The sequence below is a fragment of the Phaseolus vulgaris genome, chromosome 5 (genome assembly GCF_051622355.1).
Source record: "Phaseolus vulgaris cultivar YP4 chromosome 5, ASM5162235v1, whole genome shotgun sequence".
NCBI lineage: Eukaryota > Viridiplantae > Streptophyta > Magnoliopsida > Fabales > Fabaceae > Phaseolus > Phaseolus vulgaris.
This window is the reverse complement of record NC_143502.1, coordinates 2,468,760-2,540,848: the sequence shown is the minus strand read 5'-3', so window position 1 is coordinate 2,540,848 and position 72,089 is coordinate 2,468,760. Positions and strand designations below refer to the sequence as shown.

General features: G+C 30.6%; 1 protein-coding gene and 6 long non-coding RNA genes across 7 annotated transcripts; all 7 read left to right on the top strand.

The window, feature by feature from the left end:
• The first annotated feature begins 6,662 nt into the window (after positions 1-6,662).
• On the top strand, positions 6,663-7,887 carry LOC137836208 (uncharacterized). The gene is made up of 2 exons (XR_011085208.2): positions 6,663-7,252; positions 7,356-7,887. It is a non-coding gene; the product is annotated as an uncharacterized LOC137836208 (long non-coding RNA).
• Positions 7,888-22,757: 14,870 nt separating this feature from the next.
• LOC137836207 (uncharacterized) lies at positions 22,758-23,721 on the top strand. The gene is made up of 2 exons (XR_011085207.2): positions 22,758-22,912; positions 23,494-23,721. It is a non-coding gene; the product is annotated as an uncharacterized LOC137836207 (long non-coding RNA).
• Positions 23,722-30,898: 7,177 nt separating this feature from the next.
• On the top strand, positions 30,899-31,941 carry LOC137836209 (uncharacterized). Its single transcript, XR_011085209.2, has 2 exons — positions 30,899-31,136; positions 31,727-31,941. It is a non-coding gene; the product is annotated as an uncharacterized LOC137836209 (long non-coding RNA).
• An 8,064-nt stretch (positions 31,942-40,005) lies between these two features.
• On the top strand, positions 40,006-41,691 carry LOC150027420 (uncharacterized). The gene has a single exon (XM_090302667.1). It carries the CDS (start codon positions 40,015-40,017, stop codon positions 40,135-40,137), a length of 123 nt encoding a protein of 40 aa, XP_090158793.1. The 5' UTR covers positions 40,006-40,014; the 3' UTR covers positions 40,138-41,691.
• Positions 41,692-43,699: 2,008 nt separating this feature from the next.
• LOC137834795 (uncharacterized) lies at positions 43,700-44,460 on the top strand. The gene is made up of 2 exons (XR_011084968.2): positions 43,700-43,849; positions 44,012-44,460. It is a non-coding gene; the product is annotated as an uncharacterized LOC137834795 (long non-coding RNA).
• An 8,929-nt stretch (positions 44,461-53,389) lies between these two features.
• Positions 53,390-53,874, top strand: LOC137834794 (uncharacterized). Its single transcript, XR_011084967.1, has 2 exons — positions 53,390-53,530; positions 53,665-53,874. It is a non-coding gene; the product is annotated as an uncharacterized LOC137834794 (long non-coding RNA).
• Positions 53,875-60,032: 6,158 nt separating this feature from the next.
• Positions 60,033-60,855, top strand: LOC137834793 (uncharacterized). The gene is made up of 2 exons (XR_011084966.1): positions 60,033-60,270; positions 60,413-60,855. It is a non-coding gene; the product is annotated as an uncharacterized LOC137834793 (long non-coding RNA).
• Positions 60,856-72,089: the final 11,234 nt, after the last annotated feature.

The following is a 72,089-nucleotide window of genomic DNA, read 5'->3' as shown; positions in this document are numbered from 1 at the left end:
AGATTAACCCTTTTAGAATTTAATTTTAAGGATCTTGTTACCTACAAAATATAAAAGTAAATCATCAAAAAAATATATATATATTTTTAAAAAGTAAGATAAATTATAACAATTTCTTTTATTTTGAAAAAAAATACATAAAAAAAATAATCATGTTAGACTATCAATCTAAATTAGATTATACATGTAATTAAACTAAATATATATATATATATATATATATTAAGAATCTCACTATATACTTTTTTTTTACTATATTATTTATCTTCTTCACTTAAATATTGAAACTCTTCTAATTTGTTGGGTTTTTATTTTTCATCTCTTTTTTCTTCTTCGTAGTTTAGGTTGGGATTTTAAAAAAAAAAGTTGTATGTGATAATCACAAAATCTGATTTTTTAATTGTTTGTAGTCTTTGTTTTTCATAGTTAAACATGTTTTGCATTTAGAAAAAACTGTGATATTTTCAATCAATATTTTCACCTACCTTTGGGACAAAAATGGGTGGATAGAAAGATCAAAGAAAAAAATGATGACTACGAAAAGAAGGATAAAAAACAATATAGGAAAATGCTATAGTTTCACGTTGAGACAAGTAAAATAAATAAAATGATTGGGTTTTGTTTCATATTTTAAGCAACTAAGCCTCTAAATTGCACCAGGTTACTAAAGAATCTCAACAAACACAAAATGCTACGATACAAATAAAAAGAAAATAATAAATTACATAAAATACAACAACATCAATATTTCACTGTGACTTAATCAAACCCAAATTAAATTTGACATTGAAACTAATGAGACTATAATGCGAGCCTAATAGATTACATATGTTATAATTTCATGCATGTTAATCTGAATTTAGTACAGCAGAAGAGTGTTTACATGGCAAATGTTAAACTAAGATGAAAAGGGAATAGTTCTTGATTTCAAAATGGAATTACGCAATAAATTTAGATTTCGCTAACTAAATGTTATAAACAAGTTTATTACCATTGTTTTGGCTAATTATGTACTTAACGGTGATATAACAAAATTCGATTATGCAGAATAACTTCAAACGCCTAAGTCAACCTCATAAAACCGGCGACTCAATGAGATGAGGTTTGCACCCACTTATATATTATGAAAGGCTCTAATCTGATACGGGCTCAATGAGGTGAGGTTTGCACCCACTTATATATTATGAAAGGCTCTAATCTGATACCATGTTAAGAAGTGAACTTTAAGCCTAATTCAATCTCATAAAACCGGCTCAATGAGGTGAAGTTTGCACTCACTTATATATTATGAAAGACTCTAATCTTTAGTCGATGTGAGATCTCCAACAATCTAACGCCAAAAATTTGAGATTTGAGTTTAAATGATTCAAATATTTATTGCGTCGAATGTTGAATACTTACTTGAATGTCGAATCACTTTTTTTTTTTATAGATGTTGCGAAGCATTTGACCGGAAGAGTGCAAGGAATAGAAGCTAGTTTGACAAATAGAAATTCTCTCAGTCCCTAATTTTTACAAGATAAGATTTTATATTAACTTTTTATTATAAAAACAGTATATAATTTGATATAATGAAGAAAAAAAAAGGTAGAAGTGGGTGTAACTAAAACATAAACAAAAAATTGAAAGCAGCAGTAGCAAAAGCATGAAGAAGAAATAGTAAGCAGAAAGCATGAATGGAGAGAAAAAGTGAAATTAGAAGATGTGATAATAGAGAGATGAAAAACAAAATAGTAGGTACCTGAATGTTTTTTTTTATCAACAATAAATAAATTAAATTAGTGGATACTTTAGGGATATTTCAACCCGTATACATTAAACATAAAGATACTTCTCCATCGTTGATGGCCTTCAGAGAGATGCATGAACTTGTGTGGAATCTTTTCTCTTAAAGAGAAGTCTAAACCTAGGCTTTTACAACACATGTCATGGATCATCTAAGAAACCAAGTATTTAAACAAAAAAACATGTGTTTTTTCATAATTTAATTTTAAAAAATCCAATTATTTCATTATAAATCAGATTAAATGTTATTCAAACACTTATTTTTTAATAATATTTGTTCTTCTTGGTTTTATATGTCTCAATAACCACTTTGATCTCGTGCCGAATTCCACGGATACATTCCGAGATTCATAACTACTTTATAGTAACTACGAAGCAGTTACCAATGATATTTAATATTCATCTTATCCAATAAATATTAACTATCCGAATCTCACGGATAGGGTAGTACAATATTTATATTTTTAATATTCTAAATAAATTTATAATTTTTTTTTAATAAATGAGGTTTACATGTTTTTTATATTTTTACTTAATAAAGTGATACTTGTTTGTTTCTCTTGTTTTATTTAAAAATAGGTTTATTATTTATTAACTTAAATATGATTATATTCATATTTTATTGTTTATTTATTTTAATATATACATTATAATTGACTGAATGAGTATAGAAATAAACTTATATTTAAATATTTTAACCTAATTGAAAAATATGTAAATACATATTCATAGTCTAGGAAATATTTACTTAATTTTTTTTATTTAATATTCATACTCTTTAGTTTTATATTTAAATTTCTTTACTTCTTACTGACTTTAAGTGGATCTTTACTTGATATTTCAAGCGGTAACCATTCTTTAAAGAATCTAACTCAATTTTCTCGAAATTTCCATTTATTTCATCTCGGATGATTCACACTTCTTTCGATAAAAAAATAATTATTTCAGTTGTTATCGGTGAATTAACTTTTTTAATATAAGTGTTCAAGCTAGCTAAATTTCGTTAATTTTCTATATTAACAAACTTGATAGTTAATCAAATATATTTTATAATTATATATGGTCATATTAATTTTTTTAATAATAACTTAATAAATATACTCATATAATTATATATTATGATTTTAATAACAAACTTTATAACTTATTTTACTAAACAAATTAAAAATATAAAATATATTAAAGATATGAATAAATTTTATTTTTATAATATATTTAGGATTTATTTATAGAGAACCATTTCATTGGTATAATGGACTTTCATCTAACTGTACTTAGAATTATTTATGAATAAGTATAGTCTACCTATGTATCGTTTTTGTTAACATATAGATTTTGGTCTAGTCCTCCATATTTTTGTATTTTTTTTAATAATATTTTTTCATATGATGACAGATTATTGTTGTTATTTGAGGTGTCAGCCTAACTTGTTGAGTGTGAAGTCAGGACAAACTGGACTGAGCTGACTAGACACTTAATGAGTGAGCTTAATTATTGTCTCCCTTCTATAATCTCTATTTAAGAGATCTTTGTGCTTGTAATAAAATTGTATCAAATAGAATGAAAACCTAATTAGTTGCCTGTGGACGTAGGTTGCAGATTGGCGACCGAACCACGTCTCGATCAGCAGAAATTAATCGACGAGACGTGAAAATTGTGACTGTAGCATTGTCCCAAAGCTAGAGTTTCGTAGGAGCGGTAGTGACATCCCAAAGCTAGGGTTTCACAGGGGCTGTAACGACATTCAAAAGCAAGGGTTTTGCAGGGGCGACAACGACATCCCAAAGCTAGGGTTTTACAGGGACAGCAACGACGTCCCAAAGTTAGGGTTTCGCAGGAGCGACAACAATACCCTAAAACTAGGGTTTCCCAAGGTGAACTTATTTAAGGAGATAATTCCATGTTAAAAAATTAAATTTAAAATAGAATTTTTTTTTGCAAATAGTGAACTTAATTAAGGAGATAATTTCATGTTAAAGACTTACGAAAACCAAATTGACAAACAATATAAGTGCCCAATAAATCTCACCAACCTACTTGCATGTGTTTTTCTTCTATTATCACACTCACCTATCAATCCCAAACTTCGTGATTCATACTATAAAAAAAATTATTTGGGAAATTTTAGCTTATTGGATGAGGAGTTACATTCAATAATAAAAGCAATAATGAAGTGTGTAGTTTCACCCAAAAAATTATGATTTTTGGGTTGCTTAGTATAGAAATCACTTTATATTTCGAACCACTTTAAGTTAAAGAAACCTAGGAGAAATATTATGAATATATTTTGTGAAAATAAAAATTAATTATTTCCTATTGGGAGTAATCGGGAGAGGAAGCCATGAAAGAATTGAATGAGCATTAAACATCCTAACCTAAAAGTAACCATTGTTTTTAGGTATGGAACCTTAGAAGGATGCAGTTTTACTGCACTTTTTAGCAGGTTTTATATCACTTGACCATCTTAAGACCTTCTGTTGGGCTGGGTTGATTTGTGCTTTTGTTATAAATTATAGTAGAGTAGGTATAAATTATAAATTAGTAGCAACTATATTTGTTGATGATAATTGTTTCTGATTTTTTTCAATAAGGATTGAGACATTTCTTAAATATCTTTTATAATTCATTCAATTTATAACGAAAATCATGTTTTGGTGCTAAGGTCATTGTAAAACACAAGATATTATATATTATTAAAATAGGATCCACAAGATTTTTATTGACCGAGTCTCTTTATCTTTATAGTATAAATATATGCTACTTTGGATTGCAGCCAAGCATTGTTTCTTTGAAAGTAAAATGGCTAACTTTAAGAAGCTTATCTTAAACATGGTTATGGTATTTGTGATACTCTTATCAATGAATCTAGCAGCAGCAGCAAGGGTGCCTCTTTGGATCTCCCAATCTCATCACAAACCATGTAAGTAACATATTCTTAGTTTATTTTTTCTTTATAATTCTTTTTTTTTTTTACTTGCTAAACTTTTTTTATGGATTTCTTTGTAATTTCTTATTAAATTATGAGGTTTTGATATTTTTCAATGCTTCAATGTTTCAACTATTTTTCTTCTTTCTCTAAAGTTCTTTTATTTCACTATTTGTATTTTGTCTCAGTTTAAAATTATGTTTAATTCAGTTTTCCTATAATAATTTTGATTAGTGATGAGTAACTTCCAATATTTTTTTGTGGGAACCATGAAGATGGACGTCTCCTTCTAAACTCTGCAACTGATCCACAAGGCCATAATTATTATCATCCTGGTCATCCATGAGGAGTGAGAGAGACAGTGCAGTATTGGGTTTGAATATATATATATATATATATATATATATATATGTATGTATGTATGTATAGTAAATAATTCAATATAAGAAAATACTTATATATATAACCTCAACAAAATTATTAAATAAAGCACTTATGTTTTGAGGTTAGTATTATATATGTGTTTATGTTTTATGACATCTTTATATTTAGTTAGGTTACGGTTTTTATTACATGGATATTAATACTCTTATTTATTCTGCTTTTTATTATTAATATTTAAAGTAGTTTTAATATTAATAAAATCTATAAATTGGTATATAATTAATTATTAAGGTTTTAATTAATGATTACTTTAAATTATAAAGTAGATAGTTAAGTAGATACTAATTTAAAAATTATTTATTAATAATATAAATTACTTTAAATATTAATAATTTTTTAGTTTCTAAAATAATAATTTAGTGGGAAAATAATTCTCTTGATTCCTATTTAATAATTTTCTTGTTGTAGTGATAGTTTTTATTGATATTGTTCTTTTATTTATATTTAAAATTTTAATTTGGTAATATACATGTATTTAATAAGATAAATATTATTAAGATGAAACTTTAAATATGATTGGAGAATACCTATAAGTAATGTAATTGTCTCCTTAATTATATTGGCCTACTTTGGAGTTTCAGTTTTGAGTGTCATTAATTATATTAATAAATTAAACTTCACGATTAGTTTTCCAATTTTTTAATAGTTTTTATCGTATTGCATTCAATTATTTACCAATTTCCTTTTACATCTTAAGTACGCCTTTAGGTTATTTGTTAAAATAAGTTGAGACTTAAATTAATTTTAAAAAATACTAACATGTAAGGTGACTCACTTGTATACTACAAAGAAATTATATATTTATTAATTATTAACAAACAATTTAATATAAATCGCGTTACAAAAAAATTATAAATTTTCATTTAATTATATTGTAGTTATCAATATTTTCCATTTAATTAATTATATTTTATTTATCAGTATTTTATAATTTTTACTACAAAATTAGAAGATTATAAAAAATAGATATAATGTTCAATTAATATAAATTTTTATTATTAGTCGTGTTCTAAAATAAACAATTGAGTTTATTATTAAAATAATAAACCCACAATATATAAAAAAAAAACATCCTTACTTCAAACTTATATACTACAAAATCATTAAATATAGAAACTAATTTTAGATATTAAAATAATTAGTTACTATTTGATTAAATTAGATATATTTTATAAACTTAAATAATTATTGGTATTTAAAGTAGTTTCTATTATTAATAAAAATTTATAAAATAGTTTCTAAATTACTATTTAATCATTAGCTATCAAGAGTTTAACTACTTACTACTTTATACACTCTATTAGTCTTTTATAGACTATTTTAGAATCTAAAATATTAGTCACTAAAACTTAGGTAACTAATTTAGATATAAATTTGGAAACCATTTTATAAATTTTTATTATTAATAGAAATCACTTTAGATATGAATAATTTTCTAGTCTCTAAATTAGTATCTAATTTAGTTAATATAGTAACTAATTATTTTTTGTCTCTAAATTTGGTTACTTAATGATTTTCTTATAGTGATATTTAGGTAAATATTGAAAACATAATGTTCTTATAAGTCAAAATGAAAGACAATCTTTATCTACATTGTTCTTTGTTGACTTCGGTCTTCTTTTGGTCTCTTCCTCTCGATCTTTTAGGTCTTGGTATGTTCACAGAAGGAGGGTATCTGCAAAAATATTATGACGATCAAGTTAGTGTAGTATATTAATGTGTTATAAATAATATTGAACTTACATCTTACCTGTCTCCTTACCACCTATTTATACTATTTTGTGATGACCTTCACTGTTATGGGCATCGTTTAGGCCAAGTCCTCTTGTTAACACATGCTTACAACTTATTTAGCATTTTGATCCTTGATTAAAATCTTTAATTAAGTTCTTGCTTCGATGGTTCGTTGTTCGGACAATTCAGTGTGAATAGTCAATTTAGTTTTAGATCGAGGTGATGCGAAAGAGGATTGATTGGTGTCCATCGAGCCAATATTGCTGAGAGGTCAAGAAACTGTATTATGTTAAGGCTTATCAGGTTCTTAAGAGTGTGGGGACTATTTCCGAAAGGCTGAGATGCTAAGAAGTTTTTTTTGAAGTAATGATGTCTCTCTCTAGCTCTGTTTTCATTTTCAGAATGTTTTCAGGGTTTTCAAACTAAAACAGTCATGATTTTGATGCAAGAGTCGTGTTATTGTCAGATGCTAGTTCTAGGTCGAGATCTTTGCAGAGTGTTCCGTCAGTTCCAAAGAAGCGGATGGAAGATGTTGCAAATTCTGCTGAGAGGGTCGATGAAACCCATGATCTTGTTGTTGAAGAGGTAGCTGAGAAGGCGGAAGAGAGTTGAATCCTACGAGAAGGTCGACACCATGTTCAGGAATAGTTTCCAAAGTGGTGGTTTTCGGTGTTGCGTTCATTTGTTGCCAACGTGGACATTTTTTATCCTAGCGCCACGAAAGAAGTAATTTTCATTCGTTGATGCTAGACCATTGACTCTCTCAAGGTTGGGATGGGTCACTTGAAGACTTCTTCTATTTTTACACATGGTTGTTAACTTATGTGCATGTTTGATTCATGTTTGACAAGTTCACGATAGCCTTGTTATGGGTTATGAATGTGGCTCTGACTCAATTTCAACCCATTAGTTAGGAATCTCTTCATTTTCGACTATTGTGTTAGGTGCTAAATAGATGATTGTAAAATAGTAAAGAAAATAGGTTGACTTTCAAGTTCATACAAGAGTGAATTCTTCACTTATTATCTTAAGATTTTCACTCTTTCAATTCTCATAGAGATGACAAACTTAATCAAACAAGCATTAATCAAATTTAACATAATCTTATCAACAAAGCAAGCGTCTACTCATGAGATGTTTATCTTTTACCTCTTGAACTAAGCAAACAAGAGATTAATTAGAACTACGTGAACTTACCAATAATTCTAATTAAACAATAGAATTGAATTCTCAACAAACATTAAAAAATAATTCCTTAACAAAAACTAGAATTCAAACGATCAGACCTTATAACACAAACTACTATAAAGAATATTAAGAATATAACTTTATTGAATAGAAACCTCCTAATTGCAAAATCACAAGAGAATCAACCTAAAGAAGTTTAGTTTTTCATGCAAAGGCAAAATAAATATAGGTCTACGAGCATTATTTGGCTATGAAACATGATGCAAAAACACGAGAATCACAAGAGAGCTATTTGGCTATGAAACTATAATTAAGACCTTATAACACAAACTACTATAGAGAATTTTAAGAATAAAAATTTATTGAACAGAAACCTCAGAATGCATCGCAAAATCACAACAGGATCAACTCAAAAGAGTTTAGTCTTCCATGCAGAAGAAAAACGAAAGAATTATAAAGGAAAAAAAATCTAGGTCTAAGGTGCTCACATTTTATGAACAGAAGATAAGTTGGATGCTTCTCCTAGACCATCTGAATTAGTTCCTAACCATGAGATGATTAAGTCTTAGACGAACCTTTAAACAAAACTCTCATATACATTTCGATGATAACAAAAAGCTAATAAAATCTTGAGAATATCTTAGACGCGACATGATGTAAGTAGAAGAAATTTACAAAAGAAATCAATGGACCAAAAGTCAAATACAACGTGTCAAATGAAGTCTGAACACTAAAGAGCTCAAATACAGATCCATAAGATCCATAAGACGAGATGATAAACATGTTATGCTGCACACAAGAAAAGCATAAGCTTTACACAAACCAAACAATGATCAAATAAACGTGTCATACGAAAATCATGCAATGGACAAACAAGTGACATAAAAGTTTCCACATATAATCGAAATTCATGAAGTTATTGAATAAATAATAAAAATTACATATTTTATTAGTCAATGATTTTTTTTATCTTTTCTCTTCAATTTAACACTTTTTTATTTGATTATGTCTTTTTTTCATATTTTATAAATGATATAGACTTATCTATTTATTAAACTTTATGTCTTAAACACCACTAGAAAATCATTAAATAGAAATAAATTTTAGAGACAAGAAATAATTAGTTGTTATATTAATTAAATTAAATACTATTTTATAGATTAAAAATATTATTGTTATCTAAATTAATTTTTATTATTGACATAGCACTACAAAGCTTTACATATGATTATGCTAATATGTTATAAATATTTTAAGTTTATTGTAAAATAATTATATATTTTTACTTTATTTTTTTTTAAATAAAAGTTTATAACGGTTTTTAATGCACATATAAACTTTGGAAACATCTTCACCACCAAATTTCTTGAGTATATCTTTTTGATAAAGTAAATATAAGTTATTTTCAATCATGGCAATTTTAACTAAAAGAAAAATTGGTTTCTAAATTAGTTTCTATTATTGTTAAATAGTTTCTAAATTGGTATCTAATTAGCAACCAAGGTTTTAGCAACCAAATTTAATAATTGGACGTGTCTCCTTACCTAGGTGCAAACAACATATTAAAATACTTGTGTGAATTTTCTCAACGCAATACAGATGCTGAATAAAAATTGCAGAAACTAGGGCGAAATTTCACAAGTTTTGGTAGAGGATAACCTTGGTTTGCACGAAAATTACTGAAAAATTCTCCCGAAATAGTTTTTTTCCTGAAATTCCAAGTAAGAATCTCCACTGAATGTGGGAGAAAACGCAACAAATTTCAGGTCAAACGGATGAGCATTCATCCACGAAAAAAATCAAACAGTTTGTCACACAAATAAACGTTCCTTTCAGCCCTGGCAGTGATCAATAAAAAATTTATTGTCAGTCTTGTGGGACGAATTTGGGATTCATATCTCAAACAAAAATCAGTAGACATAGTGACGAACGTCTGGTAAAAATTTCAGGCCAAAACACCAAAGGAGTAAGGCGCAGTAAGTCCCAGACCAAGAGTGACCAAAACTGGTTTTCCGAAAACAAAACGTCCTGGCTTTTCTTCCCCATATCTTCTTTTTGTGATTCGTTTATGGACGAGCCTCCTTACCTAGGTGCAAACAACATATGAAAGTACTTGAGTGAATTTTTTCAGCACAATACGGACGCATAATAAAAATTGCAAAAACTATGGCGAAATTTCACAAGTTTTGGTAGAGGATAGCCTTGGTTTCCACGAAAATTACTGAAAAATTCTCCCGAAATAGTTTTTTCGTGAAATTCCACGTAAGAATCTCCACTGAATTTGGGACAAAACGCGATAAATTTCAGGTCAAACGGATGAGTATTCACCCACGAAAAAAATCAAACAAGTTCACACACAAACGAACCTTCCTTTCAGTCCTGGCAGTGATCAATAAAAAATTTATTGCCAATCTTGTGGAACGAATCTGGGGCTCAAATCTTAGCCAAAAATCAGTAGACACACTGACGAACGTCTGGTGAAAATTTCAGGCCAAAACACCCAAGGAGTAAGGGGCAGTAAGTCCCAAACCGAGATTGAACAAAACTGGTTTTCCGAAAATAAAACGTCCTGACTTTTCTTCCTCGTATCTTCATTTTGTGATTCATATATGGACGTGCCTCCATACTTGGGTGCAAACAACATATGAAAGTACTTGTTTGAATTTTCTAAGCGCAATACGGACGCAGAATAAAAATTGTAGAAACTAGGGTGAAATTTCACAAGTTTTGGTAGATGATAACTTTGGTTTGGACGAAAATTACTGAAAAATTCTCCCGAAATAGTTTTATGATGAAATTCCACGTAATAATCTTCACTGAATTTGGGACAAAACGCGACAAATTTCAAGTCAAACGGATGAGTATTGACCCACGAAAAAAACCAATCAATTTCACAAACAAATGAACCTTCCTTTCAACTCTGGCAGTGATCAATAAAAAATTTATTTCCAAACTTGTGAGACGAATCTAGGAATCAAATCTCAGCCAAAAATCAGTAGACACATTGACGAACTTTTGGTAAAATTTTCAGGCCAAAACACCCAAGGAGTAAGGCGCAGTAAGTCCCAGGCCGAGAGTGAACAAAACTGGTTTTCCGAAAACAAAACGTCCCGACTTTTCTTCCCCGTATCTTCTTTTTGTGATTCGTTTATGGACGTCCCTCCTTACCTGGGTGCAAACAACATATGAAAGTACTTGTGTAAATTTTCTCAGCGCAATACAGACGCTGAATAAAAATTGCAGAAACTATGGCGAAATTTCACAAGTTTTGGTAGAGGATAGCCTTGGTTTGCACGAAAATTACTGAAAAATTCTCCCGAAATAAATTTTCCTGAAATTGCACGTAACAAATCTCCACTGAATTTGGGACAAAACGCGACAAATTTAAGGTCAAACAGATGAGAATTTACCTACGAAAAAAATCAAACAAGTTCACACGCAGATGAACCTTTCTTTCAGCCCTGACAGTGATCAATAAAAAATTTATTTCCAATCTTGTGGGACGAATCTGGGGCTTAAATCTCAGCCAAAAATCAGTACAAACAGTGACGAACATTTGGTAAAAATTTCACGCCAAAACTCCCAAGGAGTAAGGCGCAATAAATCCCACACCGAGAGTGAAAAAACTGGTTTTCCGAAAACAAAACGTCCTGATTTTTTTTCCTCGTATCTTCTTTTTGTCATTCGTTTATGGACGTGCCTCCTTACCTGGGAGCAAACAACATATGAAAGTGCTTTTGTGAATTTTCTCAGCACAATATGGACGCAGAATAAAAATTGCAGAAACTAGGGCGAAATTTCCCAAGTTTTGGTAGAGGATAGCCTTGGTTTGCACGAAAATTACTGAAAAATTCTCCCGAAATAGTTTTTTCCTGAAATTCCACGTAAGAATCTCCACTAAATTTGAGTGGAAATGCGACAAATTTCAGGTCAAACGGATGAGTATTCAACCACGAAAAAAATCAAACAAGTTCACACAAACGAACCTTCCTTTCAGTCTTGGCAGTGATCAATAAAAACTTTATTGCCAATCTTGTGGGACGAATCTGGGGCTCAAATCTCAGTCAAAAATCAGTAGACACATTGACGAACGTCTGGTAAAAATTTCAAGCCAAAACACCCAATGAGTAAGGCGCAGTAAGTCCCAGACCGTTATTGAACAAAACTGGATTTCCGAAAACAAAACGTCCTGACTTTTTTTCCCCGTATCTTTTTTTTTGTGATTCGTTTATGGACGTGCCTCCTTACCTGGGAGCAAACAACATATGAAAGTACTTGTGTGAATTTTCTCAGCACAATATGGACGCTGAATAAAAATTGTAGAAACTAGGGCGAAATTTCACAAGTTTTGGTATAGGATAGTCTTGGTTTGCACAAAAATTACTGAAAAATTCTCCCGAAATAGTTTCTTCCTGAAATTCCACGTAAGAATCTCCACTGAATTTGCGTCAAAACGCGACAAATTTCAGGTCAAACGGATGAGTAGTCACCTACGAAGAAAAGCAAACAGTTTCACACACAAACAAACGTTCCTTTCAACTCTGACAGTGAAGAATAAAAAATTTATTGGCTATCTTGTGGGATGAATCTGGGGCTGAAATCTCAGCCAAAACTCAGTAGACACAGTGACGAACGTCTGGTAAAAATTTCAGGGCAAAACACCCAAGGAGTAAGGCGCAGTAAGTCCCAGACCGAGAGTGACCAAAACTAGTTTTCCGAAAACAAAACGTCCCGACTTTTCTTCCCCGTATCTTCTTTTTGTCATTCGTTTATGGACGTGCCTCCTTACCTGGGTACAAACAACATATGAAAGTATTTGTGTGAATTTTCTCAGCGCAATACAGACGCTGAATAAAAATTGCAGAAACTAGAGCGATATTTCACAAGTTTTGGTAGAGGATAGCCTTGGTTTGCACAAAAATTATTGAAAAATTCTCGCGAAATAATCTTTTCCTGAAATTCCACGTAACAATTTGCACTGAATTTGGGACAAAACGCGACAAATTTAAGGTCAAACGGATGAGTATTTACCCACGAAAAAAATCAAACAAGTTCACACACAAACGAACCTTCCTTTCAGCCCTGACAGTGATCAATAAAAATTTTTTTGTCAATCTTGTGGGACGAATCTGGGGCTCAAATCTCAGCCAAAACTCAGAAGACACAGTGACGATTGTCAGGTAAAAATTTCAGGCCAAAACACTCAAGAAGTAAGGCGCAGTAAGTCCCAAACCGAGAGTGAACAAAATTTTTTTTCTGAAAACAAAACGTCCTGGCTTTGCTTCCCTGTATCTTCTTTTTGTGATTCGTTTATGGACGTGCCTCGTTACCTGGGTGCAAACAACATATGAAACTACTTGTGTGAATTTTCTCAGCGCAATACGGATGCTGAATAAAAATTGTAGAAACTAGTGCGAAATTTCGCAAGTTTTGGTAGAGGATAACTTTGGTTTGCACGAAAATTACTGAAAAATTCTCCAATAATAGTTTTTTCCTGAAATTTCATGTAACAATCTCCACTGAATTTGGGTCAAAACGCGACAAATTTATGTTCAAACGGATGAGTATTTACCTACGAAAAAAATCAAACAAGTTCACACACAAACGAACCTTGCTTTCATCCCTGGCAGTGTTCAATAAACAATTTATTGCCTATCTTGTGGGATGAATCTGAGTCTCAAATTTTAGCCAAAAATCCGTAGACACGGTGACGAACAGCTGGTAAAAATTTCAGGCCAAAACACCCAAGGAGTAAGGCACAGTAAGTCCCAGACCGAGAGTGAACAAAACTGGTCTTCCGAAAACAAAACGTTCTGGATTTTTTTCCCCGTATCTTATTGTTGGGATTCGTTTATGGACGTGCCTCCTTACCTGGGAGCCTACAACATATTAAAGTACTTGTGTGAATTTCCTGAACACAATATGGACGCTGAATAAAATTGAAAAACTAGGGCGAAATTTCACAAGTTTTGGTAGAGGATAGCCTTGGTTTGCACGAAAATTACTGAAAAATTCTCCCGAAATAGTTTTTTCCTGAAATTCCACGTAAGAATCTCCACTGAATTTGGGAAAAAAAGCGACAAATTTCAGGTCAAACGGATGAGTATTCACCCACGAAAAAAATCAAACAGTTTCACACACAAACAAACGATCCTTTCAGCCCTGGCAGTGATCAATACAAAATTTATTGTCAATCTTGTGGGACCAATCTGGGGCTCAAATCTCAGCCAAAACTCAGTAGACACAGTGACGAGTGTCTGGTAAAAATTTCAGGCCAAAACACCCAAGGAGTAAGGCGCAGTAAGTCCCAGACCGAGAAGGAACAAAACTGGATTTCCAAAAACAAAACGTCCTAGCTTTTCTTCCCCGTATCTTCTTTTTGTCATTCGTTTATGGACGTGCCTCCTTACCTGGGTGCAAACAACAGATGAAAGTACTTGTGTGAATTTTCTCAGCGCAATACGGACGCTGAACAAAAATTGCAGAAATTAGGGCGAAATTTCACAAGTTTTGGCATAGGAATGCCTTTGTTTGCACGAAAATTACTGAAAAATTCACCCGAAATATTTTTTTGCTTGAAATTCCACGTAAGAATCTCCACTGAATATGGGACAAAACGCAACAAATTTCAGGTCAAACGGATGAGTATTCACCCACGAAAAAAAATCAAACAGTTTCACACACAAACGAACCTTCCTTTCAATCCTAACAGTGATCAATAAAAAATTTATTGTCAATCTTGTAGGACGAATCTGGGGCTCAAATCTCAGCCAAAAATCAGTAGACACACTGACGAACGCGATCCAGACATTACCCAAGACCAAATTAACCGAATTAGAAGCATTGCACAGGTTAAACTGCAAGAAATGTGAGTGAGGGTTAATAGAGTCATCCGACTTCAGCCCTAACCACGCGTAGCAAAGACTCCACACTAACCAAGCGGAATGACAACCAAAAAACAAATGGTAGGAATTCTCCTCTTCTTTCCCTCACAAGCTACACAAAATACTTTCGAACACAATCCCACGGCTTACCAAATTAGCTTTGGATACAATCTTGTTTTCCAATACCCTTCAAGCAACAAAATGGGTCGAAGGCAAGGCTTTAATCTTCTAGAAGGCCTGAAAAATTTGCAAATGCTCCCCTTTAGAAACTCCTTTGAGAAAACCATAAGCTGACTTAACCGAAAACTCAGAACTTGCGTCTTCACTCCAAGTCCACTTATCAACTTTTTCCAAATCAAGCACAAATGCATTCACCACCTCCATGAGCTAATTAACCTGGTTCTTTTCCTAGACAAAGAGGTTTCTTCTCCAATCCAGACGCCACTCCTACCCATTATTGACCTAAGTCCCGCAACAGTCCAACGAGGCTTCTTTTGAAACACTAAAAGAGAAAAGTCTTGGAAATCTACTCTTTAAGGCTTCAATACTCACTCACCTGTCCTCTCAGAACTTAATAGACTTCCCATTACCAACTTCCCACTCGAAACGGTCTTCCAAATTCCTACCCCAGTCCTCCAACTTCCAAATCACCTTCAAATCTCTCCACCTGAGAGAATCTTTGTTGTGTAGCCCAACCTTTTTCAAGCTTCTCCAACCACCATATTTAGACTCTAAAACCTCCTTCCACAAACCACCATTGTTAATACCCAACCGCCAAATCCATTTGCTCAACAAGGCCAAATTAAAAAATTTGATGTTAATAATACCAAGTCCACCAGCTTCCCGATACTCACAAACCTTATCCCAGGAGGCCCACGCAATCTTCCTCCATTCCGAACCCCAACCCCATAAGAAATTCCTTTGAATATTCACAATCTTTTTCAGCACTACTGAAGGAACCTTAAACATTGACAGATAAAACAATGGGATAGACGAGAGAACTAACTTGATCAAGCAAATTCTCCTAGCCAAAGAAATAAATCTGCCTTTCCATTTTCGCAATCTAGATTTAACTCTTTCAACCACGCCATCCCAAAAGGCTTCCCTATTATGACACCCCCTATCGGCATACCCAGGTATTTGAAAGGTGTTTTCATCATGTCACAATTAAGAATAGCCGCAAAACTCTGAATCACGAGCGAATCAACCCCCACTCCACCAATGCAACTTTTCAAGAAATTCACCTTTAAACCAGATGCCAACTCAAAACAACTTAAAATAACCTTAATGATAAACACACTTTTAAAATTCGCCTGGCAGAAAAACAATGTATCTTCTGCATATTGAAGCATATTAACCCTGACCAACTTGTTCCCAATCTCTAAACTCTCTAAATGACCAATCTCATATTCTTTTCTAGAGACTCCCGCCAAAACTTTAGCTGCTATAAGAAATAAAAATGGGGTTAGAGGATCACCTTGCCTCAACCCCTTCAGAGGAGAGAATTCCTTATTCAGACTTCCATTAACAAAGACAGAAACTGTAGTAGTAGATTACAGGCAAGTTTTAATCCAATGAATCCACTTATCACAAAAGCCCAACCCACCTAACATGTAATAAATAAAATCCCACTTCACAGAATCATAAGCCTTCTTATAATCCATCTTGAAGAAAATGCAAGACTTCTTCTTCCTCTTTACTTCCTCTAGTACCTCATTGGCCACAAAGACACTATCCATTAATCCCCTTCCTTCAAGAAAAGCATATTGCCTTAAAGTCAATAACTTTACTGATCACCTTTTTCAACCTCAAAGAGAGAAGCTTTGAAATAATTTTATACCGGCAATCGACTAGAGAAATGGGTCTAAAGTCACCAAACTGTTGTTGAGGATTATCTGACTTAGGGACCAAGCAAATAAAAGAGGCATTTGTGCCTCTGGGCCACTTACCATAGTTCGCAAAATCATTTACAGCCAAAAGGATATCCTTCTTAAAAATGTCCCAGTTAAATTTAATGAAGCCAAAACTAAAACCGTCCAGACCATGACTTTTCGAGCTATTATAGCTCCAAACCGCATTCTTAACTTCTTCCTCCGAAAAGGATCCACATATTGTTATCGGCCTCAAAAATAGAATTAAACTGAACATTATCCAACCTAACCTAGGGCCCATCGACTCGGTCGAATGTGGTCTTGAAAAAATCTCTAATCTTATCCTTAATTACATCCTTATCCTCACACCACACACCATTAACAAGTAAGCCGTTAAGAATGTTCTTCACCCTCCTCCACTTTACAGTCGAATGAAAGTACTTAGTGTTTAAATCGCCTTGCTTCAACCATTTGAGGCGCGCTTTCTGATGAAAAATAGCTTCCTGCTTGAAAAGGTTTGTATTTTGTTCAGCCAACAAGATTCTTCTCTCCTCCCTACCTATCGCATCTAATCCACCCTCATCATCGCGGGCATCCAGATCTTGAATCTTCTTTTGAAACGCCTCCCCTAACTGATTTACATTCCCAAAAGAGTCTTTATTCCATATTTTTAAGTCTGACGTTAGCCTTTTCAGTTCTTCCTTTAAAACAAACAACCCTCTGCCATGCACCTCATAACTGAGCCATTTGGTGTGAAATCACGAAACCTGCCATCATTCTGCCACATATCCAAACTTCTAAAAAGTTTCGGTCCCCAATCAGTACAATTATCTTTTAACACAATAGCACAGTGATGAGAGACCGATCTACTTTGTACAAATTGTTTACTATTTGGCCAAAAATCCAACCATTCCTTTGAAACCAAGACCTTGTCGATTCTACTTTTAACAGACCCGTTTGGTTTATACCAGGTAAACCTTTTGCCGATCATCGAAATATCCAACAAATTTGATTGTTCAATAAAAATATTAAACTCACTTATTTCTCTGTTGTAATTTGACGTAGAAGTTAAACTTTTTCTTTCCTTCTTTCTTCTGATAGCATTAAAATCTCCTATAACACACCAAACCCTATTCAGTTGATTCTTCCTGATTTTGCTAATCTCATCCCAGATAAGTTTCTTTTCCCTCAACGATCCAGAAGAATAAAAATTTACTATTGTAATTTGTAACCTACCGCCAGTCTTTCATTCCCTTCAATAAGAGAAAAACTACTCCCATTATAGGATTTAGATAAACTAAAACAATTTCTTCTCTACATCGTAATTAACCCTCCTGTGTTATTAATAAAATCGATTTCGGCCCGTTCAATATTATTAGAACCACATAACTAAAACCACTTTTCTGCACCAAACTCATAACATTTTGATTCCTGAAGAACCATTCCAACTTGCTCCTTACCAATCAAATCATGGAGATATCTGCTTTTAACTCCCCTTCTTAACCCCTAATATTCAGACTAATTAATTTCACCATCATAAATACAAACCTTCCCCTTTCTAGTAAAATCACAGGCTTCTATAAATTGCAAAGAACTTAAAACCCCATCTTCCCCACCATTATTTGAAAAACCTAGCCCCTTTATAACTTTCTGAGTTTTAGAAAACTCATTTTTCAACCAAAACACTCTCTTACAGTTTCTAACTGCCCTATCAGTAATAAAAGAAATAGTATTCCCAGATCTCAACTCCACTGAAGAAGCAGTTTGGACAACCCTATTCCCAAATTTCAAAAAAGGCATGAGCTTAAGACCACCCAAAGTACCACTGCTGTTCAGACTATCAGGAACTATGATCACTGGGCGTCGCACAGTGACATCCTCCAACTCACAACCAGAAAACTTAACAAAGTCCAAAAGAAAGACAATCCCTGCATTATCCCTGTCGTCGTCCTTATCTGTGGTAATTAAATTTGGACACACAGCCTCAAAGAGACCCACTCCGTCTTCTTTAATCTCACTCCAAGAACACACACCGCAACCGCCGCCCGACACTACCCCACTACCAGCCACTGCCCCCACAAAACTAACTGTTGGCAGCGGAGAACCCACACCAGCCACCATCCCCCCTTTCGTCGGCCACCTCTCCCTCGCGGTCGTGGACCCGCTGCGAATCGATGCAACAGATGGCGTCCCACCGCGAGTGTTTTGACTTCCCAAGGAGGGATTAATAACAAAGAAGAACGACCATTATTTTTACGAACATGAACATTCCGCTTTTTTGAGCTTTTGAAATCCTCATCACTGTCATTGTCTGAATCCTCCGTTGTTGACTCATGTCCTCAAAAGTTGATTTAACTTTTCTTTGCCGACCAGATGCAACATACACTTTGCGATCTCTCGTAGATTTTATGTTTTCTCCAATCTTAGCTCGTTGTCTTCCTTTAGCCCGTTTAGCATAAAAAGATTCATCATCATCTGAGACAACTATATTTTCATTACTGTCATCATCTTCATCAGAGCCTTCCCCTTCCCATAAATTGTTATTAATATATATATTAACAGATAGCTCCATTTATCATTTGGTTGTGCATGTATGCGGATTACATAAAGTATATGTGCAAAACAGATGAAGATTTTACTCAAGGATTGCTCAATAGATGATATTACTTAATCCACGAAAGACTAACGATGGAGAACACTGAAAGACTCAGAACTCAAAAATTTCAATACAAAAATAAAACACATTCTCAATTTCAAAAGATTGGACGCATTAGTAACATAAGCAAATTATTCATAACATAAGCAAAACAACTAAATCTGAAACTAATTTATGTGATGTTTACATAAATTTCACCATACGAAGCTTCAAGGAGATGGAGAAGAAGCTAATATAAATGCACCATGAACACTGCACGAAGAAGAAAAAGTATTAAAGATTAAAAAAAAACAAGAAAAAACTGGAAAACTTAAGTTTCGGAACCAAACAAGTTTTGGAAAAAAATGGGAAACGCGTCAGATTTGCCCTATGATATCAAACAAGTTTCAAAACTACCTCAATGGTGGAAGGAGAGGCTTCGACGTGGAAGGATTTGAAATTTTTGTTGCTTTTTAGGAGAAAGTGAAGATGGTACTAGGTTACCCTAGGACTACTGTTGGGAAAAACGGGTAATTTCCCCACTAAAACAAAACTCTAACAGAACTACCCGACAAATAATATTGAATAAACAGAGTGGAATAATAAAAGAAATAAAGAGGAAAAAACACACCAGAAACGGAGTTCGGCCAATTTAGCCTAATCTCCAAGCACAGCAAAAACAGCTCACTTTTATTATTATGGGAGAAGATATTACAAATTGGAATATATAACAGTGGAGGAGGAGAGTTTAATTTATAACCCTCAAACCTCCTTCCCAAACAATGAACTCACCGATGTGGGACTTGGTATTAAGCCAAAATCAACAACTACCTCACCAGTGGAAGGAGAAACTTCAACGTGGGGAAGGATTTCAAAAAAATAATTTTTTTGTTTGAGAATAGAAAGTGAAATAGGTTAAAACACTTATTATGTGAGGTGAAATAAAAAACGACACTAAAAATTTATTATAACAGTTCTACCATGAACAAACATACTAAATACTTACTATGTTAGTTTTAATTTTAACCGTCATAATAAACTTTATGATTATTACAAAAATATCAATCACTAGTGTATATCACACTCATCATAGTAAGTCATATTATAGTAAGGCATCATTTTTTTTTCACTAGTGTTAGGACAAATGATTTCTTCTAACTTTTACTTTATTTAATTTTTTTTTATTATCCTTCATATTTTAATGTATTTTTTATTATCTTTAGTTTTTTACCTATTATTATGTATTTTTAATTAAAAAACTAACATTACAAAATGAAAATGAAAATAATTATTGTTTTATTACATGATGTTATTGTTTAAATTTTTTATTTTATGTTTAATGTATTTTATATTGTTAATTTGTTTAGAAAAAATATGTAATAAGTTTGTTATGAAAATAATTATATATACTATATGATTATATTTATTAAGTTATTATTAACAAAATAATATGATAATATTTATAAAATATATTTGATTAAATATAAAGTTTGTTATTGTACAGCATTTGAAATAAAATTGATCGATGTTTTTTTTCTGAGAAGAAGCATGAATCGTTCGAGATAGAACAAGTGGATTTGAAAGAGGTACAACAAGTGGAGTTTTGAAAAAACCAACTTAGAATATACGAAGAATGATTACCAATCAACTATAACTAAACTAGTTATCATGCATACATTGAAATAAATAAAAATGAAACATAAATATAATCATATGCAAGTTAATATATAACACGTATTTTTAAATAAAATAAGAGAAACATGTGTTACTTTATAAAACTTGTAAACGTTATTTATTAAAATAAAAAATATAAATTTATTTAAAATCTAAAAAAATATATTATACAAAAATATAAGAAAAATAAATATATATATTTTAAGAATATAAGGGATTGAGTAACATTTAACATAATTTATAATAAGATAATTGAATTTTCTCCATAGATGATCTATGACATGTGCATACTTTTTTCAAGTTTGAAGGAGGGTCACCTATGTTTAGACACCTATTACTTAATTATTATAATAATTATATATAGGCAGGGTCACCTATATATAACACCTATTATTTAATTATTATAATAATTAAATAAAAATTAAAAAATTATTAATATTTAAATTATTTTTTATTAATAAATAACTTTTAAATTAATATCACAAACATCATACCAGTTACAGATACGAAAATTGTTGATTGGGATAACTTTTTCGTAGTCGTTTATCCAATAAGCTAATTTATTCATTTATGTTGGAGATTCTACATCGACTAAAGATGAGGACAATTCATTGTATATAAATGGATGTAAATCTCAATCTCATGAGCTGGTTTTATGGGGTTGAGTTAGATTTAAAGTTCAATTTGTAACATGGTATCAGAACCATTTCGATTCTATCTTAGCGAGTATTTGTTGGGTTTATCAGGCCATTATATAAGTTTAAAGAGAAGTTGATAAAAAATATTCACAAATTAAAAACATATTACTACATGCAGGTCAAACGAAGTTTATATGTTCAACGTATTTTTGTTGTCATATTTTGAAAAATGGAGTTTTCCTTTAGAAGCCACAAAAAGTATGAGGAATTGGTCATCACGTATCTTTTTTTTTTCAACATCTTTTAATGGTATTCGTTGTGAGCATTTATTCAAAGGAAAATATGAACCAATGTGTCGTCCACAAGAATTGGTCTAAACCCTTCAAATTTCATCTTATAAAAAAATATTGTCTTATTTAATAAACATTTCTTGTAATATTTTTTTTAATAAATTTTAATCACACTATTAAAAAATTTAAATTAATTTTTTTTATATTCTATATCAATTATTTTTTACATTCTACAGTGATTAAAGATTTGATATAGTTGTAGTTGATATAGGAAATGAGAGACTTTTTACATTGGTTAATATCTTCTAAAATAATTAAAAATTTGTACAAAAAATATTTAATATTATACCAAGAGACTTTTACATTGGTTTAAAACTTGAACTAATGTAGAAATGTATATATGGCATCCATTATGTAGAGAAACTGATATTATATTACTAAAAAAATTATTAAATAATAAATAATTTTAAAATTAATAAATATTAATTGTTATATTATTAAGATAATATTTTAAAAATTAAAAAAATTGTTAATATTTAAAATAATTTTTATTATTAATAAATAATCTTTAAATTGATATTAAATTAATTTTTAAGTATATTATTACAATAATACTGAAAAGATTTTTTCTTCATAGAGATTTCTCTCTCTTTATAGTATAAATATATGGTACTTTGGATTCAACCATGACATATTGCAGCCAACCATTTTTCCTTTGAAAGAAAAATGGCTTACTTTAAGAAGCTTATCTTAAACATGGTTATGGTATTTGTGCTACTCTTATCAATGAATCTAGCAGCAGCAAGGGTGCCCTTTGGATCTCCCAGTCTCGTCACAAATCAGGTAAGTAACATACCATTGTTGTTTTTGTTAACGTATGAGTTTTGGTCTAATCCCCATATTTTTATATATTTTTTTTTAATAATATTTTTTTATGTGATGGTATATGATTGTTGTTATTTGAGGCGTTAGTCTCGTTCAGATGTCAAGTTGTATAGTGATACCTAATATGAAAACTTTTTATAAAAAAAAAACATACCATTCTAACAACAAATTATTTAATCTTTTGAAAAAATTCAAGTAGTTAATGTTTCTGATGTTGCAATAAGTATTTCAACGGAAGTTTTATAGGGTTTTCTTAATTATTTTTTTTTATAATTTCTTTTCTTTTGCTTTCGTATAGAAAGTTAAATTTTTTAGTTAATTTCTTTGTAATTTTTTATTAAATTATGAGGTTTTGATTGATAAAAATTTTATTTTTGTGTTTCCATGTTTCAACTATTTTTCTTCTTTCTCTAAAGTTCTTTTGTTTCATTATTTGTATTTTGTCTTAGTTTAAAATTATGTTTAATTCAGTTTTTCTATAATAATTTTGATTAGTGATGAGTAACTTGCAATATTTATTCTTTGTGGGAACCATTAAGATGGACGCCTCCTTCAAAACGCTGCAGATGATCCACGTGGCCATAATTATTATGTTCATAATCCATGAGAAGTCAGAGAGACAGTGCAGTCTTGGGTTTGAAGCAAAACTTTGCGGTGGAGAAGCATACATATATAAATGCCTACATGTATTGTAAATAATTCAATATAACAAAATACTTTATACTGATTCAAAATAATTGAAAATAAAGATTTAGTGTGAAAATATATGGAAGTATGTTTTTTTTTTATCTTAAAATAAAGAGAAAAAAAACAGTGAGAATCATATAAAAACTCTACACTGATATTATTTTAAAAATTAAAAAATAATTTTATTTTTTAAGTAATTTATATGAAATGACAAAATACTCAATTGTATTAATAAAATGATATATATTAAATAAGGGTAGAATTGGAAAAAATTTATGTACACCAAAAATCGATTATAATGAAAATTCCTTTTATATATACTAGTGGAAATACAGACGTTGTTGTGTCCGTGTATCTGCATTTTATTCTTTTACTAAACTTTCACGATGATAAAAATTAACATATATATAAAAATAATTTTGGATGAGTCAAAATTGAAAAACAAAAAATAACATAAAAGAAAAATGATGAATTGATTAAACAACTTTTTTTTTTCTTCTTTCCCAGTTTGGTTTAAGTTTTTCTTCTTCAAGTTTTTTCTCTTCACGTCAAAGTTAGGATTGACTTTATGGTAGATTCAAAAAAATAATGATTTTACCAAAGAATATAATTGCTTGAAATGGAGTGAAGAGAGTGATTGAAAATGGAGGTTAGTTTATTTGATATGTGAGATTTGATGTGGAAATGTGTGAGTGTGAGAATATGCTCTCTCTTACTTCTTGTTTCCTTAAAATAAGGAATTAAGGAAAGAGTGGGAGAGTTAGTTTGCTTATAAAAACGGTATATTAATATTAATTTAAAAAATTAAAAAATAATTTTATTTTTTAAGTAATTCATATGAAATGACAAATATTTCATTATACTAATAAAATGAAATATATTAAATAAGGATAAAATCGAAAAAAATTTGTGTACACCAAAAAGCGATTATAATGACGAATCCCCTTTATTTATACTAGCGGGAACACAGGCACTAACGTGCCTGTGTATCCGCATTTTTTATTTCTTTAGTATTTTTTTTTTTATTTTTCAAATATAATTTCTCTTGATAACATTAAAATGAGAAGTTAAAGAGTAGTGGAGAGAGAAAGTGGAAAGTAGGTACCTATATAGGAGTGAGAGAGTAGAAAGTAGGATAGGTGGGTTATGTGTAGTGGAGAACCATAAAATCTGTTTCTTAAATCAATTTTAATAAAAAAAATATCAGTTTAAATCATAAAAGTAACGTACTAAATTTCCACTCTCCTGCTATTCACAAATATTACAAATATATTTAATTTTTTATTTAATAGAGAAGAAGATATTTAAAACAGAAAAGTAACTAATCAATCTCTCTACTCTCCCCCACCCTCTCCATTCTCTCCACTCTCCAGTTAAATAATAACAAATAAAATAAATTTTAAAATTAAAAAATTATTTTATTAATTTATTAATTTTTGAAATCATAAAATGTCCAAATAACCAAAATAAATTAATACAATAAATTATTAAGTAAGGATAAAATGGAAACAAAAATTAAGAGCAGTTAAGAGGAGAATAAGAAATGACACAATGACCATAATACAATAATAATATTAAATATTAATATAAGGATAAAATAGGAAAAACAATTAAGAGCAGTTAAGAGGGGAATCCCTTTATTTATTTATTTATTTATATATATATATATATAACATAGTTAAAATATTAGAAATTAAAAGTAATTAGTAATTATATTCATTAAATTAAATATTATTTTTTAAACTAAAAAACTTATTATTATCTAAGATAGTTTTTATTATTAATAAAATTTATAAACTAGTTTTAAAATGGGTATATATAATTAAGCACCAAGAATTTAGTTAATAATTACTTTAAATTAGAAAGTTGATTGATAAAATTTTGATAGTTAATTAGATCTAATTTAAAGATTATTTATTAATCATAAAAACTATTTTATATATTAATAATTTTTTTAATTTCTAAAATAATAATTTAGTGTAAAAATAATTCTCTAATATTAGTTTTTATTTAATAATTTTTAATGAGAGTTTTTATTGATATTGTTCTTTACTTGTATTTAAAATTTTAATGTGGTAATATACATGTATCTAATAAGATAAATATTATTAAGATGATTGGAGAATACCTATAAGTAATGTAATTGTCTCCTTAATTATATTGGCCTGGAGTTTCAGTTTTGAGTGTCATTAATTATATTAAAAAATTAAACTTCACTATTAGTTTTCCAATTTTTTAATAGTTTTTATCGTATTATATTCAATTATTACCAATTTCCTTTTACATCTTAAGTACGCCTTTAGGTTATTTGTTAAAATAAGTTGAGACTTAAATTAATTTAAAAAAATACTAACATGTAAGGTGACTCACTTGTATACTACAAAGAAATTATATATTTATTAATTATTAACAGACAATTTAATATCATTCGCATTACAAAAAAATTATAAATTTTCATTTAATTATATTGTAGTTATCAATATTTTCCATTTATTTATATTGTATTTATCAGTATTTTATAATTTTTACTACAAAATTAGAAGATTATAAAAAAATAGATATAATGTTCAATTAATATAAATTTTTATTATTAGTCCTGTTGTAAAATAAACAATTGAGTTTATTATTAAAATAATAAACCCACAATATATAAAAAAAAAATGTTTCCTTCAAACTTATACTAAGAAAATCATTAAATATAGAAACTATTTTTAGATATCAAAATAATTAGTTACTATTTAAAATAATTACACTACAAGAAAATCATGAAATAGAAATCAATTTTTAGACACCAAAATAATTAGTTGCAATAGTAACTAAATTAAAAACCATTTTAGAAACTAAACAAAAAAATTGGTTTCTAAATTAGTTTTTATTATTGTTAAATATTTTCCAAATTGGTATCTAATTAGTAAACCAGATTTTAGAGACCAAATTTAGAAACTAAATAATTGGTAGTTAAAACCTTGGTTGCTAATTAGATACCAAATTAAAAACTATTTAACAATAATATAAACTAATATAGAAACCAATTTTTTTGTTTAGTTTATAAAATGGTCTCTAATTTAGTTACTATTGCAACTAATTATTTTGGTCTCTAAAAATTGGTTTCTATTTCATGGTTTTCTTGTAGTGTTAGTTACTATTTAATTAAATTAGAGTTCATTTTATAAACTAAAAAACTATTGGTATCTAAAATAGTTTATATTATTAATAAAAATTTATAAAATAGTTTCTAATTTGGTATCTAACCATTAGCTACCAAAGGTGGTATGGAGGTACTTGAAACGTCACATGTTTTGAGTTGTTAAGTGATAAGAGATCTAACGATTGGGATTTCATGTCTTTTGTCTGATCCCACTCAGAATTGCGCCTATAAATAACAAGTGTGATCAATGTTGGGTTCACTCTCACTTGACCTTGATCATCCGAGTTGCCTAGAAATTTTCTTTGTCTTTTTTGAAGTAACGATGTCTCTCTCTAGCTCTGTTTTCATTTTCAGGACGTTTTCATGGTTTTCAAGCTAAAGCAATCATGATTTTGATGCAGGAGTAGTGTTATTGTCAGATGCTAGTTCTAGGTCGAGATCAGTGAAGAGTGTTCGATCAATTACAAAGGAGTCACTACAAGAAAATCATGAAATAGAAACCAATTTTTAGATATCAAAATAATTAGTTGCAATAGTAACTAAATTAGAGACCATTTTAGAAACTAAAAAAAAAATGGTTTCTAAATTAGTTTTTATTATTGTTAAATAATTTCTAAATTAATATCTAATTAGCAACCAAGGTTTTTGCTACCAAATTTAGAAACTAAATAATTGGTAGTTAAAACATTGGTTACTAATTAAATATCATTTTAGAAACTATTTAACAATAATAAAAATTAAGATGTTGCAAATTATGATGAGAGGTGCTAAATATGCAAGCGACTCTACAAGTGTTCCTTCATTACTATAGTATTCATCATAACAAGCGAGTGGGATAACTCTCACTTAACAATCAATCAAAATTTTGTTTGTTCGCTCTTTTACGTCCTCATAAAAATTCTAAAGGAATTTTTTTTACCTATTATTGCATCCTTTTATTATTTTTTTTATGTAATTTAAATTAAAAAAACTAACATTACAAGATGAAAGTAATTATTTTTTTACTACATGATGTTATGACAAACTTACATACATTAAAAATTAAATATTAAAATTTAGAAAATAAACTCAAGTAACATATTATCTACAAGAAATAAAAAAATAAATGTTTTAAAATAATTAAAAATTTAATTTAATTAATACTTATTAGATCAACTAATTTAAATGAAATTATTTATTAAAATAAAAAAGTAAACTATGCATAGGCCCTATTGTTGAAGTTTCTATTTGGAAAATGTTGACCTCATTAAATAAGGGTTTCTTTCCTACAAACTTGGCCCTATTGATAATAACTTCTCACTTAGAGGGATTGAGACTATAGAAGACTTCCTGTCTCCATAAAATCCTTATGAGTAATGCAAGTAATAGACATCACTTATGTACATGGTCCATAATATTAGAATGAACATTGATTTTGAAGTTTTTAAAATATAAGTCAAATTCATACCTAATTTATATATAATTAAATTGGATTTTAAAATCCAAAAAATATTTAAATATGATACCAATTCGTTAAAATGAAGTTAAAATTATATGAATGTAATTATGAATTTATTTTGAATATTTGGATTTTTCACACTTTTATTGACTTTGCTTCGTAGCTTTTCATACCAAGTCTTCCGCTTTGTCGTTTTAGATATTCATTAAATATTTATATTCCCTTTCATATTGCTATTTTTTCATATTTTTCTTTTCCTCTGCGAAAAGATACAATTGCACTAGTGGACACAATAAAATAGGAAGAAAATATAAAATTGAAATCTCATTCACCATAACTAAAACAAATTGAAGTTAATTCTCTTAGGTTAAATATTTTTTTTTATCACATTAACTGAAATTGATTTTTATATTTAATTCAAATTTTAGATTTTTTAGATACTTGTAGTAAGTAAACTATTGGAATGAATATTTACTAAATTTTTTTACATGTCAAATTATTTTTTAGCGTAAATTAGATTATAATATTTACGTTAGTAATGAGACATTGTGAAATATTTTATTATCCTAATCCACATGTTTATTGTCACGTAAAAAAATTGACAATAACTCATTTTAATAATTTTCTTACTACAAATACTGTTTAAAGTCATGACTATGAACAAAAATTAATTTCACTTAAAAATGTAAGGACGAAAAACAAATTTAACTTATTCTCTTATAAATGATTATTATAGACTTAGTTCAAATATTGATTTAGGAGCATCAAACATCACATTTGTAAGACCCGAAGCACCAGTGCCCCCACCACGTTCATTTTCTTCTTTTTTTTCCAACTTGCTTTCTCTCTCTATTTTTTTCTATCTTCCTTCTCTCTTTGCTTTCTTTTCCATACCTCATTTATTCCAAAATTTGATCATGCCATGTTGTAGCTGAGGAGTTAGGCTCCAATTCTACCCGATCAGATTTTCAAATAGAGTAAGTTCATTTTTACTCTAAAGATCCTTTATTTTTCCTTAGGTTTTAGTCATCAATCTTGGTGAGGTCAGTTGAGAAGTTTAATCCTCTCAACTTATTCTACTATATACTGAATTTTTGTTCTGTTTGGATAACTTGCATTAGGCCCGTAAATCTTGAAGCTTATCCAGACTGTGAGGAATAAAATTCTAGAAGTTGCTTGGAAAGCAAGCAATTAAGGAAAGGGAAGCTAAATTTAATTTTTAATAGCACCCTAGGATAGAAGATCTAAATGCGGAAGGGACGTGGTCCCAATATTCAATTTTCTTGCAGAGATGTTGTGTGTTTATATATTGGGTTGTTTGTTTATATATTTTTTAAATTTGTAAAAATATTATATTTTGATGGTTTAATATTTAAGTGTTGTTCTTTTATGTTAATTACACTTTTGAATGTTGTGGATCACTTTTTGAATGATATTGTATGACAAAATGGTATGAAATTGAATTCATACATTTGGGATAATGTATGGACTGATGTTTGCTGTGTATTAAGTATTGATGTCTATGTGGTAACAAAGATCTCCGAGCTTCACTGATGATCTAAGTCACATAGACTAAGATATCAGGTGGTGAGAAGCTGATGGGGGAGTTCATGCACACCGTGACATATGAGATGCATGGCTTGGGTTATATTGAACTTACCCTGATCCTTTCTGTTGGATTCGCTGGTAATCTTTGGATCAGGTGTTAGTCTCTGGTAGGACTTACTTAATACAGGTCTTCCGAAAGACGTTGGTTGTTGAATATTCTGGAGGTGTAGATCCATGTGAGATCTATGTGATTGTTTTATTGTTGAGATTTGAAGAAGATTGAATAATTGAGAAATTAATCATGTAATTTGGTTTTTTCTTTTGATTTAATTTTGTATATTATAAAATTCTATTTTTTCACTAGCTTACCCTTGTTTTTCTTGCTGTGTTTGAACTGCGACTGTACTACGTACACGAGCATATGATCTTACAGAGGGTCTAAAGAGCTTTAGGGTGCTGATTTTGAAACTTATATTGTAAATATTTATATTTTTATATGTCCTAATAATGTATTAGGAATGTTTTGAAAAACTTTAAGCTTGTATAGAAATACGTAGAACTTGTATTGTAGTAGTTAGATGTTTTTTCACTACAAAAAAAATCATTAAATAGAAACCAATTTTAGAGAAAAAAAATAATTAGTTGCTTTAGAATTTAAATAATTGGTAGTTAAAACATTGCCACATTGATAGCTAATTAGATACCAATTTAAAAACTATATATTAATATTAGAAACTAATTTAGAAACCAATAATTTTTTTAGTTTATAAAATGGTCTCTAATTTAATCATTATAGTAACTAATTATTTTTAGTGTCTAAAAATGATTTCTATTTAATGATTTTCTTGTAGTGTTTATTTTATAAAGATGTAGATAAATTAATGACAAAATTAACTATCAATGACTTTGAAATTTGAGATAAAGAAAGGGAAATTGTTCCATGGAAGCTCACTCATATTTAACTTCTTTATTATCAAGAAAAAAGGGTACATCTTTTAAGTAAAAAAAGTGTAACTTACCATGGAAACTAGGTTTTCAACATTTACACCATATTAACATGGCACATGATCCTCCATTATTTTCAAAGTCATACATATCAGTCCTTCAATAATTATGAATAAAATTGAGAGGTTGTGGAAGAGCAGAAACAAGATTTTTCTCAACATGCATTCCTCTCTCTATTTATATATATATCTACTTTCCCTCCTATATCCTCACACACTTGTATTTTCTTTTTCCTTCTAAAATGGCTCACTGTAAGAAGCTTTTGATGAACATGATTTTGCTATTTGTGGTTCTTTTATCAATGAATATGGCCACAGCAAGGGTACCCTTTTGGAATTCAGATCCTCACAAGCCACGTAAGTAACCCACCATTTCTACCAAGAACTTTTCTTTCTAAAACTTTTTTTTCTTCATTATTTGTTTTTTTTTTTCCTTTCAATACCTTTTACCTTCTAAGAAGGTTTTGATGAAGATGATTCTGCTATTTGTGGTTCTCTTATCAATAAATATGGCAAAAAGCAAGGATGAACCTTTGGATTTCAAAGCCTCACTAACCAAGTGACCTAAACCCTACAACAAATTATTAATCTTTTAAATTTAATTTATCAATATGTTTCTAATGTTCTACCTCTGAATTCAAATATAAGTAAATAAACTGTTTTTACATTGATTAAGAATATTAATTTAATTTTTTTCCTGTGCTTTTCTCTGGCACCCTCTATCATACCATTGAAGGTAAATGATTTATATTTAAATTCATTAAATATGGTTTTTTTTTTATATTTAAAGTTCAGAAGATATAACAAGGATAGTGAATGAGTTCTTAAAAATTAAATTATCTTTTATCATAAAATCTTTAATTTCATTATTTATTTTTTAGTACCAATATTTAATTTATGTGGATTACTGATTATTCATTTTCAATGTTTTTTTTTTTGCAATTAAGATGGACGCTTCCTTGGATTTGGTGACCCATTTGGCCACAATTATCCTCGTCGTCCTCCTACTCCATGAAGACAGAGCCAGAGCATTGGGGTTTCAAGAAAATAATAATAAAAAAATTATATATATATATATATTTTGTTGTTTTAGTTTCCATTGTTCACCCAAATTATGTTTATGTTTTACACTTATTAAATAATTAATAATCATGTTGTACAATGTGGAAGAAATATATATATATATATATATATATATATATATATATATATATATATATAGTGTAACACTAAAAAAATCCTATGCTATAAACTCACAAAACTTATAATAATTCAAATATAAACTTAATTATGCATGTATAAGTATAAATATAAATATTTATAAAAGGAGGGTCAAATAATAAAAAATATTTAATTATTTTTAAATATTGCTCATGCACTTGAAAAAAAATAGTTGTTCGTGTATATTGTATAGTCATCACAGTTGATAATACAAACAAAGACATAGAAGGTTAAATTATTGAAATAAATTTTTAATATATGAATATATATATATATATATATATATATATATAATTAGATTATAAATTCATAGATAAACCAATTCCCTTTTTCTATCAAATATAACATATAAAATTTATGTACCGACCACAATAATTCAATTGTAATTCAATATCAATATACATCAATCATTTACACCAGATATTGATCTATACATAAAAAATATTCAACAACCATATAGACCACACATAAATCTTTACATCAAGGATATTCAACAACGAAATATCGAAAAACTTGTATTAAGTAGGCTCTACTAGAGACTAACATTTGATTCAATAACCAAAATTTAGATTTACAGGTGAATATAAGAGAAAGAACTATGGTAAGTTCAAGACATCAACTACTGTGTGTCTACAGTGGGTCACAGTGTGTAATGAACTTTGTTGTCAACTTCTCATCACTTCATGTCTTAGTCTATGTGACCTAGACCATCAGTGAAGTTAGATGATCTTTGTTAAAACATAAATGTCAATACTTAATACATAAATCAATCAACAATTGATGCATTATCCCAAATGTATAATCTCAGTTCCATACAAATTACATCATTCCCTTACAATATATATCATTTGAAAATTTCACAAATCAATTAAATATAAAAACTAATATTCATTTTACATTGATAAATAAAACATTCATACATAATCCAAATCATTAAAGAGGCTAGAAGAAAATAAAAGAAGGAAAGAAGGTTAACATATAGTCAACAAACCAAGATCAAAACTCAGTTTACCAATTTTTATACTCCAACATATATACTAGATTGACTTCTTATCTAAATTAGCAATCCTACGATTTTATAAAAAAATAAATAGCTTCTCTTACTTGTACTCTCTAATTATTCCAAGGAAATTTCAGTTCAAAAGGGAGTCACTCTAACATTTACGGATTAAAACAAGTTATCCAAACATTAAAAATTTTAGTACGAGTTTATCAAGTTGATATGATCACTGTTCTCAACTGATCCCACCAAAATTGACGAAAAAATCATAAGAAAAATAAGAGAAGAAGGAACCTTTAGAGTAAATAGAAACTTACTCTGTTTGAAAATTTAATCGGGTAAAAATTATCCCTAACTCCTTAACTATTGTAAAGTACGATTAGATTTTGAAATAAATGAAGCATGGAGGAAGAAAAAAAAATAGAGGAGAGAGGAAGATAAGGCATGGATGATACAAATAGAGTGAAATTATGATTGTGATGGATCACACCTATTCCTCTATTAATAAGTTATGTATTATTTTAAATTTCAAATTTGAAAAACATAAACTATTTTATTTAATAAATATATAAATATATAAAATTAAAAAATATTAAATATTAAATATTAGTTTATTAAAATAAAATAATGTAATGAAAATGTGAATACATAAGGATGCGGATACCAGAGTTATAGGAGGATCCTAATATTAATTTGGAGTATTTTCCTAATGATCAGTTGTTTCTCTTTATACCAGAGAATAATTTGGTGTATTTTCTAATTATCAGTTGCTTCCCTTAATAGAGGAATATTTGAGTGTCTTTTCTAATTATCTTTATCTTTGTGTGTTATGATTCTAGTATTTAATTATAATTATTGATTCTTTCCTTCTTTCTTCTTCTTCTTTAGTTAAACCTAGAATGATTGTAATACTTGTGTATATTCAAACCATTTGTTTTGATTTGAATAATAAGAAAGAAGATATATTCATTGTCATATTCTTTGTTTTCAGTTTTACTCTTTCTTTCATCTCTCTTCCCTTTTGTTCATTTCTATTCTATTTTGTAATAATACACAAATTTACTCATTATAAAAAATTCAATGCATACCATATTTCTTTTATCTATTACTAACAAAAACATAAGCATTGTTTAGTATGCACGTGTATTTTCATTTTCGATGATATTTTATTTGAATAGGTTAAACTTAATATTATAATTAATTTAAATTTAGATATATTTTTACTTTATATGAATTTATTTATTGTATTTATAACAATATATATATATGTATGTATCAATATATAATACGATATTTTATTTTGTATATTGTTTTAATCTATAAAAATATATAGTGTGTTGTCCTCATTTAGTGTTACTTATAATAGTAAAAGATAAATAAAATATGTGTACCCAGCTATTTTTGGTACAAATGGTAATTTTTCTTTACTATTTTCTTTTTATCTTCCACATGAGTTTTTGGCTGTAATTTGTAATATTACTAAAGTAAACAAAAAATAATTTGTAAAGTCAAATATTGTAGGCAAATGATAGTCAAATATTGTGGGCAAATGATAGTCAAATATTGTAGGCTTGTATCCTAGTAATGGAGTCAATTATTGTGACAAAAATAATGTAAACCGAAGAATGACTCAAAAGATGAATTGATTTAAAATTTGACTAAAAGATTCTAAAAGTGTATTCCCAAAAATGTTGTTAATGAAGGTAATTAAAAGCAATAAACAATGATTACTAAGAATAAAAATAAATTAAGATAAGATAAAAAGGAAAGATAGATATATTGGTTAATTCCATTTAAAATTAAATCCAGTCAATTCAAGCAATCTTTATTGAATTTTTTATTAAAAATCTTGAATTAACTAATTACAAGTATTCATATGTAACTAGAACAAGAAATATAAATATGTATCTAGAACAAGAAATATAAATAACTAATGTAAAGTTATCAATATAGTAACTAATGTAAAGTTATTAATTAGTTTATAAAAAAATATCATTTAAAATGTTACATATTTACAATAAAAATCTTATAACATGATCATCACTTTTGATTAGTTTTGAGCACTTTTTTAAAAAAAAATAAGATATAAAGTATAATACTAAAAAAAAATCTTCTTTAGAAAGTTACCGATTTCTATTCAAAAATATCGAAAGACGTTCTTGTAACCCCTACAATCTCCACTCTCACTTTCTCGTCTATTTCTTTTATCTCTTTCCCTCTTAACAATCTTTTTCTACCTTTTTAAAGTTAAGTTTTTCTTTACCGCCAATATTATCTATTATATTCATTTTCTTATGATTTTGTCATCAATCTTGGTATTATGAAGTGGAATTTAAGCCTAACTCAACCCCATAAAATCGACTCATGAGGTTGAGGTTTACACCCACTTATATACAATGAAAGACTCTAATCTCTAGTCGATGTGGGATCTCCAACACACCCCCCTCATGCCGAGAGTGATAGATAGGAGCTCGTGCGTGGGATAACATATTATGGGTGGTGGCCTGATAAACCCAACAAATGCTCGCAAGGATAGGCTAAAAAATGGCTCTGATGCCATGTTACGAAGTGGACTTTAAGCCTAACTCAACCCCATAAAACCGGCTCATAGGGTTGAGGTTTGCATCCACTTATATACAATGAAAGGCTCTAATCTCTAGTCGATTGGGATCTCCATCAATCTCCAACAACAACACCTCAAAAGGAGTTATTTCTATGTTTGTTTGGTAACTGTTATTGTAGGTGAGCTCTACCAATGGTAGAATTTCATCCCAACTGCCCAAATGATCTAACACATAAGTCCTGAGTAAATCCTCTAAGGACTGGATAATTCTCTCTAGTTGTCCATCAGTCTGAGGATGGTATGCTGAACTAAGTCTGAGTTTAATCCCCAAAGCTTCTTGAAGTGTTTGCCAGAATCTGGAGGTGAATTTGGGATCTCTATCTGAAACTATGCTGGAGGGTACAACATGCAATCTAACTATTTCATCTATGTAAGTACGGGTCAACTTCCGCATAGAGATTCTCAAATCTATAGGTACGAAGTGTGTCGTCTTTGTCAACCTGTCCACTATGACCCAAATAGAGTCATGCTTCCTTGAAGTATGTGGTAAGTAGGTAACAAAATCCATTGAGATACTGTCTCACTTCCACACTGGAATGTTTAACCGAGTTAACATGCCTCCAGGTCGTTGATGTTCAATCTTTGATTTTTAACAAGTCAAGCAAGCAGCTACAAACTTGACTACATCATTCTTCATGTCATGCCGCCAATAAGACTTCTTGAGATCTTGATACATCTTGGTCATTCCTGGATGTAAACTGAGTTTGCTTTTATGACCTTTAGATAACACTGTTTGCTTTAGTTCATCATCCTCTGGTATGCATATTCTATTTTTGAATCTCAAAATACCATCCACTCTTAAAGAGAAGTCTTTAGCTTTGTCAGTATTTAATAAGCCCATGAAGTTCTTCAATTTTGAATCTTTCAACTGCTTCTCCTTCACCTTCTCCAGAAATTCATTAGTTATAGCAAGTGTATTACAACTAATGCAATTTGAAGATATGGAAACCTCCAAATTCATATTCCTGAAATCTTCAATCAATGTCAGCTCTCTAATCATAAGCGACGACATCTGTATCTTTTTTCGACTCAAGGCATCTGCAACAACATTTTCCTTTCTAGGATGGTATATAGTTCGAAATCATATTCTTTCAAAATTTCAATCCACCTCCTCTGCCTCATATTAAGCTCTTTCTGATCAAACAAATACTTCAAACTTTTATGATCATTGAACACGTTAAAACTAACTCTATAAAGAAAATGTCTCCATATTTTTAACGCAAAGACAACTGCTGCCAATTCTAGATCATGAGTTGGATAACTTCTTTCAAGAACATTTAACTAACAAGAAGCGTAGGCAAAAACTTTCTTATTCTGCATCATAACACTACCTAATCCCTAATAGGAAGCATCATAGAAAACTTCAAAAGGCTGATTGGTATCAAGGATTGTCAATACAGGAGCATTAGTCAACCTTCTTTTCGACTCTTTAAAGCTTCTCTCAGATTGTTCAGTCCATGCAAAAGGATGATCCTTTCTAGTCAATTGGGTCAAAGGGCCACTATATTAGAAAATCCTTCTATAAATCTCTTGTAATATCCTGTTAACCTGACAAAACTTCTAATTTCTATAACAATTTTAAGACGTTCCCACTGAAGTACAACCTCCACTTTAGAAGGATCTACTAATATTTCCCGTGTAGAGATAACATGTCTTAAAAATTGTATTTATGATATCCATAAGTTACATTTAGAAAATTTAGCATATAACTGTTTTTCTCTCAAAATGTTCAGGACAGTTCTAAGATGTTTTGCATGTTCTTCATTTGAACAAGAATAGATCAAGATATCATCTATGAACATTACCACAAACTTATCAAGAAAAGGTCTGAATATCCGATTCATATAATCCATGAAAATAGCTGGAGCATTGGTCACACCAAATGACATAACTAGAAATTCATAGTGATCATACCTTGATCTAAAAGCAGTCTTCTGAACTTCTTCTGCTTTCACTAAAATTTGGTGATAACCTGAGCGCAGATCTATCTTAGAAAAGACAATTGCCCCATGCAACTGATCCATCAGATCATCAATTCTAGGAAGAGGATATTTATTATTTATTGTTAACTTGTTTAATTGTCTACAATCTATGCATAGACGTGACGAATCATCCTTACAATCCAATCCATTGAAGTGACAAGAAGAAAAGAAAAAGAAAAAAAAAATTGTTTTAGCTTGAGCGAGAATGGTCTCGCTTAAGTGAAAATATTTTAGCTTTAATGAAAATTTGACAGAGAGTGTTGATTATCAATGTTGTTTTCACTTGAGCAAACATAAGGTTTAAAGCAAGGTTGAGGGGTAGTCCTAGTTTCACTTGAGCGAGAATTGACTCGGTTGAACAAAAATATCAAAAAATCAACCTCATGCAATAGAACAAACCTATTTTTCGTTGTTTTAACCAAAATCAGTTTAACCTATACAACTATCAAATGCATTAATCTAACACAAAAATTGAGAATGCACAACAAATTTCATTCAACCAAACCATGCAAATCTCATTTAAAACTCAAACATTAGAAACATGCTCAACAACACTCAACCTTGCATAAAACTCAATATATGATGATCACAACACACTCAATTCCAGATCATCTATCCTAAGGTTTTATCATAAACATAAATAGCTTCCTTTACTTGAAATACTTCCCTTCAAAGCAAATTTCCAAATCCAAACAGTAATATTATATTAAATTTGGGGACCAAGAGCAAAGTATCCAAATATTACCAAATTTCAGCTTAAGCTTAATAAAGTTGAGAGAATCATTTTTCTCTACTGAGTACTCCAAGTGTTGGAGATCCCACATCGACTAGAGATTAGAGTCTTTAATTGTATATAAGTGGGTGTAAACCTCAACCCCATTGAGCCAGTTTTATGGGGTTGAGTTAGGCTTAAAGTCCACTTCGTAACATGGTATCAGAGTCATTTCGAGCCTATCCTAGCGAGTATTTGTTGGGTTTATCATGCCACCACCCATAATATGTTATCCCACGCACGAGCTTCTATCTATCACTCTCGGCGTGAGGGGGATATGATGGAGATCCCACATCGACTAGAGATTAGAGTATTTCATTGTATATAAGTGGGTGCAAACCTCAACCCTATGAGCCGGTTTTATGGGGTTGAGTTAGGCTTAAAGTCCAATTCGTAATAGTTGTACGAAAGAAAGAAAGTGTAGGACACTACCGGAAAAACAAATATTAGTGTCCAACTTTTAAATGTGTAAAGGGGTCAAACTTTTTGACAATTTTTACACGAAAAATCATGTATCTTTTTTAAGACTTGACCAATGGTGCCCAATACTCAATAAGTCATATCACATGTTTTATACATTCTGCATATTTCACGATGAAGCTTGCTAATACATAATTTGGTTTTATCATCATCCAAACATTTAAGCAAACGTGAGGAGAATCCTTTTTTAAAAAAACTCATTATTGTACACCGTGTAAAATAAGGCTTTCACCATAACCTTTTGAACTCATTGAGGAAAATATTTTATTTTAATTTCTATTTTTCTTGATCATTAAGATGCAAGAGGTGCATTGTTGGTTAGTTAATTTTCCTACTTAGGATGTGATTAATAAAATGGGTGGTGTAGTTGGTCAATGGATTATTCGGGAGGTGTCAAAGCTTTTGCGGATGGATCTTTAGTTCCACTAGTGTCATTGTTTAAAGAGAGAAATTTTGTGTAAGTTTTATGATTTTTTTTCTACAGAGAATGAATAAAATTAAAGTAGTTAAGGGAACTCCGAACCTTATAAAAAAAAGATTAGGTCGAAACAAAACTCACTAACCAAATCTACATATCAACAAGGACAACCTTTCATAGTAAAACTAAATTAGATCTAAACTTATTATAATTCATTAATTTAAAAGTTAATTTTATAAAATTAAGTTAAATTTCAAACCAAAATTCTAAAATAAAACTTAGAGAATTTTTTTACAGAAATTTATAAGGAATAAAAAACAAACAAGTGAAAAGAACAATGTAAAAAATAAATAAAAAAATTAATATCCATCGTAATGAGATTGTAAATCTTAATTAGAGGTTAAAAAGAGATTGTATTATTGAGAATCTTTCAATTTTGTGTCAGTCTTTTATTTATTTATTTTAACTTTCAACATTAACTTTTATAAACTCATAATTTTTATTTTTTTTATAAATATAACACATGGTCGTCCCTTATTTTCAAAGTCATAACTTATTTTCAAAGTCATACATATCAGTCCTTCAATAATAATGAATGAAATTAATGCATGAAATTGAGAGGTTGTGGAATAGCAGAAACAAGAATTTTCTTAACATGTATTCCTCTCTCTATTTATATATAAATATGTAGTTTTCATCCTATATTCTCACACATTTGTATTTTCTTTTTTCTTCTAAGATGGGTCACTGTAAGAAGGTTTTGATGAAGATAATTTTGCTATTTGTGATTCTTTTATCAATGAATATGGCAACAGCAAGGGTACCCCTTTGGAATTCAGATCCTCACAAACCACGTAAGTAACCCACCATGTCTAACAACAACTTTTCTTTCTAAAACTTTTTATTTTCATTATTTGTGTTATTTTCACAACCGTCGTTATAAGTCAGAGTTTTAACGACGGTTCCCAGAACCGTCGTGAAAAATCCATACCTTTTAACGACGCTTGTAATAACGACGGTTCTGAAACCGTCTTTAAATGTTGATTTTAACTGTCGTTAATCTACCTTTTTGTACTGGTGAGTGAAAGAAAGTTTTCTCTGTTTTGCACAACTACAAGTGTCACATACATGATGAGTATCAAGAGTAATAAAAGAGTATTGTTTGCTTAAGACATGTAATCTTTCAAGTGAAGGGTGTTGATGAGAATCACTCATCAGGTGTCCTAGTCTATAATGCCACAGTGTTTTGCCCGTGATATTACAATTAATAAAAGGAGCAAAACAATGTGGTTTAGAACTACTAGAGGCAGGCAAGTTAGTGACAAGGTACAAGTCAGCGGTGGCTTTAACTGTACCAATTCTCTCTTGGGTGAGATTGTCCTGTATAATGCAGTGACTTGAAGTGAAAGTTAAAGTGCATTTAAGTTGGTGTGTGAGTTTAGAAACAAATATTAAGTTTAATTGAAAATGAGGCACATATAACACATCAGACAAATAAAACTTATCAGAAAAATGTACTAAACCAGAATATGTGGCATAAACAGTTTGATCATTTGGAAGACTAATTAAGACAGGTTTAATTTTAGTATAAGTGGTAAAAACGTTCAAATTGTGACAAACATGATCCGTGGCACCAAAATCAATAATCCAAGATTCTTTTATAACAGATAGTGAAGAGAGAAACTTACCTGTTGAAGAATGCTCAGTATTGGGGATTTCATTTGCAGAGAAGGTGCCGATTTGATTAATTTGAGTGTGAGGGGCAGGATTCTCAAGGTTTTGCTGACGCAAAATGTTGGGAAGGAATTGACACTGTTGTGATGTAAGTTGAATCTTCTTTACATCTTGTTCTTTAGAAAAAAGCTCAGAAAAAGTGTCAGTAGTAATCATATTATTGACTTGGAATGTCCAATTGGTGAATTTGTAGTCAGGAGGGAACCCATGCTTTTTAAAATAGGTGTCGACAGTGTGGCCAAGACGATTACAAAAAGAGCAGACTTTTCTAGTAGAAGAAAACTTTGAGGTTTTAACATTACTAGAAGGAAAACCCACTTTGCAAAAACAAACAGCCTCAGCATGACCATATTTACCACAGAAATTGCATGTAATAGTGTGACTACTATTAAGACTATGAAGACTAGGGTTTTCATTAAACATTGCCTAAGAGATTTTTAAACCCAATTAAGATTTTGAAAGAGAACAAAAAAGATAACCAAGAACAACAAAGGGGGAAATAAAGATCAGAGAGAAGCGCAGCAGAGCTCTTCAATCGAAGAGCTCTGATACCATATTACCGTTAATGAAAATGAATATTCCTTGTCTGATGTGGTGCATCAAATGGAGCACACGAAATCGCAATGGAGAAAGGGAGGTTCTAATCAACCCTAATTGCAAATGAAAAAGAGACAATGACTTAAGCATAAAAAAGAGAAAAACAGAGAAAAGAAAATACAAAAGAAATTCTTATTTACTTGTATATTAGAGGGTAAAATATACGGTGTATATATAAGAAAAAGATTAAGACCTAGCTGAAACAGAAAAGGAAAGTTGGGCCAAACAAACACAAAGTCCAATAACTTAAAATAGAAAAACTAAATATGTTAAGAATCTCTTTATGAAGAAGTTTTTCTCTTCTTATCTATATAAGCAGAACTTGTGTGAAAGAGAAAGGCAAACAAGTGTGAAAAGAGCAACATATAGAGTAAATGAGAGAATTAATATTCATCATAGTGTGAGACTATAAATCCTAATGAGAGGCTAGAAAGACATTGTATTTCATCTTAATTGTGTGAGATTAAGTGTTATCCTCATAAAGTGAGAGAAACAAATTTTATAATCTTACTTTCATAGTGGAGACATTGTCTAGACTGATCCTGTGAGATTTTACTTCTCAAGTTGAAGAGATTTTTTCATCTTAAAAGTCTCGATGTCATTAATATATTTTTTTGTCTGATTATTGGTTTTGCTAGTGTCTATTTTGTATTTACACAAACTTAAGAGATTTAGTTCTAATTTCCCAATAGTTTTACTATTGAATAGTTGGAAGACGACTTAAGGTCGTGTGATCTTATCTATACTATCATCTATTTGATGTTAAACGATATATGTTAAACAATTTTTACTAAAATCATTTCAATTTAATTACTAAGATACAACTATCAAACATATATTAAGTTTTTTTATTGTCTAAAAGACAGGAGGAGAAAATTATGTAAATGACTAAAGTAAGTTTTAATCAATAAAATATGTCAAAAGTTAATGAAAAAGGTATATAAAATGTAGAAGTTATTGCATTTTTATAAGTCAAGGTCTTTGCAAAATGTTAAAACATGTAAAACGACGCTTTTTTTTAGCTTTTGTATAAAGTTTTCTTACAAGTCTTGCGCTTTGTCGTTTTCTTATATTGATGGTTGTTATCAAGAGAAAAATAAATGCATCATTTAAGAAGAAACAACGTGATTTAAATATGTACATGCTAGTTTTCTAAACTACGATAATTGGTGAATGATAATTTTTATGTGATATAAGTATCCATAGAAAAATATTATATTTCATCAATATCATATATTTATAAATTTTATTTTATAATTTTTTTTAATATATATCACTACAAGAAAATCATAAAATAGAAACTAATTTTTAGTAACAAAAATAATTAGTTACTATAGTGACTAAGTCAGAGATCATTTTAGATATTAAAATATTTTTGATTTCTAAATTAGTTTCTATTATTATTAAATGATTTCTAACAAATTAGCAATCAAGGTTTTTACTATCAAATTTAAAAACTAAATAATTAGTATTTAAAAATTAATTGTTGATTAGATACCAATTTAGAAACCATTTAACAATAATAGAAACTAATTTAGTTTCTAAAATGATCTCTAATTTAGTTACTATAGCAACTATTTTTTTTTTGTCTCTAAAAATTAGTTTATATTTCATGTTTTTCTTGCAATGTATAAATAATAAATTATTATTTTTAAGTTTTTTTAACTATTATATTTATAAATATTTGTTTTTATAAGATATTAAAATGTAAAAGTAAAATATCATAAAAAATTATCTATTATTTTTCATTTTTTAAATATGAGTGCATTCTTAAACATATTTAACTCATCCCAACTCATTATCACCCTAACTTATATGTAAGAGAATCCTTTATATAAAACCATTAATTTCTGGGATTTGTCAGTCTTTTATTTATTTATTTTGACTTTCAAATACACTAAGTTTTATAAACTCATAAACATAGCACATGATTGGTCCCTTATTTTCAAAGTCTTTCAAAGTCATATATATCAGTCCATCAATAATAATGAATGAAAAGTGAAAATGGGAGGTTGTGGAATAGCAGAAACAAGATTTTTCTTAACATGGATTCCTCTCTCTATTTATATATATAAATAAGTACTTTCCATCCTATATTCTTACATATTTGTATTTTCTTTTTCCTTGTAAGATGGGTCACTCTAAGAAGGTTTTGATGAAGATGATTTTGGTATTTGTGGTTCTCTTATCAATCAATATGGCAACAGCAAGGATTCTTCTTTCGTTTCCAGAGCTTCAGTCAAGTAAGTAACAACCACCATATCTAACAAGAACTTTTCTTTCTAAAGCTTTTTATTTTCATTATTTGTGTTCTTTTTTCTCAATATTTTTATGTCTATCATACTGATTTATTCAATTCCAATTGTTTTGAAAGTTTTAAGATGGACACCTTCTTTATACTGCAGATCTTCCAAGAGACCACAATTATTATTATCATCGTTCTCCATAATAATGAGAAGAACTGAGATAAAACACGAAGGTCTCAAGAATAAATGTGTTGAAAAGAACCAGATTTCTCTTTTATAAGTTCATTTATACATATATATTATTTTCCTTATCTTTCTTTATATGTTATGTCAACTAACATGTCTCTCACTTATAAGAGATCAAAATAAAATAAATCTTTCAAATGTTTTATATTTCATTAGATGAAACATGTTAAAGTATATGTGTAATGTTTTCATCTGTTGGAGATCTCACATCGACTAAAGATTAGACTCTTTCATAGTATATAAGTGGGTGCAAACCTCACCTCATTGAGTCGGTTTTATGAGGTTGAGTTAGGCTTAAAGTCCACTTTGTAATAAGGTATCAGAATCATTTCGAGCATATCCTAGCGAGTGTTTGTGTTGGACCTATCGTGCCATCCGCTATCAGACCACCCATAATATATAGTAAACCATTGGTTGCTAATTAGATACTAAATTAAAAACCAATTTTATTTTTCTAAAATGGTCTCTAATTTAGTTACTATTGCAACTAATTATTTTGTTCTCTAATTTAGTTATTGTAGTGAACAAATGAAATAAATATTTATCTGATTATGTTACAAACAAAATCATCCACTTAAGTATCATAAATTAAATAATGTTTATGAAATTCTTTTAAATTTATTGAAATTATAATTCAACCTTTCTTCTTGTGATTTTCCTTTTTTATGATTATCACGGGTAAATTGTCTTTGTTGAGATGTTTACCCAAACTCAATTAAGATTACAGTTTCTCAGCCATATGTGAATTAAGATTATTGTATTTTTATTAAGTCAAAGATCTTGGCAAAATGTTAAAAAACATGTATAACGACGCATTTTTCATATACTTTTGCTTGTTATCAAGAGAAATTTTTTTTGCATCATTTAAGAAAAAACAACGTGATTTAAATATCATGTTAGTTTTCTAATTAAGATAATTGGTGCATGATAATTTTTATGTGATATAAGTATTGTATCATCCCGAATTTGATCGCTCATACATCGATTGGTCCGACGTGTCAAGTGGCCCATGACCAAGATCACCATGATTTTTATGATTATTATTATAAACCCCCACATAATTATGTCAGTATAATGTTGATTTTGGCTTAATCCCAAGTCCCACATCGGTGGGTTCATTGTTTGAGAAGAAGGTTTGAGGGTTATAAATTAAACTCTCATCCTTCACTGTTAGATATCCCAATTTGTAATATCTTTTCTCATAATAATAAAAGTGAGTTGTTTTTGCTGTGCTCGGAGATTAGGCTAAATTGGCCGAACTCCGTTAACAATTTTCGGGTGTGATTTTCCTCTTTATCTCTTTTATTATTTCGCTTTATTTATTCAATATTATTTGTCGGGTAGCTCTTTTAGGGTTTTGTTTTAGTGGGAAAATTACCCGTTTTTCCCAACAAGTGGTATCAAGAGCCGAAGATTCGCCTTGGGTTGTTTGAAATTATTTGTAATATTGAATATTATATTTTGAGTTTGTAATGGCAAATCAAGAAGAAGAAGCGAAGAATGTATCCAGAGTGTCGGGCTCCTCGTCATCATGGTCGAGGTTCCCGGTGTCCACTTTGAAATTGGCGGTGGAAATATTTGATGGCACTGGACATTTTGGCATGTGGCAAGGAGAGGTCTTGGACTCTCTTTTTCAGCAGGGTCTTGATATTGCTATTGAAGGAGAGAAACCAAAAGAGGTAGAGGAGAAAGACTGGAGTATCATCAACCGGTTAGCATGCGGAACTATTCGATCCTGCCTGTCCAGAGAGCAGAAGTACGCTGTAAAAAATGAGACTTCTGCACACAAACTGTGGAAGGCATTGGAGGACAAGTTTCTGAAGAAGAGTGGTCAGAACAAGCTCCTGATGAAGAAAAGGTTGTTCCGATTTGACTACCAACAAGGTACTACTATGAATGCACACATCACTATGTTTAATCAATTAGTAGCAGACCTGTTGAATTTAGATGTGAAGTTTGAGGATGAGGATTTGGCTTTGATGTTGTTATCATCTCTTCCTGATGAATTTGAACATTTGGAGACTACGCTTCTTCACGGGAAGGAGAATGTGTCGTTAGATGCTGTTTGTTCTGCTTTATATAGTCATGAATTGAGAAAGCAGGATAAGATGAAAACCAAATCAACGACATCAGAAGAAGCATTGGTGGCAAGAGGTCGTCAGCAAAGCCAAACAAAGGAGAGAAGAGGGATGTCTAAATCTAAAGATCGAGTCGTTGCCAAAGATGAGTGTGCTTTCTGTCATGAGAAAGGACACTGGAAGAAAGACTGTCCAAAACTGCAGAAGAAAGAGAAGGCTCCACAAGATGCAAATGTTGTAGAATGCAAAAGTGATGTGGAATCAGATATCTCTTTAATTGTCTCGCTTTCAGCATCATCGTATCCAGATGAGTGGATATTGGATTCAGGTTGTACCTATCATATGTGTCCCATTCGGGATTGGTTCTTTGAATTTCAAGAACTTGATGGCGGAGTTGTTTACATGGGAAATGATAATCCATGTAAGACAGCTGGGATAGGTTCAATCAAGCTGCGGAATCATGATGGATCCACCAGAATTTTGCGGGATGTACGGTACGTGCCAAAGTTGAAGAAGAATCTCATCTCATTGGGGGCTTTAGAATCTAAAGGCCTAGTCGTGACGATGCGAGATGGAATTCTTAAAGCAACTTCAGGAGCACTGGTGATGTTCAAAGGCGTGATGAAGAACAATTTGTATTACTATCAAGGTAGTACAGTGGTGGGGACAGTAGTGGCAGCAACTTCTAGCTCTAAGAAGGATGCTGAGGCAACGAAGTTGTGGCATATGAGGTTGGGACATGCTGGAGAGAAATCCTTGCAAATTCTTACCAAGCAGGGATTGTTGAAAGGTACGAAGGCTTGCAAACTTGAATTTTGTGAGCATTGTGTTCTGGGAAAACAACGAAGAGTGAAGTTTGGCACTACAATTCACAATACCAAGGGTATTCTGGATTATGTGCATTCAGATGTGTGGGGACCTGCCAAGACTCCGTCAATCGGAGGTAGGCATTATTTTGTCACTTTTGTGGATGATTTTTCCAGGAGAGTTTGGGTGTTTACTATGAAGAACAAAAATGATGTGCTTGAAATTTTCCTTAAGTGGAAAGCTCAAGTTGAAAACCAGACAGGAAGGAAGATTAAGGTTCTCCGAACCGACAATGGAGGAGAATACTAGAGTGATCCGTTCCTGAAGGTATGCCAAGATTGTGGCATAGTTCGGCACTTCACTGTTAGAAAAACACCACAGCAGAATGGGGTTTCGGAGCGTATGAACAAGACACTTGTGGAGAAAGTTCGTTGTATGTTGTCTAATGCTGAGTTAGGCAGAGAGTTTTGGGCTGAGGCTATGACATACGCTCAACATCTCGTCAATCGTTTGCCATCATCTGCTATAGATGGCAAAACCCCGTTAGAGGTATGGTCTGGAAAACCTGCAACTGATTATGATTCTTTGCATGTTTTTGGTTCTATTGCATATTATCATGTGATTGAATCAAAGTTGGATCCACGGGCAAAGAAGGCTCTTTTTATGGGCTTTAGTCCTGGAGTGAAGGGATACCGTTTGTGGTGTCTAGAGGCAAAGAAGACGATTATCAGCACGGATGTTACCTTTGATGAATCTGCCATGTTAAGGAAGGTAAATCCAGAAGGAGCTGATAGTACTCCGCAACAGGTGGAGTGTGCCCGGAAGCAGGTGGAGTTTGAGCCGACAGTGGTGATTCCAACACGAAATACAACAAGTGACTCTCCTATGGTAGAAGAAGAGTTAGATGAGGAAGAGGTTCCTACCCAAGAATCTCAACAACAATCAGCGCCAATTGCAGTTAGAAGACAGAGACGAGATATTCAAAAGCCTGCTCGTTTCATGGATATGGTTGCCTATGCACTTCCAGTTGTTGATGACATTCCATCCACTTACCCAGAAGCCATTGAGTTCAGAGAGTGGTAATTGGGCGGGTGCGATGGGAGAGGAGATGCAGTCTTTGAAGAAGAACAAGACGTGGAAGTTGGCACAATTACCAAAAGGTAAGAAGGCAATTGGGTGCAAATGGGTATTTGCAAAGAAAGAAGAATTTTCTAATAAAGAAGATGTTCGCTACAAGGCAAGGTGGTTACAAGGGCCAAGTTTGAACATTGTTTAGACTTGGTTAATATTTTGCACATTTGAAGTTGGCGCCCGGAGGCGCAAATTTGAAGCACTGTAAAGTTTGTTTTTGTTATGTTTTGAGAAGATTTGTTTTAGGTGGGACCTGAAATTAAGCCAAGGTGGAGATTTGTTGATTTTGGCTTAATCCCAAGTCCCACATCGGTGGGTTCATTGTTTGAGAAGAAGGTTTGAGGGTTATAAATTAAACTCTCCTCCTTCACCGTTAGATATCCCAATTTGTAATATCTTCTCTCATAATAATAAAAGTGAGTTGTTTTTGCTGTGCTCGGAGATTAGGCTAAATTGGCCGAACTCCGTTAACAATTTTCGGGTGTGTTTTTCCTCTTTATCTCTTTTATTATTTCGCTTTATTTATTCAATATTATTTGTTGGGTAGCTCTGTTAGGGTTTTGTTTTAGTGGGAAAATTACCCGTTTTTCCCAACATATAATACTATTAAATTAGATAGATATATTATGAGAATTGTACCGTTCGAGTCCCAGCTAGGAATCCGACCGAGCTCCTGTGTCCATGAGAAGAAGCACGGGCCCAACCGAAGCTTGGTTGAGCCCAATGGACCTTATCGTTGGCCCAACGACAGTAATAACAGTAGGGGTCCTCACGCAAGTAACGTAGCTTTCACATGCCATAAATACTTGCATATAAATGCTATAATTACTTGCACGATATCCCTAATTATATCATATAAATTATCTAATTTACATACTCAACATCCCTTATTTTACTACATGAATGCTCAATTATATTACAATATATTCAGATTTTATATGGAAGGTTACTATAATATGACACATTGATGCTTGGAGGAACCAAAGTCAAATATCCAAGCCCAAGAAGGCTTATAAATAGACAATCACCCACAAGGAGTGTCTCAAATGACATTTCTTGCACTATATTCACTAATATACAATATTTTATGTTTTTACTAACTTGAGCGTCGGAGTATAATCGCAGATGGAACTCCCATTTTTTTCAAATGACATTTCTTGCACTATATTCACTAATATACAGTATTTATGCTTTTACTGACTTGAGCGTCGGAGTGTAATCGCAGGTGGAGCTCCCATTTTTTTCCCTGAAGGTTAACTCACTAGAGTTTGGAGGAAGATCACGAGGAGCACATCCAGATTTCGACCAACCTCAAGCCGACGAGAACAAGTATCCATAGAAGAATATTAATTAGAAATGATAATGTCTCACGGATTATGACATCAGTTTGTAATCATTATAAAAAATTATGATTCAAAAATATGCTTTTCATATATTTATAAATTTTAATTTAAACTTTATTTCATAATTTACTTTAAAGTTTTTTATCATTATATATATTTATAAATATTTTTTTTTCTAAGATATTTTTTTATAAAATATGAACCACTTCAGGATTGTCCAATCCTTATCCAGAACAATAACTTATCCCTTGAGGATAAACACAAAAGCCCAAACACACCTAACAATTGCGGAAAGCACAACCACCAACAACCAACCAAACAGTCAACCCTCAAAACCAACACTAAATCAGAAACATGCACACCAAAGGATTAAGACACAAGTCAGAATAAGAAAAACTAGTTGAAGGGACCTTGGAGACAATCCAAGACCAAGTCTTTAGTTGAATGATAGCAAACACTTTTAAAACATCCACCACCCCTCTTTTAAAAATTATCTTATTCTTGAGTCTCCAAATCTCACTTACTATAGCAATCCAGATAGTCCCCAAAATCACATTAACAGTTCCAAATGCTTTGCACATCCTAAACTGTAGGAAATGGAATTAAGGGTCAAAATGTGTCACACCTAACCAAGCGTAGCATTGGCTCCAGACAAGCTAAGCTAGCCTGCATTCAAAAAACAAATGGTTGCTACACTCCTCTTCCACCTCGCACATAATGCATAAATTACTCTCAAACTCTACCCCTCTCGTTACCAAATTGTACTTGGTGGCTAACTTATTTTTCAACACTCTTCAGGCGGTGAGTTGGGCCAAAGGCAAACCGTTAGTCTTCCAAGATTTTTCATACACAAAATTGTTCCCCCTTCAGACTCACCCCTTAAGAAAACATAAGCAGAATTGACCGAGAAAGAAGAAAATTCACCATCCTTCCAAACACAACTATCCTCCAAATCCAACTCTAACCTCGTGCCTTGGAGTTCCTGAAGAAGTTGACTCTTCAAAGCCTTTTCCCACTCAAACAGATTCCTTCTCCAAACTAATTTCCACTCCCAGACTCCGTCTACCCAATTTCCAAACTCAGTCAACTTAGGTTCAGAAGAAATGCTCAAAGAGCACAACCTCAGAAAAAACACTCTTCTAGAAGGAAAATCAACTTGACCATTTTGATCTTTAAGAATACATTGTTTTCTATCTCAACTTGACCATTTTGATGTTTGATTATAAGTTATTAAAGGAATTTCTTGAATCCTTTATGCATAAACTATAGACCAATGTAAATGATAACCAAATAAGGGACACCATGTCTACGTACAACATTTTTTCTAGAAGAAGTTTTGCACTTGGTGAGCAATTACAATTGCCAATGATTCAACTTTTATTCATTTAGTAAAATAATATATAGTTATTATCATAAATTTTTCTTGGTCTTTGATAAAAGTAGGAATGACAAAGCGGAAAAGGTCATGCGAGCCGGCCCACGGTTCACTTAATAAAATGCAGGACAGACTGTCTATTTCAACTTGCTTAGGCCCGTCCTGCATAACCTGCAGGCCCCACGGGCCAAGTGCGGGACGGGGTGAAATGGTTCACATAACTTGCATATTTTTTAAAATAAAATCTACACCCCATAAATTTTTATGCACCCCATATTTTGATAATAATTTTTTAATATTTAATAGTGTTTTTATATTTCTAAAATGCATAGATTGTTTAGTTTTCAATACTTATAAAATTCTAAATGTAGTAGTCAGACCTTACTCTTTTTTATAATAAAATTTAAATATAGTATTATTATTATATATATTATTTTTATTATTTTTTATTAAAATAGTAATCATGTGTATTACCTTAAAAAATTGTATCTAATTAAAGAGGTATTTTTTTAGTCAATTTATTAGTACGATTGAAATTCAAATTTCACTAAATATCAAATCACTATTATAAATTTTTACTCATATCTTATTACTCACATGTCGCAAGAATAATATTATGATCACATGTCGCAAGAATAATATTATGAGATATGTTCATTCCCCACATTGCATGGAGTAGCAATGACATGCAACTCTTCCAAAGAAAAATGTGTAAAGGGGTCAAACTTTTGACAATTTTGACACCTTTAAACGAAAATTCATGTATCGTTTTGAAGACTTGACCCATAGTGCCCAACTAATAGTACTCAATAAGTCATATTACATGTTTTATACATTCTGCATATTTCACGAAGAATTCTGCTAATACATAATTTGGCTTTATCATCATCCAAACATTTAAGCAAACGTGAGGAGAATCCTTTTCAAAAGAACTCATTATTGTGTGTAAAATAAGGCTTTCACCATAACCTTTTGAACTCATTAAGGAAAATATTTTATTTTAATTTCTATTTTTCTTGATCATTAAGATGCAGGAGGTGCATTGTTGGTTAGTTAATAATTTTCAAACAGAATTTCTAAAATAAGAATAGATGTTTAACATTAGAGAAATTTTTTACACGAACTTGTGAGGAATAGAAAGACAAGCAAGTGAGAAGATCAACGTATAAAGTAAATGAGAGAATTGATATCCATCATAGTGAAACTATAAATCTTAATGAGAGGTTAGAAAGACATTCTATTTCATCTTAGTTGTGCGAGATTAAGTATTATCCTCACAGAGTAATTCTACTTTCCCAATGGATAAATCTTAAACTAGGTCCTGTGAGTTTTTACTTCTCGAATTGAGGAGATTTTCCTAAATTAAAATTCTCGATATCATTATTCTATTTTGTTTTATTTTCTTTTGTCTGCTAATTGCTCTGTCAATGCCCATTTTGTATCTACACAAACGTGAAAGATTTAGTTATGATTTTCTATAATTTTGAATATTATCCTACCTAAATTTACTATTGGATCGCTAGAAGATAAGTTGAAATCATCTGATCTTATCTATACTATCATATTTTTGATGTTATATGGTTTAACACTCTCTTAAAAAGTTTTAACAAAAAAAGTTATTTTTATTTGATTCTAAACAAACATATATTGATTTTTTTTGTCAGACACTCAAGGAGAAAATGATATAAATGAGTAAAATAAATTTATAGAATAAAGATGTGAGAAGTTAATGAAAAGGTATATAAAATGTATATACAATATAAATATAAAGAAGTTATTCCTGCTTTATCAAGCCAACGTCTTTTGAAAATGTTAAAACATGTAACACGACGCTCTTTTTTTTTAGCTTTTGATAAAGTCTTATTACAAGTCTTGCGCTTTGTCGTTTTCTTATATTGATGGTTGTTATCAAGAGAAAAATAATAATATTTCACGGATTATGCCACCAGTTTCTAATCATTATAAAAAATTATGATTCGAAATTATACTTCGTCAATTTCATATATTTATAAATTTTAATCTAAACTTTATTTCATAATTTACTTTAATATATAAATAATAAATATTATTTTAAAGTTTTTAATCATTATATACATTGATAAATATTTGTCTTTCCAAGATATTAAAATATAAAATTAAAATATCATAAAAAAATGTATCAATTATTTTTCATTTTTTAAATATGAGTGAATTCTTAAACACGTTTAACTCATCCCAACTCACTATCACCCTAACTTGTATGTATGAAAATCCTTTACATAAAACCATTAATTTCTGAGAATCTTCCGATTTTTTGTCACTCTTTTAGTTATTTGTTTTGACTTTTAAACACACTAACCTTTTATAAACTCATCCATTTTTATTTTTATTTCATAAATATAACACATGATCCTCCATTATTTTCAAAGTCATACATCATCATTCCTTCAATAATTATGAATGAAATTAATGCATGAAATTGAGAGGTTGTGGAAGAACAGAAACAAGAATTTTCTTAACATGTATTCCTCTCTCTATTTATATATAAATATGTAGTTTCCATTCTATATTCTCACATATTTCTATTTTCTTTTTCCTTCTAAGATGGCTCACTCTAAGAAGCTTTTGATGAAGATGATTTTGCTATTTGTGATTTTTTTATCAATGAATATGGCAACAGCAAGGGTTCTTCTTTGGAATTCAGAGCCTCACGAACCAGGTAAGTAACCCACCATATCTAAGAAAGAACTTTTCTTTCTAAAACTTTTTATTTTCATTATTAGTGTTCTTTTTCTTTTCTCAATATTTTAATGTTTATTATACTGATTTAATGAATTCCAATTGTTTTGGAAGATGGACGCCTTCTTTATGATGTTCCACGAAACTACAATTATGGTGTTCCTCCTAAACATTCATGATCAGAAGAACTCAGAAGGTCTCAACAATATACTTTCTCTTTATAAGTTAATTTATATATTCTCTTTCTTATCTTTCTTTTATATGTTATGTCAAGTAACATGTCTCTAAGTTAGAAGAGATATGAATAAAATAAGTTTTTCATTATATTCGTCTAATTATATTTATTGTTATAAATTCCTCTTGGTGAAATATGTTCTAAATATCAAAATCAAACAAAATAATCATTTCCTAATTTTAACTAATCTGAATAAATAAGAAAGAAGCATTAACAAATGATTTACACTTTGGGATACTCTTTTCTGGGTATTCCTTAATGTTTTCTGATAAGTGTAAAAGGATTGGGATACCCCTTTTATATCCCCTTTAATTAATATTTATTCTGATAAAAAAAAACAAATGATTTACACAAGTGTGTTTGTCATAGTACAACAAATAAAAGAATTTTTTTTGTGTAATTATCTTACAAACAAAACTATCCACTCAAGTATCATAAATTAAATGATATTTGGTTCCACCAGTCTCATTGTTTAATGAGAACAATTTTATACACAACAAAAAAATATTTTTAACATGCGTCATATTTAGTGTTTTTGATAGTTTTAACTCCCGATAAATGTGTTACCTGCAGATTGTATTTTTTTTAGAAGATCTAGCATTGTTAACGGATTACCGACGATTTTGAGTAACTCCTAGAACGTCAATTATTTCTCGACGTTTTTTAGTAACCCTTGGAAGGTCAATTATTTTCCAATGGTTATGTTAACCCCATTACTTCCATATGTTTTATAAACCCTTGTTACTTCCGGGAGTTTCTGAACTCCCATTACTTCCAGAAGTTTATAAACCCCATTACTCTACAGATTTTTCAAACCTCTGTTTTTAGGAGTTTTCAAAACTTTCGTTACTTTTATTTTTTGTGAATTTTTAAATGGGTTGAATTTTTTTAATAGACTTCAATTTTTAATACACATAAATACTAGCACAAATAAAAAATATAAAACATAAATATTTAAAAAATTAAAAAATTAAATTAACTTCAAATTTTTGCATTTCTTATTATTAGAGGAAGATAAAAATATAAATATAAAAAATCATAATAATCTAAAATTTAAAATTGAAAACTAAAGAATTGGTGAAAACCAATCCCCACATCCCCTCAACTGTCGCAAAAAAATTGGTACTTGTCAACCTCAGTGTATTCGTATTCAACAGAAGTAGTATTATTAGCAATTTGATTTCAGCCACAAAGCCAAAAAAACCAAGCTCAGATTCATCGGGTCTCCAACACAAAATAGTTTCAGGTAGTGGGGAAGAGAAAACCAAAAGGGTAACGTTAAGGCTTAGAACTAACAGTTTTGAATACAATTATTAACAAATACAATCATTAAAAAGCAAAAGTAGAAAATTTGCAATCATGACTAGATTACATCGGTTTTCAACAAGAGGATACCAACCTTTAAATCTCTTAATCATTATTCAATTAACTTAATAAAAAATTATAATGACCTCTCCTTTGTGTCCATTCCGTTACCAGAAAAGAAGCATGCACCATTTATTTGAATCTATATCTTGGCAAGCAAACATGAATCCATTGTTAGAAATATAGGCCTTAAAGAAGATAGGGTAAATTGTTTATAAAATATTTTCATAAATATTAAAGGTAGATTGAAAAACAATGAAGAATGAATTAATTACAAATCATTTCAGTCAATTAGAAAGTTGTTTTTAATATGATTGTAGAAAATTAACCAGTTGTTTTTGTAAAACAATCGGTTGTTTATATCAACAATGTTAAAAACAAAACACAAAATAGTTTTAAAGAAAATAAGGATAGAGAGATTAACACAAAGAGTTCATATTGGTTCACTCTTTATCAAAAGCTACATTCAGTCCTCAACAACCATTGAGAATTCACTAAGTAATAAAAAGTCTTGATTACACACAACACACCAAAGTGGTGATCTTGAACCCTTCAAGAACACACACCACCTTTGGCAAATACACTACATTTTTCAGAACAACCTATGAAATTGCACAACACCAATTCACACAGAATTACAGTAGTCAAGAAAGAAACGAATGGAGTACACCTGAGTACACTCAAAGATTAAAGCATGATCAATACAACATAGCCTATTCCACTCTCAAGAATGATCCAAAGCTTTTTGAAATCTTGGAAAACTGATTTGAATAATCTCTCTTAATTCAAATTATGTCCAGGAGCATAAAACAACTTATTTAAACTCCAATCAGTTTCTCAAAGCATTTAATACACTTAACAAAATTCTGTTAAGGTTTTCAAAAAAACAACTGATTGAAAACACGAAACAATCGATTGAATTGTTTTGACAATAAAGTCAAACAAAGTCAAACTTTTTCAAATCTTTTTCAAAATACACTAAGTATAAAACAACCGGTTGAATCGAAATTTCAGCAGGTTGATTTTTCACTTCCTTTAGAAACACATTTTTTTCAAAAGGATTGTAATCAAACAACCTTGGATCATTACACATAGTGAATTAACAAATTCAAATACTCTAGACATACACACAACTAGCAGCAAGAGTCTTCATGCATTCTACTTGCATTTGGAGACATCAAAACACCTTGTTCAACACCCATTTCCTTAAAATAAAATCCTCACGAACAAAGACAAGTCAAACAGAAACACAAGATATAAAAAACTTGATTAAATTGACAACTTCCTAAAATTCAATCTTGTAAAACGTATCATCAATTCCATGGAGAGAGATTCAACCTTGGATTCAAAAAGGAAATTGTGTAGGCGAGGGTTTTGGGGGTTCCAACGAAATGAGCACCGTGGCTAACCAAATTCACAAGTGACAACATGACTGATGACTCTTATCGAAAACCCTCGCATTCTCGTCATGTTCCTTTGCACTCTTTTTGGCATGCAACACTTCCATTCTCTTCTTCTCGATATTGGTGCAGCAACACTTTATTATAACGGAAGGTGAACCAGGAGGCTTGGAACTACGAAGCTGAACGAGAGTCTCTTACCTTAGTTACTTGTTCCCGGAGCTTCGTGATGGCCTCCTCCCCACACTCAACCCAACCTGGAAAATAAAGGAAAGAGAATTGTAAAAAGAAATATTAAGAAGAAGAAGAAGAAGAAGAAGAGAAAGTATGGTTGGTACATGATTGTGGTGGTGAGGTGGAAGGTGAAAAATTGAAGGCAAAACAAAGAGGGAAATAAGAGAACGAGCCATTGGATAATGAAAATAATGATGTATGTTGGAAGGAGATCTATTAGGAGACGTGTACCTAACTCTAGAGAGCATAATTAAAAAGAACGAGAAGCCAACAAGAAGGAGAAAAGAACAAAATTAAAATCCTTTACTTCATTAAAAGAAAATCCACTAATGTTGCCAGAGGTTTAGAAAAATATCAACTAAATATGTGCTTTTAAGGAATGAGGGGTCTCCATCTGCAAAAAAATACTTTGACGCTTAAGTCAATAAGAGCATAAAATTTTGTATATGTAGTGAATATAGTGCAAGATATGAGTTGAGTTTACTCCTTGTGAGTGGTGATCTATTTACAAGCCTTCATGAGCTTGAATCTTTGATGCTGGTTTTCCCAGGTTTTAATGTGGCATATTATAGTATTCTTTCATAAAATTTGAATATCATGTATATAAATCAGAGTATTTTGTAATATATTATTGCCGACTCGAGGTTGGTTGGAATCTGGATAAGCTCCTAATGGTCTCCCTTCAAACTTTAGCGATCCAACCTTCAGAGAACGAGGGGGGCTCCTACTGTGTATGTAGTGAATATAGTGCAAAGATGTGAGACCCCTATACTCCTTGTGAGTGGTCATGTATTTATAAGCCTTTATGGGCTTGGATCTTTAACCTGGTTTCTCCATGTTTTAATGTGGCGTATTAGAGTATCCTTTCAAAAAATTTGAATATCATCTATATAAATCGGAGTATTCTGTAATATAATTAGAGCATTTATGTAATATAATAAGGTATATTGAACAAGTAAATTAGAGCATTTATGTAATATAATAAGGTATATTGAACAAGTAAATTAGAGCATTTATGTAATATAATAAGGTATATTGGACAAGTAAATTAGAGCATTTATGTAATATAATCATGGATATTGTACAGGTGATTATAGCATTTATGACGTAATCGAGGATATTACGCGAATAAATCGGGGCACTTAATGAGGTTAGGATTTTGTGTGTCAAAAACGCCTTGATCATGTTGTGGCAGGATTGCTTGTTTCCCACACCATTTGCCAAACCGAGTCAGGATGGGTCTGGGTCCATTCTACTACGCTTTCTGACTGTTTGGTCGGCCCAATTCCTTACAAGTACGGGACGGTACATATAGTGGGTTTGATCAACCATATTCTTAGTAGTTCTGAACGATACATAGAATGGAGGAGGTCAGCCTGCTCGTCATGGACCTCAAGCTGCCAGAATGGAGGAGGCCAGTCTGCTCGGCCTGGACCTCGAGCTACCAGAATGGAGGATGTCGGCCTGCTCGGCCTTGACCTCGAGCAACCATAATGGAGGAGGTCGGTTTGGACCTCGAGCTACCATAATGGAGGAGGTTGATGTGCTTGACCTAAACCTCGAGCTACCAGAATGGAGGAGGTCGGCTTGCTCGGTTTTCTCACAATTTATGCCTAAATGGAATGAATACATTCGACTTGAACTTTGATCGGTATGTCTGATCGGATCCAGGACGGTACACAGCCCCCCAGCCTTGAACTGAGCAAGCTAGGTGAAAAGGCTTGTTAAAAACATTTGCGGCTATAAGTCCGATCGTTCAATTCATTTGTTAGTATAAGTTTTCATGTGAGAAAGGTCAAGTTAAAAATCAAACCTGAACTTTGATAGGTATATGTCCGATCAAATCCGAGACGATACATAATATAATCAGAGTCTTTATGTAATATAATCAGGGACATTGTGCAGGTAAATAAGAGCTTTTATGTAATATAATGGATATTGGGTAAGTAAATCAGAGCATTCAAAGAGGTCGGGACATTGTACATTAATAAGATTGATTCTTATTATATATTTATCCAAATTAATGTTATTACGTGATGATAACTTCATGGGAGTTCATTAACAATAATCTAAGAATCTTGGTTAAACTCAAGAATTGAGCTTAGGCCCAATTCTCGTCGTTCAGACCCGGTCGGTCAAATACCTACCCGAGTCAGGTACGCTACCCAGTACGAACGCAACTGGGCCACCTATGGGAGCATGTTAGATCGGCCCACGTCCGTTCAGACCCGGAATGGTACAAGTATTATCCTCATAAAGCGAGAAAAACAAATATTGTAATCTTACTTTCATAGCACAGACATTGTCCAGCTAGGTACTATGAGTTTTTACTTCTCAAGTTGAAGAGATTTTTCCACCTTAAAAATTTCGGTGTCATTAGTCCAATTTTTTGCCTGATTATTGCTTTTGCCAGGATCTATTTTGTATTTACACAAACTTGAGAGATTTAGTTCTAATTTTTCAATAATTTTATTATTGAATAGTTGGAAGATGACTTAAGATCATGTGATCTTATCTATACTATCATTAATTTGATGTTAATCGATACCATGTTAAAAAAAATTCACAAAAATCATTTTAATATAATTACTAAAAGACAACTATCAAATATATATTAATTTTTGTGTTTGTCTAAACGACAGGAAAGGAGGAGAAAATTATGTAAGTGACTAAAATAAGTTTTAAAGAATAAAATATGTCAAAAGTTAATGAAAAAGATATAAAATGTAGAAGTTATTCCTGCTTTATCAAGTCAAGGTCTTTGCAAAATGATAAAACATGTAACACGACGCTCTTTTTTTTTTAGCTTTTGATAAAGTCTTATTACAAGTCTTGCGCTTTGTCGTTTTCTTATATTGATGGTTGTTATCAAGAGAAAAATAAATGCATATCATTTAAGAAGAAACAACCTGATTTAAATATGTACATGCTAGTTTTCTAAACTACGATAATTGCTGCATGATAATATTTATGTCATATAACTATCCATAGAAAAATATTACATTTCATCAATATCATATATTTATAAATTTTAATCTAAATTTTATTTCATAATTTACTTTAATATATATAAATAATAAATTATTATTTTTATGTTTTTTTAACTATTATATTTATAAATATTTGTTTTTATCAGATATTAAAATTTAAAAGTAAAATATCATAAAAATTGTATCAATTATAAAATTTGGAATTCCTAATATTACTCTCCTTTAACTTTAAAGTCATATCAGTCCTTCAATAATAATGATGAAATTGAGAGGTTGTGGAATAGCATTTTTCTTAACATGGATTCCTCTCTCTATTCATATATAAATATGTAGTTTCCATCCTATATTCTCACATATTTGTATTTTCTTTTTCCTTCTAAGATGGGTCAGTGTAAGAAGGTTTTGATGAAGATGATTTTGGTAGTTGTGGTTCTTTTATCAATGAAAATGGCCACAGCAAGGGTACCCCTTTGGAATTCAGATCCTCACAAACCACGTAAGTAACCCACCATGTCTAACAACAACTTTTCTTTCTATAACTTTTTATTTTCATTATTTGTGTTCTTTTTTCTCAATATTTTTATGTGTATTAATTATATACTGATTTATTCAATTACAAATGTTTTGGAACTTTTAAGATGGACGCCTTCTTGGTGATAGGGCACGAAACCACAATTATGATTTTCCTGATGATTTTCCTGATGATTTTCCTGATGTTCACAATAAATGAGACAAAACACGAAGGTCTGAAGAATAAATGTGTTGAAAAGAAGCAGATTTCTCTTTTATAAGTTCATTTATACATATATGTTATCTTCCTTATCTTTCTTTATATGTTATGTCAACTAACATGTATCTGTAGAAGAGATAAGAATAAAATAAGTTTTTCAAATGTTTTATATTTCATTAGACGAAACATGCTAAAATATGTGTAGATGTTTTCATCTTAAGTCTACTTTTTACTTTCGTAGCATATATTTCCCTTAGGTGAAATATGCTATAAATAGTGTAAGTTAGACTTCTTTTAAGTGTGTTGGTCATCATAATACAACAACAGATGAAATAATGTTTTGTTTGATTATACTGAGTATCTCTTTGGCCCACTGATCTTTCTCGTGACTGGGTTTCTTTTTGAATTTGTTTAACAATACTTTGTTCTCTACCTCAACTTCACCATTGATTTAAGGATGTTCAACAAATAATCCTTGATGTTTGATTCCAAATTATTAATGGAATTTATTGAAACCTTTATGTATAAACTATTGATCAATGCGAATGATGACCAAATAAGTAAGATCACGTCTACTTACAACATTTTTCTATAATAACTCTTTTCGCATTTGGTGAGCAGTTACAAGTATATTCATTCTCCACATGCATGGAGTAACATCAAGGAAAATGATAGTTTAATCCTTAAATTTATATAAATTTTTGATATTGTGATAGATTTATAAATAAATATATATAATAAAGGGTAAATTTAGAATTAAATATGAAAACGTGTAAAAAAAAGTCAAACTTATGATGTTATTTACACCAACAACGAATGTTCATGCATCTTTTTGAAGAATTAACCAACAGTACCCTACTAGTAGTACTCAAGAAGTCATAGTGGGAGTGTGAGCGTTTTTCGGTGAGGAAGAGTGTGCAAAGATCATGTCGGACTTCTCGTTGTTTTTCTTCACTAATTTTCCACTTGAGTATGCGGAAAAGGATCTCTGGAAAGTTTTTCAAAAGTGGGACAAAGTTCTTGACGTATTTATCTCTAGAAGATTAGACGCGAGAAACAAACGCTTTGGGTTTGTAAGGTTTCAAGGTGTAAGGGATGTGGAGGATCTAGAACGAAGACTTGATTCAATCTGAATTGGTTTATGGAAATTGCAAGTTAATAAACCGAAGTATGGTAGAAGGGATTTTCAAAATAAAGAACAGATCCCCTAGAAGAGGCCAGTTGCTACTTGGAAAGCATGGAAAAAAAAGGCGCAAAATCAAGTCATCGGAGTTGTGAAGGCGAAGAGCAAGAATGCAAGCTTTGCACAAGTGGTAAAGGGAGGGGGTGTTAGGGCTAGGATGTGGTTTTGGGTCCTGATACACCTTCGTTCTCAGTCAAGGAAGTGGTTCCAATTTGGCTGGAACACAGTTTTTTCGGGAGTCTTACTAAAGCTTTAGACATAAAGGTAGTGAAGGAGAGCTTTTTTTATGGGAGGGTTTAACTTTGTGCGGCTAAGATACCTAGGAGCGAAGTATGTCCTGTTATCAAGTGATGTAGAGGGTTTTGTAGAAAGGCTTATGGAAGAAAATAAAGAATGGTTGGATGGCATTTTCGACTCTATCGTTCTTTGGTCTTAGTCTTTTGAGGGAGCGGATAAACTCATATGGGTTCGATGTAGAGGAATTCCTCTAAAGTTTTGGAGCAATCAGTGCTTTGAGCTTGTAGGGTCTCTGATTGGAACTTTCATTGAGGTGGATGAAGCAACAACTTCACGGAAGGCTCTAGAATTTGCAAGACTTCGCATTAGAATGTCGTTAGGAGCTTTGACAAACCTAGTTAAAGTTGTAAGAATTAATGATGTTCTTTGCCAAATTTCTTTTGAAGAAGAAAGTTATGAGGAAGTCACTATGGTAAGGTGTTCCCACGGCAGGTGGGGTGGGGCTTCGAAGGGAGTTTCAGAGGTGCGGGTGGATGACACTGTCGGAGACGATTTCTATGTCTCACATGAAACCCTAAACCCTAAATCTATCACTCTTCTCCTCAATTTCAGAACTCCTCCATCAAACATACTCTAAATGAAACCCTAAACTATTAACTAATCAACATATACATTCAAATATTTATTAAAAAATTTAAAACTCTAAACCCTGAAAATACTAACCTTTTGGAGCCTAGTTCGTGACAGTAGCGTGTGGTGGAGGTGCTGGCGGTGTGCGGAAGGTGTTGCCGGCATGAGGAGGTGAAGGGTTGGCGCGCGAAGGCATAAACATCTATTTGCTTGTGTGCGCGGAGGAGAGAAGACGCTTGGCATGTGGCACAATGGTGAGGCGTGGACGGTTGGAGATAAGGAGCAACGACGGGGCAGGGTGGGGCTAAAGCTGGAGGACAACGCAGAGTTAGAAGATGGTGCACAACTTTTAGTGTATTAGAGGAGATGACGAGAATGGGAGAAGAAGAGTGAATGGAGGAGGAGTCAGATCTGATCTTTGAGTGTATTAGGGAGTGAGAGGCAAGAATGGGAGAAGAAGAAAGAAAGATTGGAGGAGGAGGAAGGTGTGGAGCTTTGAGAAAGAGAGGCATGAATGGGAGAAGATGAGTGAATAAGTGTGCGAGTGATGGGTTTATTTTTGGTTTCGGATGCAAAACCCATTTATAACGACAATTCAGAAAAGAATCGTCGTTATATATCACCTAAATCACTATTAACGACGGTTCAAAAAAGAGTCGTAGTTATAAATGACCCAGGACAACTATTAATGACGGTTCAAAAAAGAACTGTCGTTATAAATGACCCAAGACAACTATTAACGACGGTTCATAAAAGAACCATCATTATTTTGCAGTTAAATGTTGAGTTAATATCGAAAAAATGCCACAATGTTTTTTTCAACGACGGGTTTCGACCAACTGTCGTTATCACTGTCATTTTTAAGGGTTTTTGTACTAGTATCTTTTCGTATCTGGTCTTATTTTGAGTTATATTTTCAAATTGATTACAATCCTGCATATATGGTCAATCTCCATAGCCTTCAACCTCGGGCACAAGCCAATGACACTGATAATTCATAACCATTATTTACATAGATCGGTATTAAGATAATTTTATCACATGATTGATTTTTAAAATGTACTTATTATTTTCCTTTCCAAACCATAACCCCTTGAGTGGTATACGGTCAGCAATGAAAATAAAAAAATAAGTTTTATTCAATAAAAGATGTCAGAAATTAATGAAAAATGTATTCAATATAAATATAAAGAAGTTATTGCATTTTTATCAAGTCAAAGGTCTTGGCAAAAATGTTAAAACATGTAAAACGACGTTTTTTTTTAAGTCTTTTGTAGCAAGGCTTATTACAAGTCTTTCGCTTTGCCGTTTTCATATATTGTTGCCTTTTATCAAGAGAAAAAAAAATCATCATTTAAGAAGAAACAACGTCATTTAAATATGTGCATGCTAGTTTTCTAAATTAAGATAATTGGTGCATGCTAGTTTTCTAAATTAAGATAATTGGTGCATGATAATTTTTATGTGATATAAGTATCTATAGAAAAATATTAATTAGAAATGATAATATCTCACGGATTATACCATCAATTTGTAATCATTATAAAAAAAATTATGATTCGAAATTATACTTCATCAATATCATATATTTATAAATTTTAGTCTAAATTTTATTTCATAATTTACGTACTTTAATATATATATATATATATATATACGTAATAAATTATTATTTTTAAGTTTGTTTAACTATTATATTAATGAATATTTGTTCTTATAAGATATTAAAATTTAAAAGTAAAATAAAAGAACCCATAATAATTTCTTTTTATCTACTTATTATTTCCAAACCATAAGAGAACCTATTTTTATTTGAAATCACACAAATTAGTTTTGTTTTCTTAAAACTAAATTAGATCTAAACTTATTATAAATAAATTCTAAATATAATCCAATTAATATATATACATATATATAATTAATTTAAAAGTCAAATTTATAAAATTAAGTGAAGTTTCAAAACCAATTTCTAAAATAATAATAGACTTTTAACTTAGAAAATTTTTACAGGACTTGAGGAATAGAAAGACAAACAAGTGAGAAGAGCACGTAGAGAGTACATGAGAAAATTAATATTCATCATAATGAGACTTGAAATCTTAATAAGAAGTTAGACCGACATTGTATTTCATCCTAGTTGGGCGAGATTAGGTGTTTTCTTAATAGAGTGAGAGAAACAAATATTGTAAAACTACTTTCACAGCAGATAAATCTTCTAGACTAGGTCCCGTGAGTTTTTACTTCTCGAATTGAGGAGGTTTTTCTACATTAAAATTCTCTATATCATTATTTTATTGATCATGAAGATATTTTTATTCATACTTTAAAATTTTAATAGTAGATTCTTGAACTATAATCATGAATAATTTTATTATTTTAATTGATATTCTTATGTTTATTTGGATTTTAACTATTTTTTTCCTGTTAATTATGTTTTTCTAGAGTAGACAATGAATGAAGTTTCTATCTTTATTAGTGGTTTGAAGACTTCAAAGCTCAAATTGTTTCTTTGAATCAAAATAGAAAACAAAATATGAGGAGAAAAATTAGAAAATGTAAAATCTACGACATCTCATAAATAGAATTGGAACAAACATTCTACAAAATAGGAAGAAATAGAATAACGATAAAACTGGAAACAAAATTCAAGAATTCTGGAATGTTGGAAACTGTGAACAAGATCTGAATTGAAATATTTTTACGAGATCCTTGGAACAAAAAAAATCTATAAAAAGATACAAGCTTTAAGGAGAAATCACCAAACTTCACAACAACGTTTGAAAAATAAAGCATTAGGGTTTTTTTAGTTTTCATTTTTTTTCTTCTTTATAATCTTTTCATTTTGCCTCCGGTGCAAGACTAAACTCCTTGGGGTTGATTCTCTTGTGATTCTGCAATGAATTTTGAGGTTTCTGTTCAATAAAGTTTTATTCTTAAATTATCCATAACAAATTGTGTTTATCGTATTCAGAAATTTGGTTTCTGTCAAAAGAATTGTTTTTGAACGTTTGTTGAGAATTCAATTATTTTTCTTAATTGGAGTTCTTGTTAATTCGCTTAGTCTTAATCAATTTCTTATTTACTTAATTCAAGAGGTAGAAGATAAACATTCCATAAATAGATATTGGAACTAGTGAATACATTAATGGACACTTGTTTTATTGATAAGATTCTATTGAATTTGATTAAAGTATGATTGGTTAAGTTTAACACAATGTGAGGGTTTGAAAGAGTGAAACTCTTAGAAAATTAATAATGAATTCATTTTTTTAATAAACTAGAGAATCATTTTCTTCAGCACAATTTTTCCAACCTCCTTTTTATTTTCATTGTTATTTTTAATTCTTTTAGTTGCAAATAAGTTTTGAACACTATACTAACTACATTTACAATTAGATTGTTGGAAGAGAATTTATGATCATATGTTCTTATATATATATTATCATCTATTTGATATTAGACGGTCTAATACTGTGTTAGACTGTTTTCAGTGAAATCATTTTAGTTTAATTGTTAAATTACAACATATTGATTTTTTTGTGAATGTAGATTTAGATAGGAGGAGAAAATGAAGTAAATGACTAAACTAAGTTTTATAAAAGATGTGAGAAGTTAATGAAAAGGTATATAAAATGTATATACAATATAAATATAAAGAAGTTATTCCTGCTTTATCAAGTCAACATCTTTTGAAAATGTTAAAACATGCATAACGTATAGCTTTTGTATAAAGTCTTATTACAAGTCTTTCGCTTTCTCGTTTTCATATACTGTTGCTTCTTATCAAGACAAAAAAAAAATGCATCATTTAAGAAGAAACAACGTGTTTCAAATATGTACATGATAGTTTTCTAAATTAAGATAATTGGTGCATGATAATTTTTATGTGATATAAGTATCTATAGAAGAATATTAATTAGAAATGATAATATCTCACGGATTATGCCATCAGTTTGTAATCATTATTAAAAAATAATGGTTCGAAATTACACTTCATCAATATCATATATTTATACATTTTAATCTAAATTTTATTTCATAATTTACTTTAATGTATATATGTAATAAATTATTATTTTTAAGTTTTTTTAACTGTTATATTTATAAATATTTGTTCTTATAAGATATTAAAATTTAAAAGCAAAATAAGAGAACCCATAATAATTTTTTTTATCTACTTATTATTTCCAAACCATAAGAGAACCTATTTTTTATTTGAAATCTCACAAATTAGTTTTGGTTTTTTAAAACTAAATTAGATCTAAACTTATTATAAATAAATTCTAAATATAATCAAATTAATATATACATAATTAATTAATTTAAAATTCAATTTTATAAAATTAAGTTAAGTTTCAAAATCAATTTCTAAAATAAGAATAGACTTTTAACTTAGAAATTTTTTACAAGACTTTTAACTTAGAAATTTTTTACAAGACTTGTAGGAATATAAAGACAAGCAAGTGAGAAGAGCACCTAGAGAGTAAATGAGAGAATTAATATTCATCCTAATAAGACTAGAAATCTTAATAAGAGATTAGAAAGACATTGTATTTCATCCTAGTTGTCAGAGATTAGGTGTTATCCTCATAGAGGGGGGAAAACAAATATTATAATCTACTTTCACAACGGATAAATCTTTTAAACTAGGTTCCGGGAGTTTTTACTTCTCGACTTGAGGAGGTTTTCCTACATTAAAATTTTTTGATATCATTATTTTATTAATCATGAAGATATTTTTATTCATACTTTAAAATTTTAATAGTAGATTCTTGAACTGTAATCATGAATAATTTAATTGTTTTAATTGATATTCTTAGGTTTATTTGGATCTTAACTATTTTTTCTGTTAATTTTGTGTTTCTAGAGTAGATGATTATACCTATATAAGTGATCTGAAGACCTGAAAGTTCAAGTTGTTTCTTTGAATCAAAATAGAAAACAAAATACGAGGAGAAGAATTAGAAAATATAAAATCTACAATATCTTATAAATAAAATTGGAACAAACATTCTACAAAATTGGAAGAAACAAAATCACGATAAAACTCGAAATAAAATTCAAGAATTTTGGAATGTTGGAAACTGAGAAACTTTGAACAAGATCTGAACTGAAATATTTTTACGAGATCCTTGGAGCAAAGAAATCTATAAAAAGATACAAGTTTTAAGGAGAAATCATCAAACTTCACAACAACGTTCGAAAAATAAAGCATTAGGGTTTTTTTAGTTTTCGTTTTTTTTTCTTTATAATCTTTTCATTTTGCCTCCGATGAAAGACTAAACTTCTTGGGATTGATTCTATTGTGATTCTACAATGAATTTTGAGGTTTTTATTCAATAAAGTTTTATTCTTAAACTATCGATAACAAATTTTGTTTTATCGTATTCTGAAATTTGGTTTCTGTCAAAAGAATTGTTTTTGAACGTTTGTTGAGAATTCAATTATTTTTCTTAATTGGAGTTCTTGCTAATTCGCTTAGTATTATAAAATAGAATAGAGATGACCAAAAGAGAGTAAACTGAAGACAAAGGATATGAGAATGAATATATCTTTTTTATTGTTATTCAAATCAAAACAAATGGTCTGAATATATACAAGTAGTACACTCATTATAGGTTTAACTAAAGAGGAAAAGAATCAATAATTAAATACTCGAATCATAACACACAAGACAAAATAAAGGTTATTCACCTCTATAAAGAGAAACAACTGATAATTAGAAAAAACACAAAATTATTCTCCTATATAAAGAGAAACAACTGATAATTAGAAAAGACACCCAATTAATATTAGGATCCTTCTATAACTCTGGTATCTGTATCCTTTAATACCCCGCCACAAGCTGGGGAGCAAATATTGATGAGACCCAGCTGGGAACAAATATTCTTAAAAGATTGAGGACTTAAAACTTTGGTATAAATATCAGCCAGTTGCTCTGTGGTGGAAATGGGAAGCAAATGGATGAGACCCTTCTTTAATTTTTCCCGAACCACATGACAATCTATTTCTATATGTTTTGTACGCTCGTGAAACACTGGATTTGCTACAATGTATCTTGTTGAGTCATTGTCACAGTATAAAAGAGATGGTTGCTCAAAAGAAACTTTGAAATCTTGAAGAAGATAAGTTAGCCATTGAATTTCACATGTAACAGTGGTCATTACCCTGTATTCAGCTTCACAAGAACTCTTTGATATTGTTCCTTGCTTCTTTGATTTCCAAGATATGAGAGAATTCCCAAGATACACCCTAAAACCAGTCACTGACTGTTTTGAATCACTACAGGTGCCCCAATCACTATCACAAAAGGCTTTCAGATGAATAGAGGTAGTGGAAGAGAAAAATAGACCAAGACTTGGAGCCCCTTTGATATATCTGAGAATTCTAATCGCTGCATTATAGTGAACAATTGTAGGCTTAGCAAGAAATTGAGAAAGTTGTTGCACAGAAAATGTTATGTCAGGTCGGGTATTAGTGAGATACATAAGTCTTCCAATCAATCTTCTGTAGGCTTGAATATCTGTGAAAGGAACACTTCCAGTAGAAGAGAATTTCTCATGATTATCAATAGGAGTGGGTGCAGATTTGCAGGCTAAAAGACCTGCATTTGTTAATAATTCCAATGCATATTTCCTTTGATTTACCATTATTCCTGTCTTACTTCTTGCTACTTCTAGACCAAGAAAGTATCTTAAATTCCTAAGATCTTTAATCTTGAATGTCTGATTCAAGGCTTGTTTGATTCGAGCAATCTCTTCTTTATCATTTCCTGTCAATATTATATCATCCACATATACCAATAATGTTGTAAAAGATCCTTAAGAAGAATTAATGAACAAGGAATGATCATTCATAGATTGAATATATCCCATAGAAAGCAAAAATGATGACAGTTTGGCAAACCATTCTCTGCTAGCTTGCTTAAGACCATATAAAGCCTTTTTTAGTTTACAAAATTTTCCTGGTGGAATAGAAGTCAATCCAGGAGGAGCAACCATGTATACATCTTCTTTCAAATCTCCATGTAAAAAGGCATTGTTTATGTCTAATTGTTTCAATTCCCAATTATAAATAGAAGCTAAAGAAGCAACCTTATGGTGGTCATCTTTGCTACTGGAGAGAAAGTATCAAGGTAGTCAATGCCTTTTGTTTGTGTATATCCCTTTGCCACTAACCTTGCTTTATACCTTTCAATTATCCCATCAGCCTTATATTTTATTTTGAATACCCATTTGCAACCTATGGCAGCTTTGTTTTTAGGCAGAAGAACAATCTCCCAAGTTTGATTTGACTCTAAAGCAGATATCTCACATTGTATAGCTTTTCTACAACAGTCATGTTTCACAGCTTCAGAATAAGTGTTTGGCTCAACATGTGAAGAAAGAGACATAACAAAAGATTTGTAAGAAGGTGATAAATTGCTATAAGACAAAACAGAATTCAAAGGATATTTAACTCTTGAAGATGTACTGGAAACATTAAGATTACAATGATAATCCTTTAAATACTCAGGTGGTCTTTTTATTCTTGTGCTCATTCGGACAGATGGATCTGATTCAGAACTTTGTTCTATATCATGATTTTCATTGAGGTTTTGGTCTATATGGGAACAATCTACGTCTGAAACCTCAATTTGTGACTCGCAATTATTATCACTGCTATTTTCAACATTATCACAAGGTGTATTATCACAAGGTGCAAGAATGACTTGTGATGGCTGACTTAAGACAGATTGATCTTCAGCAAACAAAATTTGATCATCAATATTGGGACTGTTAGTTTCATTACTAGTATCTTGAACCCTTTGGTATGGAAAAACATGTTCATAAAAGACAACATTCCTTAGACACAAAAGTTTCTCTTAATTGAATATTCAACAAAATATATCCTTTTGTCCCCCTTGGACAACCAATAAAAACACATTTTGATGCTCTTGGATCAAATTTTCTTCTATTTGTTGACAAACTGCTAGCATAACATAAAGAACCAAACACCTTTAATCCATTAAAATCTGCATCAGTTTTGAAAAGCATTTCATGAGGAGAAGAATAGTTTAAAACAGGTGTGGGAAGCATGTTTATAATATGCGCAGCATGTATCATAGAATATGACCAATAAATTTTGGGTAAATGAGATTGTATCATAAGAGCTCTTGTTACATCTAATAAATGACCATGTTTCCTTTCAACTACACTATTTTGTTGTGGAGTATTGACACATGATGTTTGATGTATTATTCCTTTACTGACAAAAAAATTAGTCATGACAAACTCAGTTCCATTATCACTTCTTATTATTTTTATTGTTGTCTCAAACTGTGTTTGAACAAAAATAACAAAATGTTCCAAAACCTTAACAACTTCAGATTTTTGTTTCAAAAGACAAATTCATGTGTACCTCGAATAGTCATCAACTATGGTCAAAAAATATTTATGGCCATGAATTGACAGTATTGAGTATGGTCCCCAAATATCCACATGAATCAAATCAAAACATTTTTCCGATTTAGATGTACTAGTAGGAAAAGAAAGTCTTTTTTGCTTTGCAAAATGACAAACATCACAAACAAAAGATTTGTTATATTTAACAAAAGGAAATTTATTCTTGATAATATCAATACATTTATTTGAAATATGACCTAATCGGAAATGCCAAAGGGTTTCTAGATCACTAGCACTGACATTAACAGTATTGATGATGTGTGTAGATTCAAGGGGTTTAATTTGAAATTTCTGGTAAGATGGGATCCTGAGTATATAAAGTCTATCTTGCATCTTAGCAGAACCAATTATTTTCAAGGAGTTTTTGTCTTGAATGTGACAACCATTAGAATCAAAGGTAAGAACACAAGATAGTCTATCAACCAATTTTGTTATTGAAAGAAGATTAAAAGTGAAGCAAGAAATATACAAAACATTGTTTATGACATGATTTTGATTGAGAAAAACACTTCCAGAATAATTGGCAATGAGTTGATTTCCATTTGGTAATTTGACATAAATAGGATCAATTTGATGATACGAAGTGAAGTAAGTTAAGGATGAACAAATGTGATCAGTAGCACCACTATCAATAATCCAAGAACTAGAAGAAGAAATAGAGTTATTACCAGTTTGTGTTGTCATGTTGGAAGGAATAACAGAGACTTGACTAGAAACATTGTCACTGGATTTGACCTGATGTGAAAGAGCTAACAATGTTTGATACTGCTCAGAAGTAAAACCAATTTGTTGAGACTCCACTTCTGACTTTGAACCTTCATGATTCTGCTCATTATTGTTAAAATTTGTATTGTGAAAGGCTGCATGACTTTGATGATGGTTCTGATTTTTAAATTTGAAATAAGGTGGAAACCACGCTTTTTATAGCATATATCAATGGTATGCCCTGTCTTTCCACAATAACTGCAACTTTCGGAAGTATATCCTCCTCCATAGCTTCCTTTTCCATATCCACCACCCATGTTATAGGTCGTAGCATTGTTATTATAATCTCCTTTGCTAGTAGCAATCATTGCCTTGGATTGATCACC

Bases quoted from the DNA above. Each gene is read 5' to 3' on its own strand.
- LOC150027420 (XM_090302667.1), top strand. From the start codon at position 40,015: ATGGGTCACTGTAAGAAGGTTTTGATGAAGATAATTTTGCTATTTGTG.